Source organism: Caloenas nicobarica, chromosome 1 (genome assembly GCF_036013445.1).
Source record: "Caloenas nicobarica isolate bCalNic1 chromosome 1, bCalNic1.hap1, whole genome shotgun sequence".
NCBI lineage: Eukaryota > Metazoa > Chordata > Aves > Columbiformes > Columbidae > Caloenas > Caloenas nicobarica.
This window is the reverse complement of record NC_088245.1, coordinates 21661046-21726946: the sequence shown is the minus strand read 5'-3', so window position 1 is coordinate 21726946 and position 65901 is coordinate 21661046. Positions and strand designations below refer to the sequence as shown.

The window sequence follows — 65901 nt, the reverse complement described above, 5'->3', positions numbered from 1 at the left end:
TCTGTAAACAGAAGTGAATAACAAGAATGGTTTGCATGTAAAGTATGACTTAGTTCAACTGTCTCTAAAAGAGATTGATTCCAAACTGTCATTGCTACTTCTGCATGCACTGGCTGATTGTCCTTTTTCACACACCACAGCCAGCTCTGCCTCATCAAGTTGCCAGAGGAAACTGTTCTGAAGCTGCCAACCCTGTTTAAACCAGTACAATTCCAAGGGGTAGGCCTCTTTTTAAACAAGGTTTTCAGTAGCAGCTGAGTGGGCAGAAAGAGAGGAGAAACATTGCAAGAGAAGGAGGAAGACAAAGTGTCTTATATCACACAATACAGCTTCTCAGCCACTGATAAGCAGCAGCACACAAGGTGAGGTGAAAGCATTAGGAAAAAAACCCAAATGTAGTTTTAAATGCACAAAAAGTCACAGGAACAGAAATCCCCTTTCTTCCCAGGAGTGCAAGCTTGCTTTGTGCAGCCATCCCAGTGAGCCATAAGCACTTCTCTGAAAGCACTTTATAAAGACTGTGGGAGGCTATTCTTGGTAACTCATGGAATAGGTTTTCAAATTTTAGTTGTGGACAACATGAATTACTGTAAGAATAGGTATCAATGAAAAGAGTACATGGGCTTCTCCACTGGAAAAAGGTAATTGTTGGATGAAAGGCTTCTTTCCCCCCCAAAAAAATGTGTACTTGCCCTTTGAACTAAGAACTTACAGAAAAATAAACACCATATATGATAGTAGCTATTTATAATTTGATTTCTGCTAAGTAATAGAAGCACAATATTCAAAAAAAAAAATCAAGTAGTTTATTGTTGTAGAAACCGATGTCAACATGCAAACTATTACCAGTAAAATATTATTAACTTGTAACTATCAAGTATCACAATATGGCCAATCCTCTGCTACTTTGCTATGCAGAGGTCATGGAAATACTCAGTTCTGGATTATATCTTGCAATAAAGTGAGCACCACCCCTCTCCATTACCATCTCTTCCCTGTTCTCTGAAGAGGGCACAAGCACAGTGGCACTGAGGAGGGTGGGCAGGTCAGAGCAGTGGTTTGTGAGATGCAGTAGGTCCTGACACAGTCCTGAAGCAAAAGGTCTTTCAACAGGCAACAACTAGGACAGATTCTTAGTTAAACAGCTTCCAAAGGTCAATGTAGAATATTGGCACAGCATCACTGGTAGATTCAGCATCTTACTGCAACAACACAAGTTGTCTGTTCTGGTCTGTCGTGAGTGAAAGCAACTTAAGCAGCGTAACACCGCACCAAGGGGCTGGGCCAGCCGCAGCTCAGACTGGAAACACATCGTGCAGTCTGAGGTCTCCACAACAGGTATCACAGCACAGTGCACCCTTACTGCCTTTGGTGTTTTACCATATTTGCTGTCTTATCAGTTGCAGCATCTACATATTGTGCCTTGCAGAGGTAGGAAGTACAGTGCATAGCAGGAATGGAAGTGATATGAGTGGACTGTAAACAAGCAAACAAAAGCTTGCTCTTTTTCCCCTCCATTTGTTTCTCTGTAGATTATAGTCCTATCCAAAATACTTCTGTTACAGAAAGCCATCTTATTGTACTGGCCATTCCTAAACACAGTGGCTATTTGTCCAATCATTCCTAAAGTTTTACATGGCAAGACTTTATCACCAAGGAGAAGACAACAAGAAAAAGAGAAAAAAATACTGTTTAAGAGGACAGCACAGTGCCCAATGAAGCCAACAGTAGAAATATTGCTAACCCAGTTATTTTTTATTTTGTCAAAGTAAAACAAGATACTTTATTCTACAGTGTATTTGTAGAAACGCAAAAACATGGTTTTAATTTTCTTTCCTTTTAACCCACCATTTGAGGCACTGGTCTGACATACACCACAGCCAACAGCTGGACTGCAGTGGAAAACACAGAAAATACTGTGTGATCTCAGCTTATATACAAAGGCCTTAAAAACTGGAAGTGGGGTTTTTAAACATGCTTGGCTTAAGATACCCAACAATGATGTGCAGATATTCATGTATCATTCCAGTTCACACCGTGGATATATTATTGTAACATTCCCATAACAAGATTACAAGATACATGTTCTTGGGATGGTCCAGTTTTAGGTGGCACTATAAAAGTCTGAGAAAACTGAGAAGTTGAAAAAAATTACAGAATAAGGGAAAGCTAACGTAAGAGTTTATCAATATTTTTCCTCTGAAGCTTGGAGGATTCAGGCACACTGTTACAGACTCAGGCATACTGTTCTATGCGGAGGCATAAAGTCACATTTTAAACAGAAAAGTTGCCACTACTATTTTATACAGTTACATTTCAACTTTAACTTCTTAAAAAAAATAGGTATTAATCTTGTTTGGAGAAACATCCAACCATTGCAGAATGTGCCTTTCCCTGAGGACAAAAGGTGCTGGTTTGCTCAGGACTGAATTTCAGTTAAGTATTCTTAAGTTTCAAAACAGATGGGGATTGAATGCATCTTGAACACTGAAACTAGTCACACCTGTCAATTAAAGGAAACAAGATAAAAAGTTTGGTTATCTTTCCATGAACAACAACTTTGGTTAGAAGTTTTATCTAGTAGATAATACTCATTTAACAATATATTACATGTTACTAGAAGGGATGTTTAAATCAATCTTCAAGCAAATTTCCTTAGCTACAGTGAAGTCACCTTGAACATTTCCTCTGTGCTTCCCCCACCCTCCACCCCCAAATCCTTGTGGTCAAATACATAACGCATCATTTGGGGATACATAAAATACCCAAGTCAACAACAGCTCTTATTCAATATTTAATGCTCAGACTCTTCTTATGAGGTTTGGAGAAAACATGGTTACATTACATGTTATGTTTACAGTACTTAAGAATGCAAAATCAAATCCTAATATCATAGCACATGTTGTATTTATCCATCCTTCAAGTGACACTAGCTTTAAAAATATTGTAAACTGATCTGTATCTAGCAAGGTTAAAGACCAGACACTCACTTTTGCAGGCGTTCCAGCTCCAAAGGCAGGTCACAACCTACATAAACTCTATTTGTTAAACTGTATTCTAACAGTGCACAAAAGCAGGGATCCTACAACAGAAGATCAATGTTCAATTTAAATCATCCAGAAACAGGACTCTCCAAATGCATGGTGTAACATGGGAGGAACATACCTATAACTGCTCTAAGTTAATTTGTTGCACATGTGTCAAGAGACTAAACTCTGTATTCGGACAGTTTCTGGAATACTGCTTGCTTTCTTATCCAGAGCCAGACATCACATCTTATCAGATATTAAGTAAAGCTCACCTTACTTCTATGGAAGGACCATACATGGGTTCAAAAGGAGACTATTAATTGAAACAATCACTTCTACCATCTTCCATTTAAGAAGTGAAGCAACTACATTTTGTGAATAATCTGATTGCATAAGGTTATTCAGAACATGCTTTATGGACTTACAGGCTGCTGGAGAACTTCAGCATTGAGATCCTGACCTCTTCTAGACAGAAAAAGGAGGTAGGATCCCATACGCATAGACCAGTTTTACAATTTCCATTGTGCTTGGAAATCCACAGTGTAGGTGCCTGAAATGTCCATACTTACAGGAACCTATGGAGTTCAGATATTCCCAAATGCAGACTGGGGACAGCACATCAATTCTTAACATAGTCTGATGTTCCCTCAAATTAGATTCACCCCCCAAATCATTCATTTACTGTGGCAAATACCACATGCAATTCAACAATATAAAACCAAAACTTACTTTCACAAGAACATGAGGATTTCCCACAACAATCAGCAAAGCTTTTGCTCTAGTAATTGCTACATTAAATCTCTTGGGGTTACAGAGAAAGCCCAAACAATATTTGTCATCACCAAAGAAGCTTCCATGAGATCGCACCTAAAATTAATTATGGATAATTTTAGAAACAGAATAATGAGAAAGCAACTTAGCCATAGTATAACATAACACTTGCTTACTGCAGCAATCCACAGCTCAGTGTCAGCAATGCACAAGTTGGCTTCATAATCCAAATTTCAGCCAGGTAGCTACTTCCCACTATTGGCTTTCCCATAGAAAGAGGCTGCCAATGCAACCTCAACATCAGTGTACTAGTTCTGTTTTAGCATCAGGACTATCCACTGTGATTTGAAACACAGGACACCATAACTTCTACCTAAACCCCAGTGATTTTATCTTTTCAGTAAAAAAACGCTAGAGCTGCTGCTATTCTAATCCCTACAGCTGAATGACAATGCTGAGTGTCTTTCTGCAAGCCTTCTTCAGTTGTCTCAGTGTGCTTTGACTTGGCTTAGAAAAACAGAGCAACTAGTGTGCTGTAACTGATGCTCATTAAATTTTCACCTCTATTTCATCTATATTTGAACCCATCTTTGATAAAATAAATAGGAACACAGTACATACCTAGAACTACTTTAAGAGTGATAACAATGCTGGCTCAAAAAACCATGGTAAGATGCAGAACAAAGAAAGGAAGCATAGTACCACTGCCCTCAGAAAAAAAACCCAAAAACTCTTCTTCCAAGCCACAAAAGAATGCCCCCAAACCAGCTGTTCCTCTACCCCTACATTCACCCTGATTCCCCTTGCTTTGGTTGTTTGCAAAGCCATTTTATACTCCTCTCTCCCGGAAATCCTATGTACTGTTGCTAAAAGTAGTCCAGTACTGGTCATATCTTCAGCTACACATTCCTGGCCTATACTTCCTCCTTTGATCAGTTTTCCTTATATACCATTACTCAGACAGGCTCTGTATATACTGTACATTCTTGAACAGCCCTGAGAGATCTCAGGTCACAAACACCTCAGGAACATCATGTTCCGAACACTTAAATCTTTTACTTAAATACTTATCACACCAAAACTGCGTTACCGTTTGGACAAAGAACAAGCATATGCAGACTTATTTTGTATTGTGAACTGAATTCCACACTGTAGAAATACAGCTATATATGGCCCATAGTGCCCACCAAAAGAAAGTCTAAACCCTCAAGTAGTCATGTACACTTAGCTGGCATCACTTGCTGATATTCAAAGTATTAAGTTAGCCTTTCCCTAAAGTTTCCCAACCGTCTTTTCCACTGATCCAGCAGATTTTTACCCTGACCAGGAGTTCAGTGTGCCTACAACACTGCATATGTGGTGGACATTGTCTCAAAATACAGGATTGGTATCACATTCTGGTAGCAAGAAGCCATCTGTGAAAAGCCTCAGCAGCCATCAGCTGACTTCTCAGCTGCTGCTTACACTTCTCAACTCCACACTGATTTCTCCTTAGAAGCACAAAGTCTCCTGTCAAGAGCCCCAGCCAACAATCTTACATGCCTGAGAACACAAAAGGACAGAAAAGTAGGACAAAGAATCTGCTGTAGTTTTTCCCTTTATGGTGCTTTCATGTGAATTCAAATATCAGGGTACGTGCATACACTGGAATAAGATCTAGCATTTAGAGAGAAGGAACTGGTATATACCTGCACAGAACTTCAGTTCAACCTCAGACACTTGTGAAGCCTGATGTCTCAACTGCTACGGATCAGACTGAGATCTTTCAGTAAAACAGACATCTGCTGAAGCATATTGGTCATAAAGTTTACAGAAGGAGGTAAGATGCAAGGGCAGCCAGCTGTCAAATAACAGCAACTCCCAGTACTCTGTGACACAATCCTCTCTTTCCCCCCTTCCTCAAGGGATGAGCTCAACAAATCCGCATGAGCTTCAGATTCAAAAATCTAGCACCTAGAGAAGAGCTTTACCAACATCCCTACGATACAACCAGCACAACACTTAAAGTGCACCATCAAGATGATCATGAAAGACTGTCTAATGCTCTTCTACCAAAGCAAAAATAAATCGTAATAAAAAGTATTCAGCTTCTAGGCACAGTCACCACTGGTGTCTGGAAAGCTGTCAGCTGTACACCATTAAGCGACAATTCTCAAACTGAAGGTGAGAAAGAACATGAAAACCTACATCCATCAGCTTTTATAAGTCAAATAGGAATTACTTTTTAATACTGTGATTTACACAGTTGTCTCTGATACTTATAATGCATCCAGTTTCCATTCTCTGTGTACACTCAAGTGAAAGGTACATTATCTGTATGAAACTCTAAAATTTAGCACTAGAATCTACAAAGGTTTGAGGTTTACCTCAAAAATCAGATCCTGTATTGTTTCCATGCACTTAAAAATAACCTGTTTTCAAATACTGTGACGAACTGACAAAAAATATAGTTTCTAAATTTGTTTTATTTTTAAAAGCCCTATATCAAATAAATATACATACTGTTGATAAGATGATAACCAGGTACTCCTGCCCTTGAAACTCTTCTACTGTGCCAACTTTAATGTCTCCCAAATCAATGCTTCTCAGAAGAAATCTAATTTTTTCCACCTACCAAAAAAAAGAGTGTTTGAAGGAATTTATTTTTACATTTGAGAGCAAATTACTTCAGAGATGTCACACCAAATGCCTACACCAAGCTTAGCCATCATCCACAACTAAGGTTTTAAAACGGCAATTTCTCCTGAGAAGTAGCATATTTATTATATAACTTAGGTGAAGTACTCACTCCCATCATTTAAACAGTAATCAGCAGATTTTTAATAATCCAGATTTTAATGAGAAGAACTACTTAGATCCATAAGCCCTCTCCTTCCAATGTGCATCACCCCCAACCCCACGCTTACCACAGATGTGGTCGGGCAAGCAGCTCCCCCAGCCCCTCAAGAAGACTGTGCAGAGACTCCACCTTTGCCTGCCAGCTGCATCATGCAGAGTGAAAGACAGAAGGTGAGATGTGACCTAAATTACCCTCCCCAAAAGGGAAAGAGAACAAGTCTCGCACACTGGAATGATGGTACGTGTGGGAACAGTACATTATCATCTGACAAGAGCTGCCTGGAGACTGCATCTGCAGTGCTCCAAGTTTACCAAGAAATAACTCCTGCCTAAACTGACTATGACAATGACTACTTTCTAATCAGCCTTCCTGCGATGCAAGGTGACTTTCTTGAAGCAGGGATTACTATTAAATGATGTGAAGTGTTTTAGGGAGTATAAGAGGTTCATTCACATCCATAGTATATGTAAATATCTGAGACATAAATAGTAACTGTAAGCATAGGCAGGTGCACACACCTGAGCAGTAGGATCTCTACAGGCAGAGCTCTAATTTGCAAGTGAGATTTCTTCAAAAGGGGTCAATCTTTTCCACACACCTCACAGTGTTTCCCCCAACCCAGGCATAAAAGGCCATGAATACAGAGATGCAAACATTCAGAACAATATACACACTATCCAGAGCATCCTCTGGAAGTGAAAGGAGATTGAGTCTTTTTAAAATGAAAGCAGACTTAACAGGCTTAAATATAATTAGTTTTAAAAATAAACCACAGCATTTGAAGTTGACATTCAACATTCTCTGCAGGTTTAAATACCAGCACAAGCTTCAAGTCTGACTGCGAGACAGGTAGGAAGTCCCAATTCCTCTAGTTTCCTCAAAGCCTTAACAGGGTGACACAGCCTACTTCACATTTCCCTTTTGTTCCACTCCTCAGTGCAAAGAGTGACAGAATCAGATTGCTGTTCCAGCTCTTGGATAATAAACTCTTGACTTGTACTCTTTACTCCCAACTACTGAAAAATCTGCTTCTGTCTTCAAAACTGCAAGCAGATCTCTCCTTAGTAATTTCTTAATTTTTAAAACTAAAAAATTAGAGAGTGTCATTACTGCTGTCTTTCTCCATGTTTAGGTATCAATGGAAACATCCTTATTGATTGATAATAGACTGCGTAATATCACAGTGAAGTTTTGAGATATGCCTCCCTGGTTTAACAAACCACAGCCACAGTGTAAAAATCACAAGATGAAAACCAGCAACTCTGAAGTTCTTGGACATTAGTTATACCTGTTTACGATATGGTGTAATCACTCCAATATCAGTCACTGACACTGCAGTGTTTTCATTTTTAGCAAGGTGGCAACAGTACTGCATTACTTGAACTGCTTCAGTTGGATTAAACCATGAAGGACTGTGACCTTCACGTGTTTCGTTACCCTGTATTAGGGGAAAGGAAAAAAGATGAAGAGCAGGTGTAGAAGCAACTATGTATTTATTAACAGATTATTCTTATACATCCTAAATGCAAAAAAAAGTGATGTAATGCTACGTACAATTTCTTTTCTTCACTATACACCCTTTCCAATGAACAAATATCACCTAACATTTTATATATTTTTAATTACTTTTTTTAAGCTGAAGAATATACACAGCAACAGTACTTTCAGTGTGCAAAGAAGTTAAATTTCAACTCACAATAACATGTGTTAGTAAGCTAATACCTTGCTTTTGTGCAAGGTAGAAGAGTTCAAAACCAAGCACCTCCAAGCAGTGTATATTATCATGTTTTATTAACTTCTTGGAAGAATAAAGAAAAACTTTTTCCAAAGTACTATTTTCCCTTGCCTACCTAAGCCTCAAAAATCCTCTAGTTTTAGAAGCTTGTATTCATTCTAATGTAGAAAACTCTCATCAAAAGCAATCAAAAGGCAGCTGAGTATAGCTCCACCTTGGTCAATCTGCTATGAATTTACATTTGTATCAAGAAGTCTCCGCAATACACTTAATAGGCAGCTGCTCAAGTTCTTAGCAAACATTTGACTTCAGTAGTTGTTTCTAAAACCAGATGGTCAGGAAGTCACGTTACTTGCAAAAGAAAGTTTATTCTTTTTTCATATCCTTTCTAGATTTCAGTCTGAAGAAACTCATCTACAACATCAGCAAACATCTATTAGGCCTCCTTATTCATACTTTCACTACATGAACATTTTACATACCCTTATTCCATGAAAAATTAATGGAAAACCCTTCCTGGGCAATTTCCCCCAATGCAACAAAGAAGTTACTACTGAAACGTCTGCACAAACTTCTAGCTCCTTATGATAAAACAATTTAGATGGCAAGGCAAGCAGTGCCGAATGGGACCTGTAGTTCTTTACAAGTTTTGTGATCTGCAAAGACAAAAACCAAAATCCACAACTGAAACAGATAATTATGTAGACTTCACAGTACACAACTCCCAAGCAGATAATACTTTACCATTCTCTAACATTTAGCTTTGATAGAGCTGCTGAAGAACTGTATTAAAAGGCAAAAATCTGCAGGTGTGATCTTCTATAAGAAAAAATAAAAGCAGTTTAAGGACCATCTCTTTTTCCTCCAAAGGAGAAAAAAAAATGAACTGAATGTACATGAGATTAATTGGTCATTTTCCAGTTCCTTAAAACTTTTGATATGTAGGCACATTCATTATTTTTGAGAGTCAGATTCTTTTTATGAGGTTTCCATGGATGTAACCTGTTTTTCTGAGGAATTCTTGACAGGCACAAAGGGAACATGAGAAGAGGTGACAGAAACTGGCCTTACAAACAAGAAATGCATGTCTTTACATGAAAGAATGGCCTTAAGGAAGCATTCCAGTCAGTAATACACAGGTCAAAAACCACCCATATATCCTGTAAAAAGACTAACACAAGTTATTCAAGCCCAATGCTGCCCTTAAAGCCCTCACATGTCCTGCTCTCTCATTATGCCAATTCTCTTTAAGCATTGCATAAGGAACACAACAATGTACATTTGCCACAACAGATTTTACAGGGAAGCGTGACAGGTTTTTCAGTAGGCTGAACCCAGCCTAAAGCCTAGGGCCAAACATCCCCGCTTTCCCCCTTCAGTCCGCTACCAGATTTCCCTCTCCTCTGCTTACGTGGGTCAACTAGTCATCTTTTGCTCAGTTTAATTCTTCAAAATGTATTACCACAAAAATGGGAAGACATCTTAAGTTTAACTTTGGCCCTGTATTTCAGATTCAGACATTAATTTAAAGCAGCTGAAACATCTGCCACTGAACACAGACTTGAGGTGCTTCACCATACAAGAATTCTGGGAAGCTGTCCTTCAGAGGAAAAGGTGATAAAGAAACAGGTTTTTTCCCTTCCTGAAACATGATGTTTGCAAATTTAATCTTTAAATGTAAAGAGGAAGCTGGTTTTTAATGTTAAAAGTAGAAGATGTACTTGTTAATTTGTGGAAAATTGAGTTATAAAGTTACAGCAAACACGGACAAAGGAGAAGAAAGGGAATTTTAAGCCATTATTTAGAAGGCTAGTTTGTGCACCATATTTAACTTATGCTTCCTTAAGAATAGATAACCTCTTCAAAGTAGTATTTTAAAATGCTGGAGAGCTCAGAATCCTTGCTATTCAGAGTATATACTCAAAATAATCAAGTTTTCCTAAAGAACTAATGTTCAAACTAGACTTATCACTAAGCATCAGGGAGCAAAATGGTGGTAAGGGAACAGCAGGAACCAGTTTCTCCTTTTTTGATTTAGATGAAAAAATAGTTGCAATTTGAGTTTTACTCACCAACAAAGGATTATATGCTCCACAGGCACTAAAAGCATCCTCATCTCTCAGATATAACTCTCTTGATGTCAGTCTTTCCAGCAGGGAGATATTTAATCCAAAACTCTGTGCAATCTTAGATTTTATTACTGGCCCTAACTGCTTTGGATCTCCAACAAGAACTATCTGTATATGCAATTAAAAAAATCCATATTGTATTAAAACAGTTAAAAAAAATGTAGTTTCAATAACATCATACACATACCTCAGAATTTAAAGGTCAATTTATATCAAATATTCCCAATTTCCTCTGAACATCTATTATGTTTGTAAAGAAGCATTAAGCCCAGGACAGGAGTATATTTGTTGTCTTAAACTAAGAAAGCATATTTTTATTTTAACATCTTCCACACACTGAATCCTGTCCTACCAACAGACTTGTTTTAGATGTAAAACCACTGTTTAAGTGTGGGAAATGGATATTGTGCATGACTAAGGTTTAGTACGAGTACTCAGAATTCCATGCTTGTTACCAGGAAATGGCTGCTTGCATTCTACATCATCCACAAAAGTAAAAACAGTAAATGATGCTAAGAGAATTACCTGTCCATTAGCTTCTGAAATCAACCCAATAGGAATCAGGCTCTCTGGTTCACTTGCTTGTCCTGCCTCATCCAGAATCACATGAGTGAAGTGTCCAAGCCTTGAATTAAATGACACAAACCCAAAACAGGGCTATTGTCAGATTAGTTCATTCTGCCACCCTGTGGTTGACCTCAGCAGTTCCATAAACTTCCTTGTCAAGTGTGCCAAGCAACTCCATACACAGAGCCAAGATGGATATTTTCAACACAGAATATAGAAAAAACAATCCAGTAACTTTGTCATCTTTGTTTTTTCTTACATACTCCAATATACGCAGCCACTGGTTATCTTAAAGCATTGTTTATACCAAGGTTAAGATACTTAAAGCTTTTCCTGTTCTTAATTTTCTTCAGGTATTTAATTAGAACAACACACTTGCTGTAGCAAAGAAAATCCCCAGGCCTTGTTTCTACCAAACAACTCAATGTTGTTTTACAAAGTTAAAATAAAAATCAGATGACTCTTTAGTTAACAGCACTTGATGTGGTGTTTGTTTACAGAGAGTAAAGGTGACTTGATAAAAACCAAATACAACATAGTTTTTAGTGTGACTATCATTTTGAGCCAAAATGATTGTCAACAGCAACATAAACTTCAAAGGCTCCTGCTAATAGTGGAGGAGAAGTTATCATGTCCAAAATTTAACTTTACTCAAGATAATTCTGAAATTTACCATGGAGAAAGTCTCTGCTGAAAGATTACTAAAACCAAGTAGTTTGCTAGGAAGACAACTTCAAAATAGAGGCACATGCAATGGACTATATTAAAATAGCTCAAGTTATAGTACAGAGGGTATCTAAAAGCTCTGGGTTTTATAGCATCCAGCTCAGTGATATTCTGAACTATAGTACTCTACCGTATTTCTGCTTGATAAAACATTCCTGCGCTGCTGCATGTGGTAATTATTATCCTGAACCACGATGCTTTCGAAATATCTTCACCATCTTTGCAGTAAGGTTTCACCATGTCATCAATTTGCTGCAGGAACAAAAAGGTACTTTGTCAAACAAAATGCTCCTCTAAAACTAAATGTTTTAATTTGAATAAAAAAGCCTACTGAAAACTATTTTAGAAGCTGAGCAAAACTTTGATTTAGACCTATTCATGCACCAAAATGAATTCATCATTAATTTTCCCAAAGCAGTACATATGCAAGACATCTGTGTTTTCTTTTTTCTAAGGAGCAAAACTGAACATATGGATGTTTCATGTACATGCATAAGTATAAAAATATACACATATATATGTATGTGTGTATACTGTATAAAGATGACAAACCTACTTGCTTACTTTTCTGTGTAAGTAGTCTCTATTTGGAGACAAATGCTTGACTTCAGTAACAGATTTTAGGACAGGTTTGTAATCCAAAGCATCTTACCACATTCAAAACCCCACCGATAGGTACGGGCTGCTTGTGGAGTAAAGCACTGCAGGAAGGAAGTTAAGATTCTACAGTCATACAATTCAATTAAGGACCATGACCAACGTTTTCCAGTTGATCTTCTGGAAAAGCTAATGTGTTTGTACTTTGGATCTTAAACAAGCCTAACTAGCCTAACAACCACTGACAGTTACATTAAATCAGTATTTTAATATCAAAATATTAAAGTGAAAATATTAACTGACAGATGTCTATAATATTTACCTCTTCTGACCTGCAGCTAGCATTAACTCTGACCATAGCTCCTGGTTTTAACAGATTGCTTTGATGCAGCCGCAGGCAAATCAGGTCTGTTGCAGCATTTGATGGCGCACAAACTAAAATTCGACTATCTGGTAGAGTATAATGTATCTACATTAAAGAAGATGGTCATTAAAAAAAAAGGTTATTTAGAGAAGTAGCAATAGCACAAACGTGCCCATTTTATTTCACTGAATACAGAATCCAGATGAGCTTTGCATACATTATATTCATCCACCCTTTTGCAGTTCAAGAACACCTGTCTTCACAGTCATGACTAAGTGTTCTCAAATCGAGTGTACCAACAGCAGAACTAATTAATGGTTACCATATTAATGTATACCTGGGCTTTGTGAATGTATTATGCACTACTGGAATCAGAAGTTAGATATTGTTCACTAAAGCTTTAAAGACAAATAAGCCATTCAAGAGTTCTCAAATTCATAAAGATTTTTCCTCTTTCATGAAGCTATAGAAAATGATCTTTGACTGTTTTGAGATCTCCTTGTGGAAAAAAAAATAATGGTACTTGCAGAATTACTGTAAGTGTTCCAAGAGTAAAAAGATTAGAGGTGACTGATTTGTCATCCACCATTACCTGTAAAATAGCTTCAATTACTGTTACTGTTTTTCCAGTTCCTGGTGGTCCAAAGAGAACATAAGGTGTTGGACGACATTCACCACTCAGTATCCTCTTCACTGCCAGTTTCTGTTGCCCATTCAGCATAGGATTGAAAAATTCACCAGCTTTCTGTTTAAGTGTCACAGATTCACTGACTATAATGAAGATAAGCATGTATTAAAACTCCATATAAGTATTTTTAACATATGTAGATTAAAGCAATTCCAATTCACATTATGCTTCAAAAAGTTTTCATTTTCCTTATGTGGTAACAACCAATGAATTTCTCAAATTCTTATTTCATAGAATAGCATGTAGAAAATAAGCCATATTTCGGAAGTGTATCAGATCTTTAATCAAATTGAAGGCCAGAAAAGGACTATGATTACATAACCCAACAACTTTTAAAACTCTTGTTCAGTAATTTTAGCATCAAGTTAACATTTTTGTCCTAGAATAGCAAAATTTCAGTAACTTTCAGTAACTGGTATTTCAGGGATAGTACCAGTACTACATGACTAGTAGTAAATCATGACTGCTGACATTTTTTTCTTAGTCCTGTCTGAAGTAGTGTAGCTTTAGCTTTACACAGCAGAATCTTATCAACCCTTAGAGACAGAAGTGCATTCTAGGTATTCCATTCTATATTTCTTTAGGCATCCTATTGCTACAAAGTGATAAAATCAGCCTCTTTGGCAATTAAATACACTGATGTCTAAAACTGCACTTTCTAGAAAAGCATAGGAATGATCTAGGTTTTCTGAAAACTTTTTTAAAGTTTTAACATCTTTGGCAAAGTACCTGTCCCAAGGATGAGACACAGCATCCCAGTAACAAGTCAAACTTTGAACATGAGCAAAAATTTTCCAGTAAACGACTGGGAAATGACAATTTAGTGAGCACAAAATATATCGCTAGTTGTTTGCTGTCTCCTCCCTGGAAGTATTCAAGATGAGGTTGGATGGGGCTTTGGGCAACCTGATCTAGTGGAAGGTGTCCTTGCCCAAGGCAAGGGGGTTGGAACTAGATGATCTCTAAGGTCTCTTCCAACACAAGCCATTCTATGATTCTGTTATATGAACCAGAGATGTTTAAGTCATCTGCAGAAAGACTCCAAAGAAACTTCCTGCTAGTACTGTTCTACAATTTGTCTTCAAAAGACAGAGCATGAGGACACCTAAAAGGTACCTTAGCCCTTGAGTACTGAAGTGATCATAATGCTGAACTGTCTCTACTCAAATGTAAAGTATTAAAGTATACCAAGTTGTCTTGTTTGCGGAGATACTGTCATCACATTGGTTGATGCCATGCATTTTGCCTGTTTGTTCTGCATTTTTTTGACCTGAAAACAGCAAGATAAATGCATTTATAACCTTAAGATGACAGACAGCTATCTTCACTAACACTTTTGAAGTTGCTAGGCTTTAATTTTCCTATTAAATAGCATTATCTCATTTAATATCTACTGTGAAGACAAAGAGTAGTAGAAGGTGCTAGGAATTCCCACCTTAAATTAAATTTAAAGATTTCTAGAAGTTTGGCTTAAACATTAAACATCTATTTCACAAATACTTTGCAGGTTCAGATGAGGATTTTGAAGACATAGCTGAGTAACCTGCTTCCAGAAAAGCTAATATTCACATTCCACACGACTAAGACAAGATATTTTTCAGATTGCAGCATGAGAGAAAACTGCTCATAGGGAATGTGGTGTTTGCAAAGTTCTGGACCAGATTCCTCGGTTATCTTAACAATACTGATCCTAACCCAGCAAAGCAATAAGCATTAGAGGTTGATTACTCCTCCTCGTACAGGACAGAGGTATCATCCGGAGATGTCTGCTGCTTCCCCAAGGCTATGATGTCACGGAAAGACTGCAAGGCTCATCTAGCCCTTCTGAATACTCCCTTTGCTGCCCACCCAAGTGGGCACTAGTGACACCTTGAACAGATCAAGGGTGGATCATACATCTATGCAGTAAGCATGAGGGGTCCAGGCCATGATCTCCACCATCCTTTTAGTCAAAAAGAAAGGCCCCAGTAGAAGCAGGCATCTTGCAGAACAGTAAATAGCTGTGCAGCTGCTCTCACCAGCATGGCTCTGGGTCTACGTGCAGGAGGAAGACTAGGTAACCTCCTGAACTCCTAAGACAGATTTCTACATATTCTGCATTTAGTTTAACTAGCAGTTAAGAAACATGGGTAAATCTGCTCAGAACAGGATGATTATTCCCTGCCACAGTAGCAGGACTTCAGTATTTACTCAACAGCAGCTACAAAAACTAGTCTAAGGCAAATCTGACAATTACAATTATAATCATAGTTGGTTTTTTTTTTTTACAAGCACTTTCAATTTCAGATGATAATGTTAGCTTAATAATATCAGTTATCATAAAATGCCCTATCCCCAGGCAGTAAACAAAAGCTTCTGTCATCAGAAAGCAGCAGAATACAACTTAGATTCTTTGATACTCCATTATGCAAATCCTTTCTATCAATAGCTGCAAAGTAGGTATCTGTTACCAGTCTGAATGGCATTCAGCGTTTTAAGGAACATACACAGAAATACCTTTCTTTCCTGCTGGGAACATTGTTCAAAGCCATCATCAACCACACAATACTCAGTAGCATTCTGGGTCTTGATAGCTTGTGGTGATTTTAAGACAAGTCTTTCTGGAAATAACACTTCAAATTTAGAGGAGAAAGAGAAAGTACATAAATTTGAAAGCCACACAAACACTTCACATGATTCACTCACTACATTACTGCTGATACATCAGTTTGCTCTGAGCTGCCTAAACTGGTTTATTAGAACTAATGTAAAAGTGGTCAAGATCTGTATGAAGTTCATATGGATCATTCTACTAAACCATAAAAAAACCCAGTACATCTTAATAAATGCTGAGGTAACACAAAACATTGCCCTTTCAGTTGCTATTCTTTTAACAGTATGATTTTCTACAGTTCTTATTGGGTCAAACAGTTCACAAAAGTTTGTTTACACTCCTCTCCCCTATGATCGCCAACAGATGAAATGATTCTAATGACACCTACACTAGATTGAGGGTTTTTTTTTAATACAGAAAACTCCAAGAACAAACTACAATGCATTCCCCTCTCAGTATGCCCTGATGTGAAAGAAACATAAAACACAAGACTCTCCACAAACAAACTCCTCTAGATAGTTTCCATCAACTGAAGTGTACCTTTTTCACCCAGGTAGACAGCCTGCTCAACTGCCAAGTGGCATCGCCTGCTAGTAATCCTGTTACCAGAATACAAATTTGTAGATTAAAGCTCACATATCCATAAACTGCAACAGCATAAATGTACAAGGTATCCAGTATTTTTTACTATGCACCAAGGCATATAAAATTAGGAGTTTTTATATAAAACCACTTTTTTTTTTTCCAAGAAGCATCTATTGAGAAATATGCTGCAGAAGTGCCCATCAACAGCTTTGCTAACTCTTCAGTGAGATAAAGATGGTCCTCATGTTCCAGACTTAAATAGTCTTTCAAGGAAGTTCCCCGCAAAGCTGATTTTACAGAGATTAAGCAACTATATACAGATAATAACATCCCATGAAAAAAAGAAAAGTAAAAAAGGATAGGTTGTTAACATCAGCCTTTTTTTTTTTTTTACATAGTCTTGCAGCCATATTGGTATTTTTTTCCTTAAAGAGAAAAACACAAACCAAAACATCCCACCACACCCCCCACCATTTCATTGTCTGGCATTGGTGTAATTAGAGTCTTAAGACAAGAATTCTTTGTACAGTGATCACAATTGCAGTCTTTTACCAATGAGTGTAGTGGCAAAGGTATGTTGAGGGCAAGAGGTGAAAGAATTGGCAAGATCTTAATTATGTCCTTCTCCTACCTGTATCCACCAAAACAACCAACTGACAATCATGTATATTTTAAAAGTCACTTTTAGAGAAATTATTAAATGCAGCCTTTTGGAAACTTATACAAATACCTGCAGTGAACAAATTCCACATCCATGGGTTCCAAGTTGTAAGCCCGTTCAAAGTCTGCATTAAGTTTAAGAGTAACATCTTCATTACATATCTGTTGCAAAGATAAAAAAGTCAGTTTACTGATGAAAGTTTAGTAATTTAAACACAAAGAAACAGTGAAAGCACTGAATACCTCCAAATAGAACATCTAGGTTTACCCACTATCAACATATTGCATATCTAGATTATAAGTGCTTTCAGAGCAGATAAAGATTATAATCTAGAAAGAACAGGGAAGGCAGTGTCTTCAAAAAACACAATAAAAATACAAAATCACCACTCAGCATGTAGATAAAGCAAATTTAGCTTCCCAAAAGTCAGGGTAAATCAGCCTTTAACTCCATGAATTGCCAACTTCCCCTTTGAAACCTGTGGACCACATATTTTCAATGGAAGATACACCTTACTTACCTCAGTAATATAGGCAACATACTCTATTATATGATCAGAGTAGATCTGACTTTTCAGTATCACCTTATCACCTGATCATAAACAAAGTTAAAAGGCAACAGTGTTACAAGGAATAGTAAAATTCTCCTCAAAGCAACTAATTTCTTCCTCTTTTGTATGGTTAAACTAAGAATTTGCAGGATGCTACATGTTAATGAACTTAAGATGTCCCTGCTCATTGCAGGGGAGTTGGACTAGATGACCTTTAGAGGTCCCTTCCAACCAGAACTATTCTACGATTCAAAGGTGCTGTATTCATGAGTACCTGTTCTGAAATGCCACATGCAGTTACATATTACAAAGGTAGCTAATATTGATGCCATCAGACAACAGCTCCTGAAAACGTACATTATTTGAATTTCTGAAATAAATTTTAACTACTTTCACAGCTTTCTATACACCTATTGTCTTTGAAGATATTACTACATTGCACAGTTTATTTCTGCTGAAATCCTCGCCAATTTTTGTACATGAAAAATCCTGATGTATCGGAACATGCATAAGGACACATCCACCGTTGCTGCAGACAGCAGCCACTGTAAGACACTAAGAGACTAACAGTGCAATTCACCTGTCTAGTAGCCTAAACTAATAACATTGTGTTCAAATATATCAAAAACTACTTTAAACAAATGAATAAGCACTAGAGTTCGTATTGCGCTGAAAATATTAATCAACATGTTATTTGGCTTTATCTCACATTAATCACTACCTGTAACCAGGTGAGGTCTGCCCTCTTCCACTCCTGGCACTTCCAACACTAACAAGTTCCCATTCCTTTTCAAAGTAACTCCACTCATATTGAAGTCTTTTATCTCCATTTCTGCATAGATCTCTTCAAGCCACAAGAGAGTAGAAAAGTTGGCTTTAAAATTATCTAGATCAAGTTGCTGAAAAACAAAACAGTATACACTATTGTTGTGACTTCTACATTAAGATATGGAACCCACTCTTCTTAACATTATATAAGACATCTCAAGACAGACTGAGCAGCAACTGGGCTGCTGATTAAGGCACCTAAATATACATCTCTATATATTAGCTAATATTTTAAACTCCCCCAGTAGTCAAAGAAGAATTAGTACAGTCCTTGGAGCTCAGATACAATAGCCAGTGAACTAAATGTTAACCAAGTCTCTCCCTACTACAATGGCTGTTTCAACATGTGAATTCCAGGGCAGTCTACAAACTGAATGCTATGCTCAGCAGTCCCAGAGAGCATAAAATCTAAGTACACTGGGCAGAGATGGGTGAACACAGAGTCATGTCAGTCTTGGCCCTGGCTGGTGATTACACAATTTATAGCAAGCTGAAAGATGCTGAACTTTCTCCCTCAGAGCTTAGTGCACCTCACTGAAGAGGTCTTCTCCAACAGTACAAAGCTCTATCTAAACAAGGGATAGCACAGAATGCTTTCTATTTGATATCTTTTCACTCAAATACAAGGCAAGTGAGAATTGCTTTCTGGAGCAGATTTAAAACAGTCACCAATATAAGACAGAACTTAAGGTGTGGTTAAAAAAAGTTACCATTAATGGCGGACTTTTCATACAGACATATTTCAAGTACTACAGAATTTTGTTTTCTTTTTGAGAGAGGACCGCTAACCTGCTGTCTCTTAATGCTATGACCTCAGGTTTTGTGTGAGTTTAAAAAGCAGGCAACATAATTTTTCAAAAATCTAAAAGGCTAAGTATCAGACCGAGTGTGTAAGTCATTAAAAAGTTAGGAGGGGGAAAAAAACCCACAAACAAGCAAACAAAGTTGCAGCAAAGCTCTACCAGAAATCAGAACAAAGTTTTAGAGAAGAAATCATTGTAATATTCTCATTAGACTTTTTTTTTTGAATGTATTTCAAAATAGATATGCTTGTGGGAAGAATTTGAACAAGCCATAGTGAACTAGAATTAGAGAATTTTTTAAAACAAAGCTTAGAACAAGCAGAAAAGAATCCTGTGTTATTGAAATAACTTCAGAATTTCTGCTTTCATTTGCTATAAAACAACTGCTGGACTACCGCTCTGACACTCCAAAACCACTTTCCAATGATGCCTAAAAAGTGACAGTGAAGAAGAAACTTTGTTCAGCTCCTGTAATACCCCCTCTTCCCCATGCTTCTACTCCCTTTTCAGTTTTTCACATTTACACTTTTGTACACTTATAAGCTTGGATTCTGCGACGTACTGAAATCCATGGAAGTTACAGGATACAGACTAAAGTGTTAAAGTCTACTTGGCAGCAGTATTACATCATCTCTTACACTAAGGGCTACACATTTTTGCTAAATTAAGGCCAGCTTGAACAAACATCTACATAAAATACATTTTCTTATATAAACCTACAGTGGCATACCTCTGCTAGGAGAGGCTGAAACATTAGTATGTCTGACTTCTGCTCCACACATTTTCTTAACTCATCTGGTATGGTATAAGATGGGAGAAAGCTTGGCAACCGCCTTCTGCAATTTCTAAAACAAAAAACATTCAGCATTCTCCAATTATACATGTGAAAACCAGCTAATGAACATGCCACATCAAGGCTATAAAACCAAAATACACACACGACAGACACAATGAAATGAGAAGTTTTGTACAGTGGGAAGAAAGAAAGTTATTCCAGTTACACATTCTTTGAAAGTATTGTGCATCTGCTTTTTCAGGTTAGGGATATTTTTATAACTAAGCAAATACTGTAAGTATAATGGATGCTTGTTTGCAAAAGGAAAACTTCTGAATGAAAAAAACATTTATCAGATACATATAGATGTCGAAGTTGCTTGAGGAGTTAAGACACTCAAAACTTTTTTTCCATCTTTTTTCTTAACACAATTGTTACTTGTAGATTACTATGCAACAGTGTTTATCACCACATTCTACAGTGGAAAGAGCTCCTCTTTGACAAATCTACAAAGAAATCAAGCAGTTAATTTCTAAACCCACCCCTTCTATCAGTAATGTTCACAATTATCTTGTTTACAAAATACATATATAAAGATGTACAGACTCTCACAGTTTCTTTGTCAGCATTACAGAACAGATACAGCAATACTAAATAGAGCAGTATTAGGTAAGTGTTATTTTTTGCTCTAATTCACAGTACCTTCTGGATTTAGGGGCATCCACTGTTGTCTTCCTTGGCTGAGGTTCTGCAATAATTTTAGGCTTTCTTGGAGAAAATGGTTCCAGAGGTGCTATTAGTAATTCTTCTTCAGTTGTTACAGTGGCTTCAATATAGCGTCCAACAGTAAAATTGGAAAAACCAAGCAACAGCAGTTCTTTACTGTATCCAGGATTTCTTCAAATAAGCAGAAGTTATGTTCTTAAAACCATCATGTTCACACTTAATTTTCACCAGCCATATTTTTAAAAACAAAGTTTTAGATTCTCATTTCAGTAACATATGAGAACTGCTAATTTAGGGTAATTCCTCACACTCCCCATCCTTAGTTCAATCCAGGTATCATAAATAAACACACTGTGTAAGAGTCTTAAAGCCCCAGTTTCACTAAAAGCTTGGATAAAAAGCAAGATCCCTTCCCTCAACATACTAGGTACAGAATTAATATTTCTGTCACAAGGAACACCTCAGAATTACAGTTACTGAAAAAGATATGCCAAACATTTCCAGAGGAACCTGAAACACATCCCTTCACTGTTTGCAGCAACAGCTTTACTCCACCTTGCTTAAGGTAACTCAGAACTGAAGCCTAACTGTAAACACACTAAGTAGATAAAGTAGGAAAGATCCTTTATTTCTGATAAGTGCACTCTGTATGTGTAAGCAAAGGTTGGGGAGTGACGGGGCGGGGGGGGGGGGGGGTGAGGGGTGGGGGTGGAGGAAGTCTGTTTCTTCAGACTGTTTTCTAAAGAACTTAAAAGATGTAACACACACCACATCCTCTGAAATCCCTTGATGAACTCACCCCAGCACTACCCAGAGCCCAACCCTCTCCTTGGCACTGACTGCACTGTCCAACATGGTTACCACATGCCTGAAACAAAAGCATCCCAGAAGGATTCCAGCTTACTTTCTCTTTGGCAGGAATACCATTTTTTTCATGCCAACTAACACTACCTGCTGAGGTTGAACCTACAGTCTGGTTTTCTGACTCACGAACTCAGTACAGACACTGAACTGTCCAGATTTATGGTCTAAATTTTAAGTGGCTGGCAAGCACTTGTTCCCTTCATGCTGCAGCCTCCCACGGAATTTTATGCGTATTATTATTCTGTGCTGTTAGAAGATCCTCAGACTTTGTGGAAAAAGATGTGTGGAAAGAATTTCTATTTCGCTGTAGATCTGTAAATGCCAGAACAGCAGGTCATGCCTGCAGCTTATCTTTCAAACTGAAGCTAAAATCATCCTTCTAAGAAAATTTCTATCCCTTGCCTCACTATTTAAAATGGTAACAGAAATAGTGTGAAAGAGTGCTGTGTCACTTTGATGAATGAAACCATTTGACCTTGTTTTCCCTACCCAACTTTTAAATTATGATCATAACAATCAATAGTTGTGGTACAAAGTTTGTAAAGCTATAGCTGGAAGTACATGAAAGTTAAGCTTTCCAGCAGGACGTTCTTTCTTGAATTCTGAAAGATCTCAGACAAAGTCACTTTTTATTCTTAACTAAATCCATGAAATACTTTGTACAAAGTATTTTTGTTTTTCAAGGGTTTTTTAAGATCTGCAAACTCTATAAATTATACCTTCAAAGAAGTAGGGGTTTTTTGTGCATATGTGGTTTTGTTTGTTTGGGGTTTTTTTTTTTAATTTCAGTAGAGATAATTTGCGTTTAGCATTACAGGGCAGGGAAGTTTGAGATCAAAGCATATAACATGAATATGACATAAGGGTATCCATACTGGAAGAACCATTTCAGATATAACTCCCAGGAAATCTACGTTAGCTCTACTGATCACAGAACAATGAGTTTCCTGAGGAGAATATTAACCAGCTGTAGGCATTATCTTCACTTTGCTGTGTTTTTTTTTTAGAAAAGTTATTTGCTCCCACTGTATTTCTTCATTTAGCACTACAATTTTCTTTTGACAGAAATCAGAATCAAGCATTTAAATGCTAACTACTTTCAAGGTCTAATATAGGTTTCCATACCATTTGCTAAAAATGTACTTGCTTACTCTGTCGAACACCAAAAAGAGAACTGTACCCAAAATAAGGGCCCTATTAAGTCAATTTTTGTTACTTGCTTTCATTATATCAGTCAGAATCAATGGAAAGAAATACTTACACAGCTGTGCATATGATCACTATGAATGTTCTTCCACCTGCTGGTATGACAATTTCTCCAGTAATATTGACATGCTTTATCGATTGTTCCACATCTTCTCTTTGCTCATTTTTGCCATTTTCCAGATTTTCATCTTTCACCAAGGAAAAGTTCTCTTTTGTCCTTGATAAATTTGTATCCTGAGAATTAATTTCTTCTGTAGTACACAGATTATAATAAATTCTGTTACCACAATTGCAATAGCTAGTATAGGCAAGTCTTCTCAAACTATACAGTCTTCTGAGGAATTAACACTCAGTATTCAAATGTTAACAGTTCACTGTACCTGGAATGAATCCATTCTTCACAATGGATGCATTATTCAATGACTCATATGTTGTTCCTCCACTGTCATTATATGAATTAATTGCAGCTTTTGAGAGGTTTTCTTGATTTAATGGAAAAGATGACACACATGCTTCTGGGCTGTTCTCACATTTGTGAGGAACCTGAAGACTGAATTGCTTGTCTTTCACCCATCCAGCTAATCTGCAGCTGATTAAGGACTGTGGTACACTCCCTTTATTCCTAGAAGTAGTTATGTAATTAATTATATAATTAAATGCATAGTTAATGTTCTTGGGAAGCTTAATTCTACCTGAAGTCAAATACAACTGTCTGCAGCAGATTAGTTCACCATTATTTCATAACTGCTATCAGAAAGAAGTTACACTGCTGCTTCTAACTCACAAGGACTAGAACCTCTGTTAAATGGTAATATTTCTAGGTCATATAGACTATCATATGAACCATACATAAATACTGTGTATAAAAAAGCTATGGTAACTTTAAATTTATCCTTGGGTAACTAACTCTTAGGACAGAGCACATAGCAACAAGTAGAAGGTATTCAAGTGTGACTTAATTTGAGCCTCTATGCTCAGATGTGGAAGAAAAAAAATCCAAACAGACAAACCAAAAACCCAAACAAAAAACCTCCTACAAACAAGATAAAACCACCAAACCAAAAAATCCTCAAGGACACACCAACATAGCTCTTCAGCATCCAAGATAAACAACTGCCCCCCATACCACATCAAAACAAAACCAACCCAAAACAATTAGGAAAAAAATGTGGTCTGCTTTTAATATGAGTATGCAACAGTCCTCTTGTTTTAAGATTTTGAAGATGATAACATATCTGCAGTTTAATTTAAACAGCCTTACAAGTAAAAGCATTAACTTTAATCCTCATTCCATAAAGGATTTTATTAGCATTGAAAAGAGACATAAGACTGGGGAGTCTCAAAGCACTATCTGTAAGAGATATGCTCAATAAGATGACTATCATAAAGACATTAAGTTTAATATTAAATTCTTTTTAATTCTGTAGTATTTCAGGGTTACTTGAAGACCATGAACCACAAGGCTCAACTATGAGAGGCTTCTGTATGAAAGACAGGTTTATGGACTATGGAGTGATGAAAAGGAAGAAAGCTTAGAACAATCAGAAAGGCTTACTCTATCCAAACTATCATTCTTTTAGATTCCCCTTGTTTCAGAGTTCCAAAGTCAATCATTCTTGATACTTCCAACCCTTCTTTGTCTCTCATTAAGTCTTCATAAGGCTCATCCGGACTGACTCCGTTAGAGTGAGATTGCCTGTAAAAATAATTACAGCTAGCAATTGAAACACAAATAGGCTCAGCAAATATCTTTGATTCAGCACAAGTTTAAGAATCACTATACCAAAGCATAGTTACAATGTCTAGGAAGAAGCAGGTGAGAGGGTTCACTTCCCAGCTACCTCCAAAACAAAAGAGATCACCTTTGCTAATTTAAGCAGCAAGTTAAAAACCAACAAGTCTTTCGTCAGCAGCACAATATACCAGCACAAAACTTCGGATACAAGGTTAAAGTGATTAAGAAGCTAGCTAATCTTTGCTGAAGAGCTGAATCAAATGGTGACTGAAGCTGTCATGGATCTCTTTGGGAGCTGAACCAAGACAAAGAGCAGCTCCTTTGCAAAAGTCCCAATTAGCACTGGAGCTTAAGAGATAAAATGGCTAGACTGGAAATGTTTTAACATGTACCCTCCCAAACACTTAAATCTTCTGTTTCCTGCTACAATCTCAAAGCAGCAACTGAAGAAGAGATTGAAAAAACCTGAAAAACAAAAAGCATCTTAAACTGTCACACGTACTACTGATGAAAAATGCGTATGAAGCCAATATCACATGTTCTTCCCTGTCTTGAGACAGTGAACACAACTCTAACCTCTTCGTCTCAGCTACCTGTAGAAACCATCAAAAAATTGTTTCTGTTCTATGATGAAAAAACTATTCAGTTAGATAAATTGGCACTATAATCACTTGGAAATATGCTAATAATCTCAGCAATATTTCCACACCCTAAGTATACCTCAGTTATCTAACACAATAGAGTGGAAGATGACTGAAGCTGTTTTTTATTAGCTACATCAGTTTCCTAGCAAAGCCCACTAGATGTTCCTCATTGCTGCTTAAGCTCAATTTTTTATATGGTAGGAGATACGCTAAAACTGAGAAATCAGCCTTAAGATCTACTTTTGTAACTTAGCTTTAATAATAATTTTCTGTATTAAATCCATCATTAAAAATAGGTCCAACTGAAAAAAGTGAACAAATTGTACTGTCGTGCAAAGTGATGTAAACACTTCAAGCTCCATCTAGGTACAACTTAAATCTACTATATCCATTATCTCCAGTGAAAACAAACTGCTTAATCCATTCTTCATAGTTCCTCTTTGAAGACATATGTATCATAGAATCATTTTAGTTGGAAGAGACCAGAAAAATCATTGATTCCAACCATAACCTAACTCTAGCACTAAACCATGTCCCTAAGAACCTCGTCTAAATGCCTTTTAAACACCTCCAGGGATGGTGAATCCACCACCTCCCTGGGCAGCCTGTTCCAATGCCCAACAACCCTTTCTGTGAATAAATTTTTCCTAATATCCAACCTAAACCTCCCCTGGTACAACTTGAGGCCACTTCCTCTAATCCCACCACTTGCTACTTGGCAGAAGAGACCAGCACTCTCCACATCACCCTTAGCTGTATTTCCTAGAGATCAAATAAGGTAAGCTCTCCTCAAGACTATGTTTGAAAGGTATTAGAATGTCCTTTTTGCTCTCCTTTGGACTTCCCAGTTGGTTGACAGCTTATTTTTGGCCTGCAGAATCAGACTCAGTAATCCTACCACAGCATTGTTAGCACTTAGTGACAGACTTTACAGGTAATACCCCTATTTATATACATTTTGGCCATATTTGTGTTTTTCACAGGACAGACACTTGAACTCACAAGTCAAACTCTGGATCTTTGCTGCAGAACTCCTGCTGACTAGTTGTTGCCCATTCTACATTTGCATAGTTGATTATTTCACAAAATTTTGCTTCTTCTCCATACTGAACATCATCTAATTTTTCCAGCCTTTTTCTACAATCTCTCCAGATCCTTCTCACATCACATGCACCATCTAAAGTGCCTGCAGAACCTCCCAGACTGATAGTTGCAAGCCTAACAAATCTCTGAGATTGTTAAACTACCCTTTTAGGACAGATATCTGAACAATTACTACGACTCAAGCAAAATAGATTAAAGAAACATCCACTTTACATCAGTTTTGCTGAGAATGGTTTTCAATGAGTAAACTCCTCACCAGAGCACAGATTAGAGGAAAAAACAAGTAAGAGCATGAGCTTGGCATTTTTCTAACAAAACCATGCAGAATACCTTCCTTGCCCAGCATTACCCCCGAACTCAGCTGCTACTAGTTTCGCTTCTCTAGTAAGCAGAGACATCCCAAACTTCTGGAAAGGAAAAAGAAAAAAGCAAGGGCCAAAACTTGTCACACTCTGATCTTTGCAACGATCTATCATGCCTTCCAGTCAACTAGTGAAGAATTCACAGTATTTCTCACTGAGTAGATGCAACAAAATTTAAGCTGCATAATTACAATTCATCTCTAGTTGTTATTAGGTGGAAAGAGAATTAAAGAAAGAATATTACCCATCCTGGCTGACTGGCACCAAGCAGAGAGCTCTCCAAATGTAACATGACTGATTGCTCTCCACCACAATTGCATTCACGAGATCATGTCTACAAGGTGAATAGCCATCAGGAAGTCTCAATGAATCCAAAGTGAAAAATATACTCTCATCTACTGTACCACTTCTTCCACAGATGCTGGAAATGCGAACCTGGAACAGTTTGTTATTCAGTGTTACTTGACATTATCTGCTTAAGCCAACAGGCATACTACCGCTGCTAGTTTTTTCCTGCAATAGTCATTCTAGCATTAACAGAGCTGCATTCTTAAGGTTCAGTTATTCATGGGAGGTTAACATACATCTTTAACCTAGAATCACTGTGCTTGTCTTTAGATTCAAAAGCGTGAAGAAACAAGTACTGCAGATAAGCATTAGGTTCCACTTAAGTGCATACTACAATAAATACATTTGACTTAATCATGATACCTGTCTTGCAACTTATCAACTTATCTAATTAATACTTAAATATTAGCAGCCACAAGACAAAAAAGTTTTCCTATGCTTGACATGCAAATATGGTTCTGCATATACAGTTAGGTCAAATACCATAAACCTAATACACATATTCCTAGATAGAACAAATATTTTCATTAAAATAAAAGGAACGATTGTTTTTAAGCCAAAATACTTGGATAAATTAAACACAATAAATTCCATAGTCATTCCTTTAAAAAGTTTGAAAATCCACAAATCCTCATTATAACCAGTGTAACTAAAACAATAAGCATCCAAATCAACAATTGACAGCCAGTAAGTTACTCTCCCTGTTCTAACCAAAATGTGTATGCATTTTGAAAAGATTTTAGAAATAATCCTACAAATGGTTGCGTCTATAAGTTTTATCTTTTAATTACAGATGTGTGCAAAACCCCACTGCACACAAGGCTCCCCTTGCCAAAAACAATGTGCAGAACATTTACCTTGTCTACTCGCTTGTATCTCAAAGGCTTTACAGTAACTGCTTCACTGCTCCACGTTTTCGAGTTAATAAAGTATTTTGCTTGCACCCAGTCACCTTCACAAGGTTTGTAACCTAGGTAAAACACAACATTTCTCAAGTTTAATTGCTAATGATGACATTTGCATTACTCCCACACAGGACTCGTTTAAGTTAAATAAAATGACCAGCCAGAACAATGCATTATTCAGATCCATTGAGTTCAAACTTCTCAGTTCTTCCACCAGTAGGTTATGACAAACTACAGAGATGCTAGTGGGAAAATACAGTTGCTTACATGTAACTTAGGTTTACATGACTGCACGCAAGTTATGCTGGGTGAGACTGAACAGATAGCTTTCTTCACCCAAATCCCTATGTTGGTTTCACTACATACACTCTATTAGAACTTATTTAGTATGTAGACTAAGTTTATCAGAAGATATTTTGGTTGTACATATAAAATAAAATTAAGGAAGAGAAAACAAGAAACCCTCTACACACCTTCACAGACATCTTCCATTGCAAAAAAAGTATTCTGATTAATATAGCCACCATCCTTAGAGAGAGAGGTGATATTGCCAATTAATATTTTCATATTTATTTCAGAGGCATCACAAGTAGGACTGGAGTCTTCCCATGTATTCTGGACTGCATCTACCTATTAATACAAAAAAACCCCAACATTCAAATAGCCAGTACTTAGAATTATATGTTAAACATATATTCCTACAATAAATATCAGAATTTCAACTGTTTATGTAAGTCAAGCTCCTTATTAGACAGTTCTGTACTCACTGTAGCTGTTCATTTTCGTACACAAAAAACATGAGTAGTAAACAGTAAGAACTTCTTAAAAAGCCTGCTGCATGCTGCAACACTGACAGCTACTACAATTACACATTGATCTGTCAAATTTTTCTCATGCTTCCCTTGTTTCAGGTCTACTTAAGACTTTTCTTCATATTGACAAGACGACTCTGCCCTGCCAGCAATCTGATTGTACACAAATGGAACTAGAAAATCACTATTTCGAAAAGTAAAAAAAAAGTTCAAGACACTATTCATAAACACTATATGTATTTCAGACTGCCCCTCAGTCATTCTTTAATAATTTGAATTAAAAAAAACCTAAAGAGCTGCTTCTTACAGACTCTCCATATCACAAACTCAAGTATAAGTTTACTTATTCAAAAAACCCTCTGCAGAACACAAGCTACAAACTATCAATGTATACAAACAATTTTTTCCCCCAGCTATGTTGGGGCAAGGATGTAGCATCTCCGCTCTTAATTACTAGAATTCCTAGAACTGCAAGTTCTCTTCCTCGCTGCCAAAGGGCCACCACCATCACAGGTTCAGAAGCCTCCACTCTACAGTTCAGACACGCATTCCTCAGACCTCCCCTGCTCTCCGCAAGGACTGTCAGGGCCACTAAACACCAGTGCCATTGGACAGAAGCACATATTAAACAAGGTCTGCTAACTCCAAATGGTATGTAGAGAAACTACACTGTGCAAATAAAGCAGAAAAGAAGATATCAGATCCTTTTTCTGAGGCTTATGGGGATAAGGATGTAGGAAAGCTTGAAGAAAGCATACAAGGTATCTCTGCAGTGATTAAATAAAAATAATGAACAAAATGCTCGTGAACAACTTTTCCTATGAACTGTAGTCTAAATTTACAAGTCAGATCATTAAGTAAACAGCTTATTTCAGAAAGCCAAGAGTTTACAAATTCATAACCAGAATAAAGAGTAGAAAACTAGAATAATGCAGAGAAGGTAGTAACTAAAAAAGCCACAACTGGACAGAAAAGAAAAAAATAGTTAGCTGTAGTGTTTTCAATTTTACATGAAGACTAGAAACTCTGAGTTCAAAGTATTTTGTTAATGTGTGTGAAGAAAGTTATACACTGGCAAAAGACTCTATATAGTGCCATCTTTCTCTTACAGATCAGCATTTGTGCACAGATGAAAAACCATCCTATAGCTACACTTTTCATAAATATTAAGAATAATTTTACACTTGAAAAATGCTATCAACTTTGTGTGGTACACTTTAAGGCACAATTTTTGCTAAGAACATGTGCATTACAGAGCGAGAATAAACAGTTTGAATGTTAATTGCCTTGTCTTGATCACATGGATCCTATTCCAGATGCCCATGAACACATGGGTTCAATCCTCAAATTTTGAGGGGGATAGAGAGAAAGGAAGAGAGCACACCATATAGCCTTGCTTTCAACAGCCACGCGAATGCTTCTGCTGATAGTCAGGGCCTTGCTGAAAAGCCATGAAGCTCTTTCCCAAAGAGTGCAAAGAAAAATCCACCAGAGCTTCAACTGCTGAATTTTATCATCAAGAGAAGAGCCATGTCTAACAGAAATGTAAATAAGAAGTAATCCTATGGTGACAGACAAATATTTTAAAGGTATGTCTCTAGTTACCATTAGTATGACTGGTCAACAGCCTAATTCTGAAAAGTGTACAGTACGTTACCACAGAGATACTAGCAGTTTCAGTTACAACCCGTAATTCACTCTATGAATATATGCCATTGGTACCAACAGAATCACTGAATGTATAAAAATAGTACAAATTCACTTCTACATGATAGCTGGTTATATCTGGACATTGCTGGCAACTGACGAAAATGTCTCTGAAGTACCAACAATCAGGATGGTGCATAAAAGAAAGGCATGAGGAATCAGAAACACAATATACTAATCAATGCAGGACTTTGACCTCCTTTCCTCAATGTATGTATTGTTTGATAACATAGTAATGACAAATTCTTCAATCTGGTAATTTACACTGTTACTAAACCTGCATATCAGAACTTTACTAATAAGATTAACAGATACATTAGAATACTTCAGCTAATCATTACCTTCCCATTATCTGAAGCATGATCCCTGATGCCACTATGTTTGCTGATTACATTTCTTGTAGACAGCACAAGTTGATAAGATGTTTAATTATGAAACATCCATTTACTAGAAAACTCAAGTAAGCTAAAAAAAACCTAGTTACACTGTTATTTGCTCTGTACAAGCAGGTTAAGCTTTGCCTCAGAGTTTTGGTCAGGGTAAGTTTTACAGGAAGTACACTAGTCTAGTGCTGTACTTAAAGCATAATGTAGCTAAGCCAAACAGATACAAGCCAAGAAGAAGGGTTCTGTACCGCCCAGTTAACCACTGCTTCTGCACTGCTGTCAGTCTTCTTTACATAATATCTAAATGGAGGAGGGTCACTTGACTCAGCTTCTGAGCTAGATTACCACAGGCACCTGAGAGCTGAGCCTATACAATTAAAACAGTTAGCAGTTTAAAGTTGGGACGACTAAGTAAAAATCAAGCTTGAAGTAGGTATACAAATGAAGTATTAAGCAAGAAAGGTACTGAAATATCAATTTTTATAACCCTCTATGACATTAAGTTGCCAATTTTTTTTTACAACAGAAGTTTTCAAATCAGTGTTCTTATTCACTTCTGTGAAAAAAGAGTAAACTTGCAGCCCCCGTTTTATTTTCTTATCTATTCATAACAATAACATAAAATTGACTTTGAAGCTCAAAAGAAGTTAAACCAGATTTGAACTAGGTATAATTAAACACATTCTGATGCAATTAATCAATAGTTTAATATTCACTCTATCTAGACCTATACTCAGAGAATCAGTATTAAAGGAACAACATTTAATTATTATTTTATCCCATCTCCTTTAAAAAAACCAAAATGACTTAACCCCACTAGGTGAAGGGCTGTCCATTTCTCTCATTTTGTAGAATTTGGGAGGCTAACACTATAGTAACCTCCAAAAGAAAGTCTCAAGAGATTTACAGAGAAAGTGAGACAACTATTTATCTTCACCTCTTACCCTGATGGCCTTCAAGCCACCTGATGTTTTATCTTCTTCAATAATGGCAGTAACTTCTTGTCCAACAGTCAGCATCATATTTCTTGTAACAGCATCCTTTGTGAAGATTATCATGTCATCTATCATCCCATAATCATAACAAAATCTTGTCACTACTCCTTGCACAGTTTTTAATTCTTTATCACCTGCATCCAGAGGAAAAGTGTTGTCATAAGAACAAATGACTTATTTACAGAACTATGCAATAAGTAATTAATGCTACTAAAAATGCCATCCCTTCTATCAAAAAGTCATTCTCTTGTTCAACTAAAAATACCAACAGCTGACAACTACTTAGTTACACGTTTAAGTCTTGAAGTCTTATGGCAAGTTATGTTTTCCACCAGTTAAGAAAGCTAGTTAAACACAAACTGCATGGTAAAATCAACATTCTTTAAGCTGCATGAAAACATAGAATATTCTGAGTTGCAAGGGACCCAATAAGGATCACCAAGCCCAACTCCCTGCTCCTTGCAAGACCACCTAAACCACATGACTAAGAGCATTATCTAGATGCCCCTTGAACTCCAACAGGCTTGGTGCCATGACCACTCTCCTGCAGAACCTGTTTCAGTGACTGTCGATCATCCTCCCAGTAAAGAATCTTTTCCTAATGTCCCCTTTTCCTCAGACTTTGTCACTATGTTTCCCTCCATGTGGAAAAAAAATGACACAGATTCTCCTTAGCCCTCCTTTTGTTGTTAATGTACTTATAGAAACATTTTTTATTGTCTTTTACAGAAGTAGCCAGATTAAGATGTAGCTGGGCTTTGGCCCTTCCAATTTTCTCCCTGCATAACCTCACAACTTCCTCGAAGACCTCTTAAGTTGCCTGCATTTTCTTTTAAAGGACAAACTTTTTTTTTCTCCTGAGTTCCAGCCAAAGCTTTCCATTCAGCCAGGCCCAGATTACCTCATTTCAGGTGCAGAATCTGTCACTTGAATATAAATACACACACATATAGAAATACCTTGAAATTTTTGAGATAAAAAAACCTCTGCAAGCTAAATAAGTTCTCCAAGAAGCTCTGGGCCAACAACTATTTTCAAGATTAACCACAGTAAAAGAAAGCTCTCAGCATTGTTTGCATGGGGAACCCAACACATTTAAGATTTCTATACTAAAAAAGCAGGAAAAGTAAACAAGCTATACAGATTAATTCTTCAAATTTGTTTACATAATATTATAGTTAATACATATTTTATATGAGATGAAGTGCTGTGTCTCTGGATACCCAGGAGTTTTTAGTCTTTTGGATTATAAGTAGTATTTACTTACGTATCAGACAAACTTCCACTCAAGAGCACTACACTGCAACTCTGGGCTTAAAACTGGACTGAAGTATGCTACTTTAGATTTCTCACATGTTATTAGCTACACTCACAATCAAGACTATTAAAAAAGTAATCTTTTCTGCTTTCTGTAGTCATAAGTATTTGTGCTACATCATGTAATGCCACTAAAAGCATCTTAAGGGTACACCATTTTGGAGCCTCAAAACATCAAAACTACATTATCATCTCTATTCTACAGCCCAAGAAAGATGGAAAAAGTTTATTCATTAAGACAGTACAAGGGAAAGCTCAAAGCACCCACCACAACGCTCCTCTTACACCTCACTCCATACTTTAAGGAGCAACAGTAGCCTGTCCTACTCAGGAAACATGGCAAAAAAAAGCACTGCTAGGAACACTCCCGCATGCTCCATAGCCAACAAGCTGCCTTCTTTTCCCGATCTCCCTAAGGAAACAGGTCCCCACTCAGCCCCACCCACGTGGGACACGAGGCCCCCGGGCCCTGCAGGCTCCGAGGCTGCGCACAGGCCCTGCGCCCGCCACCAGAAACCCACGGCGGACCCGGGAACGCCTACCTGAGGCCGCCCATCGCTCGTATCCACCTTCATCGCCACCCACACGTCTCCAGAAGTAGCCGAGCGCCTTATAAAAGAGACCGAGCATCCCGAGCTCCCGAAAAAAGTGACACCGAGGCCGCGCCCCGCCAGCCCGTCCCAGGCCTCGCTCCGCGCCTCCTCTTATAGCCACGCTGCAAGACACCCCCCCCCCCCCCCCCCCCCCCGCCGCCACGACCCCGCCGGCCAATCACGCTGCTCGCTCCTGGTCACGTGAAAGAGCCCGTGCCGCGTGCCACGGGCCGATGCGGCTTTTCCCGCCGCGGGCGCGCGGGTTGCTGGGCGGGGCGGCGGCGCGTGGCTTCCCCCGGCCCGCGCGCCTGTAGGGCGCGGTAACGCGCCGTCACGTGGCAGCGGAGTGTCAGTTGGCAAGAACGTGACAGGTAAAGAAATTGTTTTTCTGGAGGAGGGCAATAGTTACAAATACATAAATTCCTGCCTGAAGATCCTGTAATTTATCACAGCTTTTCCAGGCTGTGCTGCTCAGGAATCTTCATTGCGAGAAAACGGCCCAGGCAGAAAAGACCAGGATTCAGTCTGGATGGCCTTTGAAATGCTGACATGATGTGTGTGACATCCATGAAACTGCAAGTATTTTGCATTTCAATAACACGGAACTGCTGGAGAGAGCCCAGCGCAGGGCCACAAAGATGATGAAGGGAGTGGAGCATCTCTCTTATGAGGAAAGGCTGAGGGAGCTGGGTCTCTTTAGCTTGGAGAAGAGGAGACTGAGGGGTGACCTCATTAATGTTTATAAATATATAAAGGGTGGGTGTCACGAGGATGGAGCCAGGCTCTTCTCAGTGACAACCACTGATAGGACAAGGTGCAATGGGTATAAACTGGAACACAGGAGGTTCCACTTAAATTTGAGAAGAAACTTCTTCCCGGTGAGGGTGACAGAACACTGGAACAGGCTGCCCAGGGAGGTTGTGGATTCTCCTTCTCTGGAGACATTCAAACCCGCCTGGATGCCTTCCTGTGTAACCTCATCTGGGTGTTCCTGCTCTGGCAGGGGGATTGGACTGGATGGTCTTTCGAGGTCCCTTCCAATCCCTGAGATTCTGTGATTCTGTGATTCTGTGAATGGGTAGTATACATACTGATAGAACCTGTTTAAACTCTTCACATGATGATTCATATGAAGGACTAAATCCAAAGTTTATATGACATTAGGGGAGGAAGATCCCTTGGAAGATGTTGGGCCTGCATTTTGCTCTCGATTTAGTACATGCCCCAAGACATGAGCCGGGAAACAAGGACTGAGGAATCAGCTCCAGAGAAACAAAATACTTCAAAGGGCTGATTTTAAAAGAGCTGAAAATATTGCATAAGGAATACAGGTAATGAGCTAAAGCAGTGTAATAAAATATCGTGTGAAAGAATGCATAGGTAGTGTAACCAATAAAAACTCATCAGAAAAAGGAGGAGTTGGTCAGCCTGGTGAACAGAAATTCCACCAGAGCTTCAGGTGCTGTGTGTTTTTCCATTTAGATTGGGGAACTTGGGTGTGAGGCTGGCTCAGGTTCAGTGCTGGGGAAACTGGTGTAGGACAGGACGCTTATTTATTAATTACTGGTACAGAAGTAGGACTATGACAAGTTTATGTACCTTTTTATTATATTATCCCTTGGCAGATCAGTTATAATTGTCAATCTGTTTTTTATCTTCTGTGGGGGATGCTCGCATGGCACAGCCCTGGAAAATACCCAGTATCAGATACAGCTGCTTCAGGCAGCCTGAACTTGCTCAGTGGTCATTTCAGTGGTGGAAGTGGTTCCTCCTAACCTCTCGTGATTGGATTTGATTTGATTTCATTGTCATCCCTCGGAATCTTCTGGCCTAACTTGGCATAAAACCACTTAATTCGTAAACCCTTTTCAGAAGCCTGTAGTGTTCTGTTGGCCTTGTTATATTTCCTGCAGGCTTTGTGTAGGTTTCCTGTGCACTCTAGAATTGGGTGGAATCTCTTTGTACTTTACCTGGCATTACAAGGTCTTGGCCTGTGACGTGGGCTCTGGCTGCAGATCTTGCCTTCTGGTTGTGTATATGCCAAAATGACCCAAGACTTTTCAAGAAACCAGGAACATGAAATGAAGGGAACTTAAAATAAGGGCCCCAGAAAATTTTTAGAGTAGAAACTTAACTGTGAAGTGTTGTTTTTTTTTTTTGGTGGTGACAACTGATGCCCAATGCAGAGGATACGGTAATTGTGTGGTGAAACGCTATGCAAACAGGAAAATGGCAAATACTGAAAAGTGCATGGGAAAGGGGGCAGAAGGAATTTCAGCATAACCAGAGAAAAGCCTGTAGTGCCATGCTTGAGAGAGGGAGCTTTCAGGTACAGTATTGGCTGAAACAGTAGGAATTGTGAACAGAAATTTCTGGGGTTTCAGCCTTGCTCTGTTCAGCGGTGCAGGACTTCATAAATCCTTGTATTCAAAGAGATTAGATCAAGTAAATACCTGAATATCCTGCCAATTTTGTGTAAATAATAAATTGATCTCCCAAAATTGGTCAAAAGGGATAAAATATGATCCTGTGTTATATATATGGTAATTGGTGTTAGAGCAAACCTGTACCTAGCATTCATTGAAAAAGCTGTGAAGTAAATATTACCCATTTTCCATTAAATCATAATCTTTGAAAAGATACAGATAATGGAAATACTTGCCTAGTGTTTCTTCTATGAACAGAGGAACAGAAGGGCTCAATTACTTAAGACAGCTTTGCTTGGCTACACCGTCTCTTTTTCCTCCTTTTCTAACACAGTTTACAGATGTGTCCAGTGCTGTATATGGTGTTTGAATTTCCATGTTTCAGTCTATTAAAACAACTTTAACATTTTAATATTCTTTCAATATTGGCTGACGTTATGAGAAGAGCAAGATCTGCAGTCCATACAAATTGAGAAGTGCTCCTGTTCTGAAGTTTTTCAGCATATTTTAAAGGTGATGCCCTCCAGAGTACTGGAGTTTTAATTGTGTCTTGGTTACAAGCGTGTTTAAGGCTTAGACAAAAGAGCCTGTCATTGCTGTAGCTGTCAAGGTGCCAACATCTTCAAGATAAAAGCATTCCTCTTTTTTTTTTTTTCTTGTCGCCTAATAAGCAGGACTGGATCCAATGCATGCTGCCCACTTCATGTCACTGCTGTGTGCTGGATTTAAAATGTTTAGTCATCATGGTGTTCTGTAAATATGAATGTCAGCAAAACCAAGTGTGCAGAGTTTATCTGAACACTTCAGGAAACTATGGTTAATAGAAAAAGATAATGAAGAATTGTATAGTGAAGATAATTTTCTTGATAGATTTCTAACCTCTAACTTTCTAACCTCCCCACTTGTTGGGGTGCTTGAATTTTTATCTGGTGTTTATTCTAGGAGAATACTGCATTGTAAGTAGCTTTGCTCTTTTGAAACGAGAACTAGATTGTTGAATATCATTGTCACTGGCTATTTGAATAACTAAAACTGGTAAACTATGAGGAATGTTTTAAGATGCCAAGTAAGGGGTAGTACTCAAATGAAAAAGAGACTTGAAACTTTTATAATTTGTTGGTCTGATTTGGAAGGAGCCCTATGAGAATGTAGTACAGTCATTTTCTAGTGTGTTCTGTTCATTAAAATTCAGGAGACATTCTCCTGTTCCCTGGCTTAACTGAAGTTTTTGCTGTGCTTTTGTTCCATATCTGAATAGATGTTGTTGGGAGCCAAAGTGTAAGGGAGAACTTTTCAAAGACGGCATGACTCACTGAGCAGTGAGAATATCCCAAAGTGCCCAGGCAGCTGTGTGCACAGGGCTGCTCTAAACTGACGACTTTCCTGTTGAAGGTAAGCATGAAGGTTTTTAACTGTTGAAAAATCTGCAGTAACTTAATTCTAATATAAGGTACTCCTCGAGGTATTTGAACAGATTGGCGAGCAGTGAGGTGAACAAAAAAGGGCTAACTGAACAAGAGAAATTGTTGTTTCTGGGTAAATCAGTTTGCTGTAGTTGAGTTATTGTGAGTATATGAAGTCTGTCATTTTGGATACCTGATAAGAAATGTTAAAATCTAATGAAACTTAATTTCTAAACATATTTAAATGTCTTTTCTATCCTAAAGTTAAAAAAAAAAAAAAGAAAGCTTTGGTTATAGAGTTACTCCCAAACTAAACACCTCCAAAAATGGTTTTTACATCTTGAAATAAAAGTCTATTGAGGTATCATAGATACACAAGCTTTCATTTTGTTGGTATTTATACTGTATTATTGTGAACTGTGGCTATAGGATGTAATTTACTTATTGTGTGCAAGTTGTTAGAATGCTTACGTATTTTGAAATATAAATACAGCTCATTACTGAATATTGCTTTCATGTATTCTACCTTAAATAGACAAAAACCTATTTGAGCACTGATCTGAATATGTGAAAGAACTAAATGATACTTTTGGTCTTTCTTCATTATATTGCATTTCCATTATTATTATTTCATTGCCTTTGTGAAGTGTTATGACCAGGGAAGAAGGTTACAGAGAAGAATTTAGCTATGACAGGATGCCAACTTTGGAGCGGGGAAAACAAGAGAATGGAAATTATATACCAGATATCAAATCCAGTGACCTCCAGCTATCAAAGAGGCTGCATCCTTGCTTTAGTTACAGAAGATGGATCTTTTCTTTACTGATGGGAGTAAGTACTTTAAATGATACGAAATTTAAAAATGTAGGTGAGGTCTCAGTGCCCAGTAATCTGTTTGGTGTCATATCATTTGGGGACTCAGGGTTTCATCACTGATAGTACTGAATATAAATATTTGTACAGAAAGGGATGTATTTAACAAATTTAGAATGTAATACTTAATTGAATGATGGTATTCTTTGCCTAATTCTACACTGATCAAAGATGCCATAGGAAGGCTGATTTTTATCTTTGATACTAATCATATAGCATAAACAGACAGTAAGAGTGGTAGTGGTAAATATCAACCCATGTGTATGTATAAGCAGTGCCTTTTGGTAAAGGATGTAAAGTATTCTAATCGTATGCATTCTTTTAACATATTTTTAACTGTAAAAAGTACTTGCCATTATAGCATTTTGGCATTAAAAATATATGTGGTACTTAATTGCCACATTCATCTCTCATGGTTCAATAGTCATGTAGTTACCTGGTAGAATCTTCATGTAGTGAGGTGTATGCTTGTGTTTCTTAGATGAACATCACAGTGGGTTGAATTTTTGTGTAACTACTAGAATCAAAGGACGCTGATCTGGCATGTACATCATATGCTGCTATTGTGTTCTGAGCCAAGTTAATCAAAGGTCATTATAGCAATTAGAATTTGATCTTTTTCTATCAACTTGTGTGTTTTGAAGAGCTGAAAATGTGTCACTGTTAATACAGTAAATTCTTGTTTTTAAACAGTGAATAAAAGTATTGCCTTATTTTCATGGAAACAGCTGAACATTTTTTCCTTTCTGACTATCTGCAAAACTTGGATTTCCTTTCAGATGTACTGTTACATAAAAAGAGATCAGAAGAAGAACTGACTTTCTTTGCATTAAATTTTCTCAAACTTAATTCTCTAAAAGGACAACTGTCTGTAATTAGATTTTCCTTTTTACAGAGTCATCGTGAATGCTGAGAGATAGTAATGTTTAATGATCATTTGCTGAAGTCATATTATCAAGAAACATGAATTTTATGGATAAATGAAAATGCCATTTTATTAATAAAGTAATCCAATAAATTCCAATTAGATTTTTCTACCAAGTATTAGAGTGGTTAATCTCAACTCTTTTGAAATACAGTGTCCCCCAAGGAAAGTCCATATGCTGAGCAACAGAAGTTGCAGCGAACAGAACTGTTTGGTTCAGTGAGCAGTTGCAAACCACAGGGTGACTTCATGGTGGCTGCTGGTTTGGGCTGTTCTGGTGCAGGATCAATTCAATATTTTTCAAGCACAATTTCAAGTTATATTCTATAAATACTGTTCTTCAGTCTGCTGGAATTCTGTGTGTGTGTGCTTATATACACACACTGTCCTTATTTTCTGTCATTATTTGACAAGAATTTTTGAAAGACAGCCATAATTTTGTAACATGAAAAAAATAGCTGAATAAAATGAGAGAGCCATTCTGTATTTCCTCTTCCCCAACCCCTTCAAAGAAATGCCTGCTCAGAGTAACAACAAGGGAAAAGAAAAAATGTTAGTAGAACACACTAATAATTTATTGCTGAGACCATAACTCTGATACTTATGAAACAAACTGAATAGTTAGCAAGGGAACACGAGGAGTTGAACACAAGGCTGGACCACTGGACCAAAGCAGGAGGAGAGTTTGGAGGGAGGCAGGAACACACGTGGAAGAGTCTTCATCAAGGTATCGGAACATTGTTTTTGGTCCTGTGTTCTTGCTAGTAACTGCCCAGCTGCCCATCTGCATAATGCACGTTGGTGGAGCCAAGCAGAGTGGAGGCTTAGCTGAGGTTTCTGAAACGTGTTTGCCACTGAACACTGCAGTTACCTTTTGAGTATTTTATTAGGTATTTGCCAAGTCAGGGCACAATGCTTGATTCAAACATGATTATATTGTTCAGTATTAAGTCTTGGTAACCAGCAGAATGTAATCTTCACAACTTGTCATGTTTTGATATTTTTCTTCAAAATTTTTCACACAAAGACTACATTATTAAATGTTCATCAATAGCTTAATTTGAAAGGAATTACTGGTTTCCATCTGAATAGTTGCTTTTTTAAAGAACAGTTTTATTCATATTAATTTATCTTATTTGTTGCTTTTCAGACTTGCCTCCTTATTACTTCGGGATTTTCGTTATATCTGGGAAATATTTTTCCATCTGAAATGGATTATTTACGTTGTGCAGCAGGTTCAGTAAGCATTTTTAATTATTTGCTGTGGCTGTTTGACAGCAAAATCAATAGTAAATAATTTTTGTGTTTTTATTCTGTCTTTACTACTAACTTTCTTAATGGAAGATTTAATCCTATTTAACGGTTCATTAAATGGGTTTTCATTCCATGGTTAAGGGAATAACAGTTGTCATAAAGACAACTGGTTTGTGCCACCATTTTTGTTAGCCAGCTCACCACTGGCATGCAGTAGTTACTTGCATGAACAGTTTTTTCTGTGCTTGACTTTAAGAAAATTTGCCTTGTTACTTATTTGGGGAATTTCCTGGCTAAATGCTATCAGAATGCATTTCAGGTTGTATTTCAAAGTATTACTTTTTAAATTAATTTTGCCATAATATCTGAGTACTGAGGCAGATTAAAGTTCTGTTGAATATTATTCTAGTAGTAAAAATGTATTAAAGATGTCTGACACTTTCCAAAGTCCAGTATTTTTTACTGTATTTTTAGAGACTTCTATTTTTTTTTACTATGTTACAAATACTTAATCTACACTTTAGATCTGTGTGCATAAGTTGGGTCTGATTTACTTGCTTTCTTCTTGGCAGGATTCTGTTCTGTCATTGTTAGTTTCGCAGCTTGGCTTACAGATTTGTTTAAAGTTAGGCGCAAGACTAATGCTTTACTTTAAACAAAATCTCCCAGGAGTTGCTCTGTGAATGAGTTGTTGCTCATGTTTCTGCTAGAGGTGTTAGAATTAAGTTGAAGCAGTTTTTGAAGTTAATATCTTCACTAATGTGATATTCTCTGCAACGTTAGTGTTGGTTACTGAGATGTCTCCTTTTCTGCCCCAAGTCTTGTCTCTTTGAACTTTGTATTTCTTGAGACTTTCCAGAGATCTGGTAGATGCAGAAAATGATCACATTGGGTTTGAAAGGCTTGCTGTGGGTAAAGGTGTGTACATTTGGGTGTCTGTATGTGAGCAAGGTGTTACAGCTCCTATTACAGATCAAGGAGTCGGTATAGTTGGAAGAGCCTGGGGAGCTCTATGGCCAACTGATCACTAAGTGTCTGGTTTGGCATGAGCTGAATTGCTCTCTAGACTTTTTCGACCATTTTTAGTAGTAGGTTTCAGTTGCCTGAACACAGTCATGTAGTGTTCCAGGGACTCCAGGGAACCTGTTAAATACAGGTCATTTAGGTGTTAAGGATGTGTTGCCAAGGATTTTAAATGTCGATATTAATCTAGTTACAGTGGTCTCATTGTTAAGCCATCAGTGCTTAGATGCACGAAAAGATAATTAAGTGAGGAAATTGAGCATTTGTTACATGATTCATTATTTAGCATGGAAACATTTAATAATTTTCGTTGAGTATATTTTTATTTTTCTCATTAGTGTGCTGTGAAACAGAGTTGGATCTGTAATGGTACCAGATCTATTGTGGTGGGGAACAGCTAAGGGATAGAGAAATAACTTTGTGAAACTTTTCACCTATGCATGATTTTTTTCCATTTAGCTCTGCCTTTAAGTATAGAACCACAGTTCCTAGTGAACATAGTGGGGATCCCAGACACAATTCTTAAAGTCTGATTTGACTCAACAGATTAGTTTTCACGAAGTTCTTCAGAACTGTGTTGATGATTTTAGCTTACACAATCATGACTTGTCTGTTCAAAAGAATGTGGAGGCCCAGTTTAGGAGTAACAGTGTTTTTCTGCTCAAGGATCTCAGGCCTTCTAGAGTTATTTTAAACTAACAAAGCCATGAAATGCTGCATGAACGACTTTGTTTCTTTACTTATCACATTGTGCTGGGTAGCTAGTCAAAACTGAGGGATATGGAAGGCACATTTAAACCCCTTGTAATCTTGTCATTAATCAGTGACAGACTTTCCTCAGGGTTTCTGGTCTTCTGTTTGTCCAAGTTAACTGGAATATGAATTCAAGACCGAATAAAATACACGTATAGATATATATATAAAATTCTATGTGCAGAATATCCCACTAGTCTTCTCTTTTAATTTTCCCAGTGTATTCCTTCAGCAGTTGTGAGCTTTGCTATAGCAAGGAATAAAATTAACGTGGTAAGTATAAGATTTTTACTGGCAATTATATATATATGAATTTCCCTCCCCCCCTCCCCCCCCCCACTGTGGTTAAGATAAGAGAAAAACCTATTCTGAAACTGTTTTTCAGATACCAGATTTTCAAATTCTGTTTGTCTCTACATTTGCTGTTACAACAACATGTTTAATTTGGTTTGGATGCAAACTTGTCCTCAATCCATCAGCTATAAATGTAAGTTACTAAAATAATTACTAATTAATGCTACATTTATCTTTGTTAAAAAAAAAGGAAGGGGAATGAGGTGGGTGGAGGTCACATGTAACTTCATGGTTGTCAATACCCTCATATTTGTACTTAGTCTGTGAGGAGAGATCATCTGTCAGTAACTTTATTTTTCTAAGTAAGAAAAGACTGGAAAATTTACATTGGAGGTGAAAGCTCATGTGGCTAAAAGATACATGGTACAGCTAACTTAGAGGAGATTAATACGGAAATTACTTTCTTCTTGTATTCAGAGTTCAAAATTATGAATTAGATCTTCAAATGTGATCCGGTTTGATCAACTGACTGTTTATTTTTCTGTTGACTGTAGCAATTTTTTTTGAAAAAGCAGGGTCAGAAGAGAAAACTGAAAATGAATTAGTAGCTAATCTGTAGATTAGCAAATTTTTAGGATTGAATTGTAGTGAAATGAGAAGGTGTCCCGAACAGTGCTACTTCTAGGACCTTTAATCATCAGGTTAAGTATAGTCCTTTCCTGAGCCGCCTTTAACGGATAGTGTTGCTTGTGAGGCCACCAAGAAAGAAACTTTCAATGGACATTTTTCTTATACATTATCACCAAAGAGAATGCAGCAGTTATGTCATTTGAAGCACACGTATTTCATGCTGGGAAAAGTTCACTGGATTTGAGTCACAACCTTTTAACATCTGTCTTTGGAAGTCTGAGCCAAGCAGTAGAACTGTAGGGTGGTTTTGTGTTTACTTGCCACCTTGATACTACAGAATATTACATGTATGAGTAAATAACATAGTGATAGGTATTATCGTTACCATCGATGAATATTTGTAATAGACTATCACTGAATAGTGGTACTCAATAAAACTACATCATACGTTTCCTATGAAGGTTAATGACTACTCTCGTGCTGTTGTTGAGTTCTTCTCCCGCTATCATATCAGCTGTCGTCATGCTAAGAGCTCATCAGCAATAATGGCTCCTTATAGAGCAGATCTGAATTAGTAACAAAAGACTTTTCTAACAGAAAAACAGTGCAGAAACTAGAGTTTGCTTTGGAGTTATCTGTGCTATTTTAATAATATCTGGAGCTCCAGATTTCACAGATGTTGAACTTTTAAATTAATTGTGTTCACTTCCCCTTAGGAAGTGCAGTATATTAGGCCAACACTTGCAAACCTGCTTTCTAAATTCGGTAACTAAGTCTAGCTTCACATTTCTGTGCAGCTGGCCGAATTTTCAGAGAGATGGAGTACTGCAGTAAGTCAGAGCTGTGGAGATTTAGCACTCTGGACAGTCAAATCACTTGAATTCAAGCAATAGGGGCTTTAGATGTGGGCAGTTTTGTGTTGGTGGGACTTCATGCTCCTCTGGGGTCTGTGTGTATCTCAGGACAGTTTACACCAGTCAATTCTTCTCACAGCCTTTGCGAGGTATTTGCTAGTGTAGCAGTTTCCTCATGCATTTGCCCCCTTCAATGTCTTAGGCTATTGGGGCTGAATGAATTATATACCAGACACAGGGGTATTGCCTTTTCCCTTCCTTTCTTGGTAGTGAGTTCGAATATTAGAAACCAGTCCAAGCATTCTGAGAGAAAACAGCAGAGAAGTCTGACTGGATACTACCTGTCGTTTAACATTCCCTTCCCGTGGTAGACAGGATCACAGCGCTGTCGGGACACTGGAAGGCTATGTCTGCCCAGGAAAGCTGCACCTAAGAGACTCATTTTGCCACCACAATAAAGTAATCATTTTGTTATGAGCCTCAGTGTGACAAAATTAATTTTGCTTATGCTCTTGAGAAGCTTTGAGCTGGCCCTGTGTGTAAGTGCTTGACTTTAGTTGCATACTTTAGAAGTGAGTAGTTTTTAGATTGCATAAAAATTTGCTTTTTCTGTTGTTAAATATTAACAGCTTTTGTATTTTTAAGCCAGATCAAACCATTTGAAAAAAATATTATATTAGACTAGAAAAGGAGAAGTGACAAACATTAGATTTGTAACAAGGCAAATTTGCTCTTTGCCAAATGTTAGTTATCCACAATAATATCCCCAAGACATCCTTGGTTATGTGGTTTTAATTATTTTCACTTGTCTATTGCATGTCGATATGGTGTCATTGATGACTGAATAAAGATAAGTCAGGATAACTGTGTGTGCAAAGTTGGTTCTGAAGCTGTTTTGAGTTTCTGTCTCAGGAGTTATTCATGGTGCTGACTTGCTCTCCTCTTTGAAGGACACTGTTTCAGTGAGACAGTCTCGCTGTTTGGCAAGTCACTGCCAGCTGTTTTCCATTACCCATGTGGTACAAAGAAAATGTAGAATACCATCTCTTTAACTGTTCTTTCATCATCATATTTATTTTCCCACCCCATGGGAAACTGCACAAGAAGAAAATCGTTGGTCTGATGCAAAATCACTGCCAGAACTTTAAAAGCAATAAGACTCATAAGAAGGATAAGTTTATCCAGTTAAGACAATTCATATTTAACCACCCTCCCACGCCCACCTTATAACAGAGCTGGGTAATTCTTCATTAGTGTTACTCATGTTGATGGATAACTCTACAAAATTGCTTTAGATAGATAAATGGAATGCAAGATACAAGCCGTGTCCTAGACTTGACTATGTGACGCCACTGCAGTAGTGTGGAGGTCTGTAGTTGGTTTACTATCAGCATGAAGGATGCGACGTGTAAGCGATACAAACTGCCACTGCTGCCACTCTGTTCCCAGCTCTCGGAGTAAGAAGCCTGATAAACAAAAATGGAACCTTATGCTTGTGGGCCACTGGAACTGAGAGGGTGCAGATCTTGAACAGGATTCAAATTATGTCCAAATCGAGTACATACATATTGTCTCCTTGCGAGTTTAGTGTCTGTACCTCTGTTATAGTTGAGATGATCCAGTCACTGGGACCCTGCACTACAATCTAGTTTGCCTCAGGCAGGATTCCATGGCCTGAACTTAGACATCTCGTATTTTAAATGTTCTGTGAGATATTCTGCTTGACGGCTGCGTCTACTTTGGATGAGTGAAAGTCTCCTGTCAGTCCTGTGTCATACATCCCATTTGTGCAGGCACACTCAGCATGCTTGGGTAGTTCAAATGGCACTGGCAGCCAGTATGATTGAACCCCACCCCTAGCAAGTGACTGGCCCTGTAGCTTTTGGGGTTCCCTCTTGTCTGCATAGATGAGGTCTCCGCTGACAGTAGTGGAAGCCTCGGCAACAAGGGTGTACACAGATAACTGGAGTGTAGGTGCTTTAATTCATTGCCTAACCATAAGCGTGCATCTCCATGAGGTGTGTGCTGGCTTGTCTTGCCTTGTTCCAGCTGCTCATCCAAGAAGGCATCAGCCTCTTGTAGGTTCTCTGTCATTATTTGTCAGACCTGTGTAGATGTCTGGAAACATCTGTAGGGTATCTTAAATCGTGTTAGAAGTATGCATTCAAGCAACGATATTGATCTTTAAATTATTTAATCTTGAAATTAATTCAGTCCTTTCATACAACTTCAGTGAACCACATTTTTAATACTTGGTGCAGGTTCAGGGCAAATTGGATTGAGGTTGTGCTAATCTTCTAATTTCTGCCCAGTTGCACTTGCATGTTGCTTAGTTATGGAAGAAAATTAGGGACACAGTTTACTTGGTTATCTGCATCGGGTGGTAGATTTTATGTACAGTGGTAGTTGTAGAGCATTTTCTTTAGTGCCTAGAAATCTAACATGGAATTTCCCATTGTTACAGATGGTATAAAAAGGTACTTGTAACTTTAGCTGTATTTCTGTTTGAAAAATAACAAAACTACCCAAACTCTAAAACTGGAAATGAGATATTTTTATTTTGGTCTAGCAGTGTTGAACTAATTCTATGAGTGGAAGGCTCTATCTGGTGTTCCAGGCATGTCATATAAAAAAAATACTGAAAATATTAATATTAAATTAAAATCTAATTTATTTACTGTTACTTTTTCAATTTCTGTTATTTACTTCTTGTAAATGGCACTAAATCAGCTAGTCCATCAGTGTAGTTACAGTGCTTCTGGACACAAACTTGTCTGTGTACTTGGCACTGCACTGTATAGTGTGGCCTTGGCAGCCTACATCAGTACCAGCACTATATGTCAAAACACATCACCTGGACAAGCTCAAAAATTGGGCCCATGTGAACCTCACGAGGTTCAACAAGGCCACGTGCAAGGTCCTGCACATGGGTCGGGTCAGCCCCCAGTAGCAATACAGGCTGGGGGATGAAGGAGTTGAGAACAGCCCTGTGGAGAAGGACTTGGGGGTACTACTGTACAAAAGATTGGACATGAGGCTGCAACATGCGCTCACAGCCCAGAAGGCCAATCATATCTTGGGCTGCATCAAAAGGAGCGTGGCCAGGGAGGTGATTCTGCCCCTCTACTCTGCTCTACTCTGGTGAGACCCCACCTGGGAGTCCTGTGTCCAGCTCTGGGGCCCTCAGTACAGGAAAGACACGGACCTGTTGGAGAGGGTCCAGAAGAGGTCACCAAAGTGATCAGAGAGTTGGAACAGATCTCCTGTGAGGACAGCCTGAGATATTTGGGGTTTTGTTCAGCCTGGAGAAGAGAAGGCTCCAGGGAGACCTTATTGCAGCCTTTCAGTACTTAAAAGGGGTCTATAAGAAAGACGGGGATAGGCTTTTTAGCAGGGCCTGTTACGACGGGACAAGGGTTAATGGTTTTAAACTAGAAGAGGGGAGATTCAGGCTAGACATGAGGCAGAAGTAAGGCTGGAATAAATTGTTCTGCAGGCCACATGTTTGACACCTCTTCTTTTGGCAAATAATGTCTTTATTCTTCATGCTAGCACTTTCCCTGGAAGGTTACCACTATGACATTTATTGCTGTCTGTGGCTCTAGTACAACTGTTGTGTACTGCAAGGCACATAGTTCTGATTGTCACTTCCCGAGAAGGACGAGTTTCTCTACCCGAAAAAGCCTCTCAAATCCGCCACTTATGATCTTTTTCAAAAAATGTGTGCTGTAACATACGTGACAGAGAAAAACTGAGACATGATTATCTACAAAGCAGGTCTGACATGAAGGAACAATATAATTCTGTACAAAGTCACTGAAGAATGGTTTGCTATTATTGTATAGGTTCTGAATGGAGTCAGTTCTCCCTAAACTTTTGGAACTTGGCCCAATGGCCTGACCTAACCACCAGATATTTTCTTGGGCTGCCAGTGGAAGAACACAGTGCTTTTGAAGACAAGAGAGGGAGATCCACTCTGCCTAACTTGTGTGCCTCTAGAAAATGGTGCAGCCCATGTAGAGTAGTTATCTATGACTTTTCATGAGCGAATAAAGAACCAAAGAGAAATGTTAAGTATTACATTCACTTATTTGTCTCTTGAAGATGAGCAATGGCAGGACGAATGGCAGAATCCATGGTTTTGCACAGTAATGTAGTCGGTTATACCTGGAAGAGCTGTGAAACCACAAAGAATGTTCATCAAGGCTCTGCTGGCACTTGGTAGAGCACAGAGCTTGCATTCTTGGCCCAGTTCTTTGGAGTGTGTTTTCATTCAGCATTAGACATTGCATCACACCATTTGGATTGCAGCGTAGGGGTTGGGAGCCTGTGACCCTCCTCCTCCCCTCAGCAGATTGCCTTAGCCCCTGGGCTGGTCAGGCTTGCTCTTGTTTGTCCTCGTTCTGTTTCTATGAATCTTCCCTGATTTGCTGCAGTGTTCTGGTTTCACATGAGAGGTCCTGCAAAATGCAGATGTACCCAGCAATCACCCTTTGTCATTAACTGCTCTTCTGGAGGACAGAGATAAAATCTTCACACAGAATATTCCCATAAATGAAAAAAATGTTTCGTTCTTAGGTTAGGCATTCTGGGTATTATGTAGGCAGCTAAGTGTTTTCCTATAAATTAATCAAGAAACAAGAAAATGGCTAACAAAGTATCTAATTAAGAGATATGTCTAAATGTCACAGAAAATAGACAGACTGGTGGATCCTGCTAGATCCTTCCCCTCCTTTATTTTTAGAATGGAAGGTATAACTCGTTTATGTCTGGGATTTTACTGACAGATAAATTTCAACTTGATTCTCCTTATTCTGCTGGAAATCTTCATGGCAACCACTGTGATAATTTCAGCCAGGTCTACTGAAGACTGCTGTACAGGAAAGAAAGTAGGTACCTTTAAGGATAAAAATGTCTCTTTTTTGTGTTAAAAGTATTAAATTTTTTTCCAGTATTACATACATTGACAAGTTACTGGCATCTCCAGTATATAATTTCATATTACATGGTAAAATTGGATTTGAACAATAAGTAAAAGTACCATAGTAAACACTAGTAGCCTCTTCTGTCTTTAATAGTGCAGTGGGCCCTCTGCAAAATGACCTGTTGCAATTGTACAGGGCAGGGTTGCTTGAATATCTTATGAACAGGCATGGCAAATGTTTTATTTCTGTTCTGTAGAACAAAACTTCATGATGTGTGAAGCATTAGAATATTATGACTTTGTATGTATGCAAGCAATGCCTTTTGAAGCCTGAGGGGGAGAAAATGTTTGTCGTGTATGCCAGTTTGGTGGTACCTAGACAATGAACGCTGGCTTCAGGATTTGGGGCTATAGAGAAAATTTTCTCTAGTTACAAGTGCTCACCCAAACCCCACCCTCATTTTTCTACAACAATACTTCTTTCAATTAGTAATGAAGCAAATGTGCCGTGCCATTCTGTGTTACAGTATTGCTTGCCAGATAAAGTCGTGTAGTGTACTGTCCTCCTTCAGTTACTCTTTAGCCACAGCAGTAAAATCTGAAGGCTCAGGAAGAAAGTATGGGTTTTGAAGGTGGAAAGGGGAGACAAGATGACACTATTTCATTGTTCAACTGTGATTGTATAACAGCTAAATCTGGGACTGCCCCATTTGGTATTAATGTGATTGATGTGGTCTGACACTGGCAAACACCATGGTGTTTCACTGTCGGCGCTGATGGGCCAACCAGACATTGTGTGCCACTGCTAGAATCTCTAACAGGCTATATGGGATATTAGAAATAAATGTGTTGCTTTGGGTATGCTTTTGATCATGATTTTTTATTCCCTTCTAGAATACTGCATATGACAGTACCATCATTTTGAGCAATGTCAGCTTTCCTACTCGAATTCTGAAGTCATATTCAGTAAGAAAAGCGTTGTTTTCTTTCATTAAATCAATTTGTTCTTTCATCTTTCTAAGATCTAAGCTTCTTTAAAGCCAGGAGGAGATCAGTATAGCTGAAAAAATAAAGACAGAAGTGAGATATATCTTAAAATGTTTCCTTTTAGGATATTGCAAGATAAATGAGAACTGCTATGTATAATAGGAGGGAGACTACTTAATGACTTAAGGATAAATAGTGTAAACTGAACTGTTTTTCAGTGGAGCTAATAAATGAGAGCATAAATATGTATAATGAAGCTGATCTTGTTTTTGCTTAAGCCAGCTGGAGTTTTGCCAGATTTTAGATCTGAAAAACATTGACTTCATGCATAGCTAACAGTGTAAATGCCTTTTTTTTTTTCCATTGAGTACCTTTCTATATGCAAATAGGAAATTTGGTGTTCAAATGCACTGCTAATAATTTGTGTGCTCTTCTTTTTTTCTAGGTAGTTGAGGTGATTATCGGAATTTCATCAGTATTTGGTGGAATAATTGCTTTGAATATGGATGTTCTAGTCTCAGGTCCATATCTTTCAGTAACATTCTTTTGGATCTTAGTTGCTGTAAGTAGTGCAAAGTTAAGGTATTATTTTAAAACAATGTATTTGATTTTTTAAAATTTTTTTTTCATTCTCCCCCCACCCCCCGCCCCACAACTGGAATGTTTGTTTGGCCCTAATACTAATTGGCAATTGCTTCAATATACTTAATATATTTACGCAATGTGCTTATTCTATTTTGATTTACAATACTTTAGTTCTTATAAAATGTTCTGATACATTTTCAGTCCCCAGTTCAGTAAAATGTAAATGAGTAACTAAACAAGGGTATTAGACGTGAAGTGTTCTGTCAAAGAAGTCCTAGGTTTTAGAATATTTCAGGCTGCAAAATAAAAAGTTGAGTTCAGTTTCACTGTGGTAGAATCCTTAGAACATCACCTTTAGCCTGTCAGCCTTAACTGTGGTTGGTAACCCTTGTCACTAATAACAGCCTGTACCTTGGAGCGGTGGATTCATAAACCATGCTGTGCTACCCTGCTTCCCATGGATCGAACCAGTTGAGAAAGAGGACAATGAACATTAGATTTACATATGGCTCCTATGTCTGGAAAATCTCTCAACATGAAGTGAAAAAAGATCCTAAACAAGTTTTTCAGCACTGAGAATTCACAAAGTTCAGTAGGGTTCATTAGGTTTTTATGTAGCAGTGTCACGTTTTAAGGATAATCGTATTTCAGTATATGTAGGCTTAATATGTGATACTTATTAAATGCAAGTTAAATGGAGCTTAGTTTTATCTCCATTTGACTAATTGATTCCTAATACTGTCATAATAAGTCTATACAGTTTTACCTTTTCGGGAAATTTAGGATGTGATCTGTGACTATTGAGAATCCCTCTAACTCAGTTATAATTTGGTTAGTTTTCAAGTAGGTAAATATTTATTTTGTTATGCTTTTTTTGTTTAGTGCTTTCCAAGTGCCATTGCAAGTCATGTAGCTGCTGAATATCCAAGTAAATGTCTGGTAAGTGTGTAAAGTTCTTGGATTTTGTCATTAGAAATGAATAATGCTAAGGAAGCCTGCCTGTGATAGTAGACGCTACTCATATTTGCTCACTTGTTTTTAGTTACTTTTACAGAATGTGACAGAAACATGTAGCACGAGTGTAAGCTGATGTTCCTGAAAAGAAATCCAGTAGGTCCTTTGGAGACTTAATTCCACCAATTCCAGAAAAGAATTCAAAAGACTGTTGTTTCTTTTTGTACTGGTTCCTTGGGAATGGATTACTATAGGAAAAGGACATACCTTGTATGGTGTGGCCAGAGCTGCTTTCATGCTCCTGAGCTGAGGTCCTTCCTGTTCCTTTCATTATGAGCTGTGGTTTCTGACAGGAGCAAATTAGGTGTGCAGGCTGCACTGGACCTAGAACTTATTTTAAACAAATTCCTCATCTGCATGACTAGCAACAAAGGACTAATATTCAGTAGAGTGCATTTACTCCTTGACTGTCCTAGGTATGTAGTTAAGCCTCCTTAAAACATCTGTTCTGAGTTATAGTCGTGCAACCTTATGTAAGTCAGTAAAGACACAACCACAACTGAAGTCAGAACTTGATCCTGTAGGATGATATTTGAATGAAAACTTAGCTGCTGTTGTTTTGAAATAAATTTACCTCAAAGCACTCCAATTTATTCGCATAGTTATTTTAAGTCTGCAATATCTGCTATTGATTCTCATTGTTTCATACAAACTGAAGAATAAATGATACTTCTATACTGGTTCTCTAAATTGAATATTGGTTTCTATATCTGCATACGAAAGGCACTTTTAAAACCAAACAAAAACCCCATCATCCATATTCAATGGAAAATTAATTACAACACAACAATGTTTTGGCTAGGAAACTTGATTTATTCCAAGTTTGCCTATGTATCTCCATGCGACATGGGTGGCTCTTTATTTGTCTCATGTAATCTTACACAATTTTACACACTTTTATTATGCTTACTTCAAGCAAGCTCACAAACCAAAGTGTTAACTTGTTTTTCTTCTTATTTAACATGTATTTTCTGATTTTTTAGGTTGAGGTCCTGATTGCCATTAGCAGTGTTACCTCTCCTTTGTTGTACACAGCTTCTGCCTACTTATCCTTCAGTATCATGCAAGTTGTTGACATCTTTAAAACTTATCCACCTGCTGTTAAAGTATGTATTTCTATGCAATTGAAAAAATAGCATCTACCTATTACAGTAGCAACACATGAATGAATTAGGAAGTATAAGAAGACAAATTACTGTATTATAAAGATGGAAGAAAATGTTATTGAAGTGATCCAAAACTTCTTATTTGACTAATGATATAACTTTGTTAAATCGGTTGCCACACTGGAATTATAGTTTAAAAACAATGGGATATTCTTCTAAAGAATCAGTAAAAATAATATGTAATATGCCAGGCTCCTTGAGGTTTTCATAAATTGGGCATATTTAAATTAAAGATTCTAGGTGTACTTGAAGAATACATTTTTCTGTTTCTTAGGATGTCTACCAACAAATGGCATGTTTGGATTGTAAGCTTACTCTTGAATTCATTCGACTGGGTCAGAGAAGAAAGAAAGTTTGCAAATCTTAAAGCATTTCAATATGAAATGTTGCCAGTGCATTGCTGAAGAGCTTTCTAGGGCTTTACCTTCAAAGTGTGTAGCAATCCATGATGATGTTCAGAGAACCGTTTATGGATATTAAAACAGTTTCAATAAGAGTCTTGACTCTTAGTACGCCCTAGTCCTTAAGTAGTCTTGTAATTTTAGAAGAAGAGAAGGAAAATATTTATTAAAATGAGATCTTAGGGACTGGAAAAAACAGCTTTTAAGTATGTGATGCTATTCTGATACTGGAGGAGCATCGTGTGTTGCTAGACTTCAGCAAGTGGCCAAGGCTTACATGCTGTCTTTAAGCAGCTTCTCCTGTTGCACATGTTGCAGACAGAAGACTGGACTGTCTAGACAATTGATGTGACCCTGTAGAGCATTTCTTACATTCTTATCCTATTTTGTGTCTGGATGCAGCACGAGAGAGCTACTCTGCAAAGAAGGGTAAACAATGGAATGGAAGGTGACAGCAAGGTGGCAGACAAGGGCAGAGACCTCATTGGCAAGGGGTGTAGTCCTGCAGTACCCACAACAAGAAAAACAAGGCAGGTCCAACCATGGTAACCAGGTTCAGCCAATAGTTCAGTGATGGCCAGACAAGTCTATGGTGGTGAGGGAGATCCAGGGTGAGCAAGGAATTCAAGTCAGCAGGGCAAGGTCAGAGCCACCAAGGCATGGGGCCAGGCCCAGGCATGGCTGCGACATCGCTCAGGTCAGGACCAGCAGTGAGGTTCTATATTTTAGAGGATGGTTTCCTCAGTTCTGTTCTATTTCTAGAGGCAAAGATCATCTGGCAAATGAACATTTTGTAAAAAATTATTGACCTGTTCTGCTTTGAACAAACTCAGGCACTCAAATTTTGATTGAAACTTCATGCTGAAATAAACTGTAAATTATAATTTGAGTTAAAAAATAAAATCTAGATACAAATCTCAAGGGGTGGGAGTGGCAGAAAATATTTTATTCAGTAGTTAACAACATATTTAATGTCTCTATTTTCAGCAATCTTATGATGTACTCCTGTTGCTTCTGATGTTGATGCTGCTAATTCAGGCATGCCTTACTATTGGAACTGTAATACAGTGTGTAAATTACAAGACAAAAATGAAACTACATGATTTGTCATGGACAGCATCACAGGTTAAAAAACAGGAATACAGAACACCAGAGGTATGTATTTATGCCCACTATAAAAGTTAAAAATCTGTATTTAAAAATACAATTTTTGTAATGTTTCACGTTGCTTAATCTAGATCACAATTAAAAGCTGCTCTGTAAAACTGTAAATATGTTAATACACTGGTGAATTTTGTAATAAATAGAAAATATTTTGCTGGTTAAATAATAATTGCGGTATGACAAACTCATTATCTGTAAATCTGTGACGAGTCCCGCTAAGAGAAAAACATTTGTAAGGTTAAAGCCCCCGTTTTGTTCTTATTTCTAGTGTGGGCTCCCAATTAGATAAGAGGTTTATCATTGTATTAAGATACAATGGTAGTCCTACTGTCCTACGCCAAAGGATGCACATCCATAATTGCTATTTATATGTCAGAATGAAGTTATAGAAAAGAGGATGGGCCTTGCATGACCGTATTCTTATACTGAGGTAGTGAAGGAATGGATTTAACCCTTTCAATGTGAGCAGAAGTTTTAGGCTGTGCGATGAGAGTACTTGTTATAGTTGTACCTTTCCAAGGTCTGCTGTGGCGCAGAGAATTTACTAGGCCGAGTTTGTTCTCCTAAGTTCCCTAAACTGCAAATTGAAAGAATGAAGAACCTGGAGTGCAGGAGCAGCAAAGGGCAGGCCGAGCAAGTGGCTGCCTGTGCTGGACAGTATGAAGTCGTGCGCAGAGGAGAGTGCCTGGAATCCCAGGTCTCTCCGTGTCCTAACTAGTGCTACTTCAGGGACTGGGGGAACCCAGCTTTCTTCAGCCTGTGAAGGTTAAAACGACAACCACCTCCTAGCAGATCAGTGTAGCCCTTCGGCCTTCCTCCCCTCTGCTGTACAGAGCCAAGCGCTGTGTCCTTAAAGACAGGGAGAGAGGAACTCGCGTTAGCTGGGTGGTTACTGTGTGGCCCAGCATAGAGAGCGCAGAGTTCAGTCTGTGCCACGGAAGGAGCATCTGCATTGAAGCAGCGCTGGATAGAAAGCATTGAGAGCAGGGTCTGACATTCAGTCAATTCATTATACACCTGGTAATGGAAAGTGGAAGCCGTGGGTTTGTGTCCCCTCAGGTTGCTGAGAACATTCAGTGTACATGGCTTATTTTCTGGATCTGTGTCCTGACAGTTATGTTCTGTATAAAAGATGAGGCACAGCAGCACTTCTGCTGCTGCAAGTCACATTTTGGAGCATATGTCGTGGCATGTCTAAACAGATCTCTTCTGGGGATTATTAGATTTATGTAAGTATGCCTAGTTTGTGAGTCACTGGGAAATTAGGTGTGAGTTAAATGCTAAAAGGAACACTTTGTCCAGAAAAACAATACCTTTTTGCTTACTTTTTAGTATTTAAACGCAGAAATAATGTTACAGGTGAAGTTGTAGGTCCCCTTGGCTTCTCAGAAGTCTGTGTCTCTAGGCAAGACCTTAGTTTGCTTGCACGTATGTCGATAAATCTTGCTTCACTTGCTTTGTAGGGGCCTACTTTGGCTTTGGGTTTAGAGATTTAGAAGCTAGGGCTTTCAGTCACATTTTGGCAAAAATCTTTAAAAAATGTCTTAAGTAATATGTTTAAAATAGGAATTTGGCCAAGTTTCTTTGACCCAATGTCTCAAGTATTCTACAATTTACACTATTATATTTTATATCATAGATGTATACAATATACAAACTATACAGTTTACAATGTAGAGAATATTTTAATAGCTCAGACTGTAACTAGTCATGTTTACATTCTCCTAGCTTCTCTCAGGTATTTATTTGCTTGAACTTCAGTTTTTAACCAAAGCATTGTTTGATGTTTCCATTTGTCTGAAATTTGTTTACTTTTAGGTTTCCAATAATACCTTAAAGGATTTTGACAAAGAGAAAGCCTGGAAAGCAGTTGTGGTGCAGATGGCTCAGTAGTTTGGATTCTGCAAATACAGCCAGTACAGTACAATCCAACACAGTAAATCAACTGTTTGAATTAAGGCTTACAAACTTTTCAGTTTATAAACAGCAAAATAGTCACAGCAGTAGGAGCCAAGGAATAACACAGTAAATAATGTGTCTTTCTAATAATTTTGCAATATATTGATAATATTTTTAACACGTCTGTCTTTTCTATTAGTATCTGTACTCTAGTGTTGCTTTAGAAGATACCTTTAGGAGAAAGGTGTTGAGTCACATGGATTTATGCTGATGGCAAAGTAAAATATGACAATATGTAGTGGGCTTCGTATATTTGCAAGAGATTGTTATAACTGCAGTTCTGCAGTCAATGTAACTGATAAATGCTTTTGTAAAGTTATGAGTACAAGTCATAATTGATATTTTTGCTTATACTTCACTTTTGTAGGAGTTGTAAAGTTGTTTTGCATCTCATTGCTTTTATGTAAATAAAAGTCTTTATTATGTGGAAACTCGATAACATGGATTGACATTCTGATTGCAGACATGAAAACAGGATATTCTTTCCCATTAAGCTTCCATCTCTGGATTGTTAGAGGTGGAAGGGGCTTTATCTGAGTAGCCAGGCACAAAATCTACTAGTCGAAACAAAAAAAATAACAAACTGAAGCAATCAGCCAAATAACAGGAGATATTACTGATACTAAAAGATTTTTTTTCACATGCTAAAATGTATTTTTAGGTATTTTACTTTTCATTTATTTTCATAACTATCTTTAAAGCTGACAGAACCTAGTGCCCTTAAACAAGGGATATCCCCATACAGTTTGCCTTTTCTTCCTAGCTGAGTTATGTGTATGATCATGTAGATTTCGAACAGCATAAGAATTTTCATGTTAACAGGCTTTTTGGTGTAACCAGGAAGATTGCTGCTGACAAGCTGGTGGGTTTTTTATTGTTTTTCTGGTTCTGTTGTTTTACTGTTGGTTTTTGAAAGGTTCTAGACTTTGGAGTTCATTCTTTTTTAATCTGAAATAACCCAAAACATTTGTTTAGAGTATGCTGCAAAGCTTGCCTCTCTGCTTTTGGGGAGGGGAAATAAAGAATTATAATGTTATGTACAGTGTGGAAGCCTTCAGGTGTGCTATAAATAGCATATTTTCTTTTGGTTTTGGGACAGATGACAATTCTTATGGCATTTTAATACATAGAGAGTACTCTTTCAGGTTTCGATCAGTGCTTCTTAAGGCCGTGTATACAGCAACCTCTCCGTTCACCTAAAATAGTGAGTTTTTTGGTCCAATCTGCTACATCAGCATCCAGAGGGTACAGCTGCTCTTTCCTTAAATGTTGCCAAATCTCATGCCTCTGCTGGTGGTACTTGTGTGAACATTCAACAAGGCAGATATCTGCTACAATCTTACCGTTTTTATAAATAGAAAACGTTTTTGATTGTACACTGTGTTTTGAAAGTCACAAAGAAATAGCAGCAGTTCTACCTAAAATGAACAAATAAGCATCCAAACAACTTTCTACATCTCACATGTGGATTGAAACTGGTCACTGTAAAGTGAAAAGAGGGAGTCCTGTGTAGAATAGTGAGAATGTATCTTATGGATTTGCTGGTTTTTATGTGGTAACACACTTGCCTTCGTTTAACTTCCATCTGTATCTTCAGGAGATCATCTGCATCTTTTCTGCCAAATGATGACTGGCTTTGGTTATCCAGAAGGCTGGATATAAGTACATATTACTTCTATTACTGACCTTGGTTGGAAAAGAAATCTGGCAAGTTGTGCATTCTCAAGGAATTTCCTTTCCACAAAGTGCTTATACTAACAAGGTGCTGAGGGATTTTTACCTCATTTTGAGTCAAATGGTTTGAGGTGCTCTCCTCTAAACAGTAAGAAACTTTTAAACAGCTACTGATTTTTGTTTTGCTGCCAGGAGTAGCTAGGAAGAATCTAATGACAGGTTATAACAGGGGATATTTACCTTTCTTCTGGGCAGTTAAAGTATTTTAAAAAGAAGCGAAGAAAATAGCAATCATCAAAAAGAGGAAAACCGAATAGGCTGAACAGGATGATTAAGCTAGAATTTGGATTGACTCTGAAGTAATGGTAGAGATACATGACTGTATCTGAGGTTTTTTAGTCTTCTTAGATTAACAAGAGGAAGGAATAGATGGGAATTAAAAAAGTCGCCACAGAGCCACCAGCCATAGATTCTGCATTCCAGTGAGGATGAGCACGCTGGGCTCCCTGCCCGGCCACGGCTCCCCCCGGCCCTGCTCAGCACAGTGGGGGCTGCACCATCTGCCAGGTGCCAGGACTTTTCCCAGCACACCCAGTAAACTGGGAGCCCCACCATGGATACCGCCCCGGAGGCTGAATTTTCTTATCCCTTGCAGGAAAGAAAATCATGGAGGAAAGAGGCAGGCTTTTAAAACCATAATTAATGTAGGGCTGACTGCTGACTTGGAAAGCCTTTCTCGGGCAGAGAAAGTTTCACTGTAAATCTCACTCTGTGGTTAAACGCCTTTGTAATTCAAAGCAACACCCCCTGTGGCCCCTGCTATTGTCAGCGTTATAGCTTTAGTTAACGTGTGCTGATAGATGGTCTGTTTCCACACCACAGCTGGGGGGCCTGTTCAAGGGACAAAAATCATGTCCCTCTCTGAGGTCAGCTTGATGAGAGAATGTATATTTGCCACGTTGTAAGAGTTTCTGCTTGGAACCTTGTTGGAGAGTGCCCTTTCCTACCTTGCTGGGTTTCAGTAGAATTAATGCCATGGGCTACTGCTTAGTTTATACCATGAGTTAGGGTCCTAGCTCAAAAGAAAAAAAAAAAAGCAACATGAAAATAGCCCTAGATAAAATAAACAAATAAATCTGGCTGAAGCATCTTCTGAAAAAGTAAAATTGTGTGCACCTGATGCATGGATCCTTCTTCAGCTACCAGTTTAGCTAGGTAAAGCTGGGAAAGCAAGGAGGAAAATCGCAGTTTTAAGAGCATTTTTTAATCCTCTCTCCTTCTGCAGGCAAATTTCTTGTAGCATCTCACCAGGCACGAGAACACACAGTTGACTATTGGTATATTTTTTTTATTGTTGTTGTTAGTAGTAATGTGTCTTCTAAGAGCAGATGAGGAAAGCTGCAGTTAGGATCCAATGTATGAAGTTTCACCATTGGTGCTTTTATCTACTGTTTTTCTGTTAAGACACGTGCCTAGTTATGGTTAGAAAAGCAGCCTATCTGTAGTTTTGTTGGACCTAAGCTCTTGTTATGAACCTGGGCTTAAAAGACCCTGCATGCTCAGCTGGAATGAGACATCTGGAAGAAGTGGTACACCACCTCCCCCAGCCGGAATACAGACCTCTCTTTGTGTCCAGCAATGTCTTTGTGTCAAATGGACATGTATGTTGTGCGTGGACAGTTTTGAGTTGATACGAGGTTTTTACATCTTTCCTACCATTTGTCTCCAGCAGCTGAAAGGGGAGATTTTTTCAAGGCGTATGAGCTGATATAACTCAATGCGGAAAGGGGTTGTCTCCTCTGACCTCTTCCCTTGTGCTGGCCATGGCTGGTATCTGATTAAACTGGCAGAAAATTACATAATTAAAAAACCGAATAGTTCCCTGCTGATTTAGTTAGCCAGCCTAGCACTCTGCAAACTCCTCATGGTGCTCTTTAAGATGTTGGATATGACTTCATACCAACTTCTACCTCGTTGGAGGTAGATCAACAGAGTATTCTTTTTCCTCGTTAGTGCTTCCTTTGTCCCTTCCCATCACATTCCTTGCGTGTGTTTTGCCTTGGTCATGTGCCTCTTCTCTTTTCCAGTCCTCATTTGAAAAACTAGACTTGTATAATACATGATCCGCACCAGGAATTACAATTTTAGACTGATCATGTAACCAGTTATTTTGTGTGTAGATCACTGTCAATTATAGTTGGAGCTAAAGGAGTTTCTCAAATGAAAAATTGCATGTTTTGTGATCTGGGTCTTGTGTTTCTGAGGAGAATCTATGAGATCAAAATAATAAAATCTAAATTAGTTTCAGATACTGGAGTAGTCAGACTTCCCTGGCAACTGATTTGATTTTATAGTAATTTCCTGTTTTTTCAAATGTTAGAAGTACTTTTGTTTGTTACTGAGTGGGAAGTCCCTCAGGGAGAAACTGACAGTCAGGAGAAAATGGTAGTATCACCCATTTTATGAATAGTAGTATCTTGGATAAAGTATCTTCAAAAGATGAGTCTTGGATTTTTTTTTTCCCCTTATCTAGTGTTACCTGTCTAATGCTAATATGAGATATTTCACAGTAAACTGTTTTTCTGCCTCTACATTTGTAGGGAAAACAGCCAAGGAGCGAAATAAGGATGATAGAGCTGAATGTGTTACAATGAATCAGATCCATGCAAAAGGAAAACCATGCCTGCTAGCTTTAAGGGATGAAGAAAGAAATGCCCGTGAAAACAGTTTATAGTGGCTAATTAATTTCTAATCAGTGTTTTTTTAATATCAAGTTATGACCATCAAATATAAGAAAAAATTGCTTTTCATACTTTCTTTGTCAGGACAGGAGAGGTCTACATGTATAAGATATCCTTGTGTAATGCTTACCGGAGTTTTCCTCAGAGTATTTTTTTAACGTTTATTTCCTGCTCAACTTTGTTTCACTCATTCAAAAGTTATAACCCCTTTAGTGAACAGGTTATAATTATTCTTTTCTGTCCTGTAAAGATAAACCGTTTCTGGAGAAAAAAATATTAAAACTGAAACTGATTTATTTTTTCTTTTGAATTATTTTTTCCCTGACACCATTTTAAAAATCTGGCGTACCTCCTAATTCCAAGAAACACCTTTTATATGGGTGCTTGGTAGTGGCCATTTTCCCAAACAAAGGGCAGATTGTTTAGGTTTAAACAGGCCTTGTTCTTTTCTCCTCTGCTTAATGTGAACCATGGAAATCCAGATATCCAGAGTTCTAAGGTATTCTTGCTACCTGTATGTTCTGGAAAGGGAAAATAAGTGTTAAAACACTGTATGCATAGGATGATTTGCTGTTTTGTATTGCATGGTTATCTGCTTTATGCCATCAGGCTTTGGTCATCCAGAAAGAACTTGGAAATGTGTTCCTGTATTGGCAGCTCTGCTTTCCAGCAGCTACAAGAGGCTTCTGCAGGGGCTGAGTTGCACGGTGGCCCCGACACGGCTTGTTTTCTGAGGTGCCACCAGAGGGGCGATGCTGGTGGAAGCGCCTCCTGCTGCCTCTGCCTGCTCTGTGTGGGGTGCACCCTGTCTGCTACTGACAGTGCAGGAATTGTGACTGGTTCTTGGTTGTGTTCAGGCTCACCATTTAACAAATAACCAGGATTAATATCGACTAGTCTGGAGCTTGTTTTTCTAGACGGAGGCCTTGACTCACTCAGGCTCAGTTCTGAGGGTACGTACTCTTTGCCAGCAATCCTGGTTTAGATTATTCCTGTTCTTCTGCTGCTCGTTTACCCATCTCCATTGAAGTCTATGGAAAGAGTCTCATTTATTTCAATATGGTTTATCTTGGAGTTTTTGTATTTATTTTTGTGTTCTTTCCAACATCTGATTTATATAAAAAGTTACATAAAATTAGAATGATTTTATCTGCATTATGTAGATACTGAAGTTCAAGATTGAAATGGGATGGAAAAATGATAGCATCAAAACTTCAACCTACTGCATACTGTCTGCTACTACACTGAGTTCCACCACGCCGCCTGTGATGCTTCAAACTGATCTGCCTAAAAAAACCCAAATCACTCAAATCGGACAAAACCGCTGTTCTTAAGTTTTAAAGCTGCATTGATTTCCTTATTCAGTTTGCAATGTGATCCCACGCCCTCAATTCAACTGAAGGATTGAGATGCCGCAGCGCAGGACAGCAGATATGGTATGAAGTCATCGTTGTTGCTGCTTACAACGTTTTCAGACTCTGTCCTAGATTTCCTATATTTTGAGGGCTACATAGCATCACTGTTGATAGTTGCCGCTCTGCCAGTCTTTCCATACTTCCCCCTATCAAGTGTCCTTTGCTGGTCCCTGCTTTTCAAGGAAAGACTTTTCCTTCCTAGATTTGGTGAGAAAGGAGGACATGGTGAGAAGCAGCTTTCCTTCTTTCTGTGACTCAACTTATTTTTATTTCTTGTTTGGTCCTGTTGTTAAAAATTTGTAAACCTACCCTGCTAACCTCAGCTGAAATTTTGATATCTGGAAAGGAGTTTTTATTTCAATCCTTCCAAATGGTAAAGGGTTACTTTCTGTTCTAGAAACTACTGGCATACTCATATGCAGCATCTCTTGTGTATGTATCAGACCAAATACTTCAATATCTATTCTATTCATAATCTAATCCATAGATCTAGTGTCTAATAACAGAGTATCAATTTCTCTCTAAAATCCAGTCTGTCCTAGTAATGATGCACTAGGACTTCAAAGGTGAGCTATAATCTTACTCATGGAGATGTCGTGGAGTATAAGAGAATCCCTTACCCCCAAAGGAACCCTCAACAAATGAAAGCCAAAAAAAAAAAAAAAGGACAGTCACCACACTGAAGTAGACCTTATGTAATCCAAGAAGATTTTAGCAATGCATTTTCAATTGGTAGCATGGTTGAGTTGTTTTTAATATACAGTGAGGTGGAGAACTGAGAGCTTTTCATACAACTGCACATAACATCGTTGTCCACAGAGGCAATTGCGTCTATTTATTGTCACTTGTTGTGGTTGTTTGCACTGAGGAGAGTTCAGTATTTAAATGTTACTTTATGCCACCAAAGCTCATTGACCGGTGGGGTCTTCACACTTTTGAGAACAAGTGGACAGGACAAGGCGCTTCAGCCTGTGTTCTTTCTAATGGTGTAAATCCTAAATGCAATACAGCTCTTTGGATAAGAATGACTTCTAATTCACTCATTAGCATTATTCCTTTAAGCAGCCATGATTGAAACATATTGTGGGCATTGCAGAAAGCCAAATCAGGTAAAATTAATATTTTTTACTGCTAAAATCGAAGGAACAAAGTATTTCAAGTACTTAGTTGCCCTTGTAGCTGTGGTCTGGCAAAAAAAAAGGCAAACGACATGCATTGCAGTTCATGTTAGGGAAATTTGTTCCTAAGGACTTGCCTTTAAATGCTTTTCTTTTTCCAGGTCATCTAAATTTCAGCTGCATTAGGAAGCAAAGTTGGTTTATGTAAGCCTTTAGTAAACTCAGGACATTGTGTTGTATTTTTACATGAAAATGTTTTTGCACAAAGCAAAATACGTTAATATGTATGGTGAGACTTCAAGTAGCTTACTCATATTTGGTTTCAGAATTCCAAGTTAGCTGTATTGTTGGCTTCAGATAGAAGACTTGAGAAGTAATTTGCAATTTTAGTATCTAAATAACTGTTTGATGAACAATGGCAAAGGAGTAAGGACTAGAGGAAGAGATCAGCTATAAATAATGGAATTCTAGGGGTTAGGTTTTGGTTTGCTTTAAATCTTTTCTCGGCTTAGGACCTGTTTCTTTGAGAAAGCATGCTGACATTCAGCCAGATTGCTGTATGTACAAAGTGTCTGAACTGATTGTCCTGCACCGTGTAAGTGGCATTTGGGTGGCAGGACGCTGAGGCCTCCCAGCTCTGGGACTTGCCACAGTGCTGTGTTGTGGCTTCTGGTCATGTTGTCAGACTTGTTGGGTTACTTCCATTTTAGTACCCAGGTTTGGAAATTAGGCTGTGTCTCTAGGCAGTGTAATGGGAGAAAAGGACCTTCAGAGGGCTTCAGATTTTATCTTCCTCTGTTCACTAGGGAGGGAGTCAAAGGAGATCAGTTACATACTGAGGCTATAGTTTCATGACATTGTTTGAACCAAGTTAACTGCTGAACTAAAATTTAAAGTTATATTCTACCTGATGTCCTCCCCTTCCCCAGCATCCATTCCCTGTCTGCACTGCCGCCTTTTGTTTACCGTGAGTCAACTTATGTGCTCATTTCATTTCAGAGCAGGCTTGTTTAACTCACTAATGCAGCAAATATATTTTTATTTCTTCTTGAATTAATTGAATTAATTCATTTTTGATGAAATGAGTGCCAGAGTCTGTGCAATGGCAGAGGGAAGAATGAAATTATGTGACCGAATATGAAGGGGAAAGAGCGAGGAAGGAAGGAGAGAGGACATTTTGGTTCAGAGATAATGTGAATCCTCACATCTTAGATTAATATTAAAGTTAGGTGGGAGGAGTCCAAATTACAAGCAATTTACTACTGAATAATAAAAGCATTCATATTAACAATTAGAAGGCAGCAGGTCTTAAATACTTAGCTAAATTAACTAGGTCTGTTTCTGAATTAAAACTGGTTGATTGTGCAGAAGGAAAATCATGGTTTGAATTAGGAAGGTATTAAGTAGTAAAATAAGGTAAGGACTATCTTTTGATAAACTGCTCTGTCTCTTAAGAATGATGATTATGCTGGAGAATCTTGTGGTTGCCAGTTTTAATTATTGTTTGGGAATCAGGCTGTCTTATGGAAGGAGCAGTTTCACACCCTTCCTTACCTCTCCCACACTTGGTTCCAGCTGTGCATCCGTCTTGTCCTGTAGGTTCTTGTGAATCTGAGCCGACTCGCCAGCTGACCCAAAGGAACCTGTTCAGTTCACTGGGATGGATGAGTTTTCTGATAGGTCAACAAGCTGAATCACATTGGCAGGTAATCTGAGGAGCAGGGCTGAGACTGAGGGAAGCAGGGGTAGGAGGATTAAGCCTTTCTTTTGCAGGAGCAAGCAGCTAGAATTGGCTAATCTATCTGATCATCAGAGCATGAAATGGCATCCTTTCAGTGGATGTCCTGGGTCTGGCTGAGATAGAGTTGATTTTCTTCCTAGTGGCGGGTATCATGCTGTGTTTGGGATTTGGAATGGTGTGGAATGGAGTGATGTTGCTAATACACTGGTGTTTTGGTTATTCCTAAGTAGTCAAGGACTTTTCAGCTTCTCATGCTGTGCCAGGTACACAAGAAGCTGGGAGGGGGTGCAGCCAGGACAGCTGACCCAAACTGGCCAAATGGATGTTGTAGAATTGTTTTGGCTGGAAAAAATCTTTAAGATCATCGAGTCCAACCATTAACCAAGCACTGTCAAGTCCACCTCTAGACCATGTCCCTAAGAACCTCATCTACGCATCTTTTAAATACTTCCAGGGATGGTGACTCCACCACTTCCCTGGGCAGCCTGTTCCAATGCCTGACAACCCTTTCCATGAAGAAGTTTTTCCCAATATCCAATCTAAACCTCCACTGGCACAACTTGAGGCCATTTCCTCTTGTCCTATCACTTGCTACTTGGGAGAAGAGACCAACCCCCTCCATGCTACAACCTC

At 38.1% G+C, this 65901-nt stretch overlaps 2 protein-coding genes across 6 annotated transcripts; one reads left to right on the top strand and one right to left on the bottom strand.

Moving 5' to 3' along the window:
* Positions 1-2986: 2986 nt before the first annotated feature.
* Positions 2987-32160, bottom strand: MOV10L1 (Mov10 like RNA helicase 1). Its single transcript, XM_065658436.1, has 25 exons — positions 31984-32160; positions 28608-28764; positions 28087-28199; positions 27126-27316; positions 26916-26926; positions 24592-24712; positions 23417-23658; positions 23092-23287; positions 20943-21137; positions 20196-20310; positions 18556-18733; positions 17805-17875; positions 17354-17445; positions 16579-16637; positions 15896-16057; positions 13350-13528; positions 12716-12862; positions 11927-12048; positions 11029-11128; positions 10447-10611; positions 8857-9030; positions 7928-8077; positions 6303-6410; positions 3759-3896; positions 2987-3082 (listed from the first exon to the last, which is right to left on the bottom strand). Exons 1-25 carry the CDS (start codon positions 32107-32109, stop codon positions 2987-2989), a joined length of 3408 nt encoding a protein of 1135 aa, XP_065514508.1. The 5' UTR covers positions 32110-32160.
* A 6264-nt stretch (positions 32161-38424) lies between these two features.
* Positions 38425-56513, top strand: MLC1 (modulator of VRAC current 1). Of its 5 annotated transcripts, XM_065655956.1 has the most exons (11): positions 38425-38604; positions 40722-40811; positions 42821-42874; positions 42987-43088; positions 49167-49268; positions 50198-50269; positions 50736-50852; positions 51758-51814; positions 52873-52995; positions 54444-54611; positions 56439-56513. In XM_065655956.1, exons 1-11 carry the CDS (start codon positions 38425-38427, stop codon positions 56511-56513), a joined length of 1140 nt encoding a protein of 379 aa, XP_065512028.1. The 5 variants fall into 5 exon arrangements, with proteins under 5 accessions (XP_065512028.1, XP_065512046.1, XP_065512056.1 ...); XM_065655974.1 differs by lacking the exon at positions 40722-40811; XM_065655984.1 differs by lacking the exon at positions 42987-43088.
* Positions 56514-65901: the final 9388 nt, after the last annotated feature.

Bases quoted from the DNA above. Each gene is read 5' to 3' on its own strand.
- MOV10L1 (XM_065658436.1), bottom strand. From the start codon at position 32,109: ATGATAGATGACATGATAATCTTCACAAAGGATGCTGTTACAAGAAAT. The intron at 12,049-12,715 runs GTAAATATTATA...TTGTTCCTGCAG, and splicing joins CTAGCTGCAGGTCAGAAGAG to CAAATTGATGACATGGTGAA. The intron at 3,897-6,302 runs GTATGTATATTT...AATTAATTTTAG, and splicing joins TGGTTATCATCTTATCAACA to GTGCGATCTCATGGAAGCTT.
- MLC1 (XM_065655956.1), top strand. From the start codon at position 38,425: ATGACCAGGGAAGAAGGTTACAGAGAAGAATTTAGCTATGACAGGATG. The intron at 40,812-42,820 runs GTAAGCATTTTT...TAATTTTCCCAG, and splicing joins TACGTTGTGCAGCAGGTTCA to TGTATTCCTTCAGCAGTTGT. The intron at 51,815-52,872 runs GTAAGTGTGTAA...CTGATTTTTTAG, and splicing joins AATATCCAAGTAAATGTCTG to GTTGAGGTCCTGATTGCCAT.